This window comes from Muscardinus avellanarius (genome assembly GCF_963383645.1).
Source record: "Muscardinus avellanarius genome assembly, chromosome: X".
Classification (NCBI taxonomy): Eukaryota; Metazoa; Chordata; class Mammalia; order Rodentia; family Gliridae; genus Muscardinus; species Muscardinus avellanarius.
In genome coordinates this window covers 58,226,579-58,298,667 of record NC_137792.1, presented here as the reverse complement: position 1 = coordinate 58,298,667, position 72,089 = coordinate 58,226,579, and positions in this window count along the sequence as shown.

Below are 72,089 nucleotides of genomic sequence, written 5' to 3'. Positions count from 1 at the left end.
TTCCCCATTTTTGTTTGGGTTATTAGTTTTCTTAGTGGTGAGTTTTTTAGTTCTCTGTCTTCTATTGGAGAAATTGTTTGCAGAATTTTTCTCTAATTCTGTCAGCTGTTTGTTGAGGTTCTTGATGATTTCCTTTGCTGTACAGAAACTTAGTTTAATATAATCCCATGTATTGATCCTTCTTTTAATTTATTGTGCTAATGGGGCCTTGTTGAGAAAATTTTTACATGTTTCTATGTGTTGAAGTGCTTGACCTATGCCCTCTTCAAGAGCTGAAAGGTCCCTGGTCTAATTTTGAAGTCCTTGATACATCTTGAATTGACTCTTGTGCAGGGTGAGAAAGTGGGATTTATGTCCATTTTTATGCATATGGTTAACCAATTTTGACAACATCATTTGTTGAACAAGCTTTTATCCAATGTATGTTTTTGGCCCCTTTGTCAAAAATCAATTGCCTGTAAGTGTGACAATTTTTCCTAGAGTCATGTATTCTGCTTCATTAGTCTATGTGACTTTTTTGTGCCATTAACATGCTGTTTTTATTATTATGCCTTTAGAGTATAAAGTCAAGTATTTGTGTTGTCTACTGCATGGTTCTTGTTGCTGACAACTACTTTGGCCATTCTGTTGTTCCAAATGAATTTAAGGACTGATTTTTCAATGTCTGTGAGAAATGACTTTGGTAATTCAATGGGTATTTTGTTGAATCTGTAGATTACTTTTGGAAGAATGACCACTTTGATGATATTTATTCTGATTATCCAAACCATATTGTGGATCCTGAATGTCTTTTAAAGGCCTGTGTGTAGAAGGCTTAGTTTCTAGCATCTGACACTACTGAGAGGTGTTGGAAACTTTAGGGAATGGGACTTAATGGAAAAAAGTTAGGTAATTTAGGGTGTGCCACTTCACGGTATACTTAGACCCTAGATTCTTCATGTTTCTCTGAATCCAAAATGCATGAGATATGTATTAGTCAACTCTCTATAAGGAAACAGAATTCATGAGATATGTATATTATAAAAGAAGACTTATCAAACTGGCCTCTACATTCAGAAGCTGTATTCCTATGTGGCCACCTAAACACTAGAGAGCTGGACAAACCAGCAACTGCTCAGTCCAAGCAGCTGAAGCCTTAGAACAGAAGTCTTAACTCCTGGTCCAATACAGAAAGGCCTGTAGATTCCTTTGAAAATCAGTGGGGAGAGCCCACTTTGGAAGAGAAACCTACAGCCCAATAGCCTTAGGAGAGAATATCAAAAGCAAAAGCACCCACGCAGGAAGAATAGAATTAGCTTTCAGAACTCTTTCTCCTCTTTCCACCCTTTGTTCCCTCTGGAACTGAGCCTTTTGGACAGGTTTCCGACACTCAGGGTAGGACTTTATTCTCAATCTGCTGTCCTACAGGACAATAAGCTCATCAACATACTCCAAGTCTCATAATTCTAGGCATCTTTCAGTCCACTCAAATTGGCAATCCAGATAAACCATAACAAGGTGAATAAGCCTCCTTTGGCACATCTCCCACCATCATGTGCTATTCCAAAATAGGCCAAAAGTAACATGAACAACTGACAATGGATTCAAACCTGAGACCATTATCCCAAATAAGCTTTCTTTCTTTCTTTCTTTCTTTCTTTCTTTCTTTCTTTCTTTCTTTCTTTCTTTCTTTCTTTCTTCATTTATTTTTTGCAGAACTGGGAATGGAACCCAGGGGCATTCTACCTCCAAGTTACAACCCTGGTCCTATTTTTAGTCTTCATTTTTTTCTAAAGAGTCTTACTTAGTTACGAAGGCCCTCGCCAAGTAGCTGAAACTTTCCACAATCTGTGATCCTCAGGTTTCTGCCTCCCAAATGCTAGGATTACAAGTATGAGCCATCATGCCCAGTTTCAAATAAGCTTTCTTCTGAATACATTATTTCAGGTATTTTGTTACAATAATAGAAAATTGACTTAACCCATGATCTAATGAAGACCTTTACAACCTTTTTTTGACACAATGAATATCAGTCATTAGCATTGTGCTTTGATAGTTAACTTAGTAATACTATTATGTGTGAATATAAAACATAAGAAAATAAAATACATAATAATAATCATGCAAAGGCAAAAATGAAGTAGAAATACATTAAATCTTTTGTACTATGTATAAAATACCATGTTATTTGAAGATATAATTTGATAAATTTAAGTTTTATGCTAAAAATCCTCAAGAAAATTTATTTTAAATAATAGAGATATAGATTTCAAAACAACATATATGATATAATCAACTAATACCAATTATTAAGGTTTATATATTGAATTCCCCCAGAAAAAGTTTATTTGTTATCAATGTTCAGAGGTAAAGTAACTAAATCAGGGCTCTAACCTCATAGGTAAATAAATCCATTATAACTGTAGACAGGTAAGGTGTGGCTTGATAACTTACCTGTTGATTATTAATGGATGCAGCCTTGTGAACCATATTGCTTCCCCACCACAATGTGTTCCTCTTCCTTTCTGTTGCCCAGTTGCCATGAGGTAGGTAGATTTCCTGAACCATATGCTGTCACCATGATGTGTATGCCTTGAAGCTGTTCAATCATGGATGGAACCTGTGAAACCATGAATCCAAATAAACCTCTCTTCCTCTAAGATGTTCTTGTTAGGTATTTTGGTCACTCCTATTAAAAAAAAGCTCACTAAAATACCAATATTACTGATAAATTAAACAAGGTAAAATAAGAAGGGGAGCCAAAAAATTATATGAGCCACATAGGAAATAAAATCATTTTGTCACCTTAAATTTAAATGGCAAAATACTCTACGTACAATACAAATATTATAGAGTTAATACAAAAGTAAAATCCAAATATATGCTATTGAAAAAAATACTTGATTAAATACAAAATATATCATCTAAAAGTGAAATCAAGGGGAAAATATATCATGCAAACACTAATAAAAGAAAGCTGGACAAATTATTGTAGTATCAAAAAAGGTGCATTGCAGCAGATAATATTATCAATGATAAAAAGTGCATTTAAATAATGACAAAGGACTTCCAGGAAGATGTAAAGGGAAGAAAACAGCACACATTAGTACTGCTGACACCCCATACCCAATGCCTTAAAAACAGTGTTCTTACAAAAGCCAGAAAACACCATAACAATAATAATAACACAATAAGTATAAGGCAGAAGGAAAAAAAACTAGTAGACCAATTAGAGTAAAGAAAAGCAACCCAACTGCCTTGTGGCCATGGTGCCATAGTGTTGCCATCTTGCCTCACTGCACCTAACTCCAGAGACAAACAGGAAAACAACCAAGAACTTGAAGTAAGCAACTTCAGATTATAAGAATTGTAAGCCATCAGTCCCTTCTGTGCAAACAAGGGCATCACCTTGTAGCAGTGGTGGCCAAACTCACCACAACACCCTCCAGAGATCCAGACCTGTGCTCAGCAACATCTTAAGTGAAGCCACTGTCCTCACAGCAGAATATCCAGTGTGGTGTCCCCAGGATACCTCACACAGCCACAATAAACTCCCTGGTTCTGAGACTTTATGGTTCAACAAGGTGAAAGTGGGGTAGTCTGCTGTTGGATATAGCAGAGGCTCAGACAGACTCAGGCTCTGCAGCAATGGAAAGTTTCAGGGGAGACCTATGCTTAACAATAGATCCAACTAGTAGGATCTCCAGATCACCACGGACCACTCAATAGTGGTGAATGGGGAGAAGTCAAATCACCTCAGCCCTAGCTGTGGAGAACAGAGACTGTTACATTAAGTTTGGTCTCTCAGATTCTGCCACCTATGAAGGCAATGAGAGACTGAGACTCCACATACATGAAAACGTGGAGGGTAACCTATACTTAACTCTAGATCCAGCCCCATTGAGAGCAGCTATCTTCATAGACTGAAAAAGACTCAGAGAACCAGGCTTGCAGCAGGAAAGGTGCTGGTGGCACTGTCTTCACAAAAAAAGACTAGAGAGGCCCAATCTGTTGAATATTTATATATTTGTAGGATAGCATTAACTTGTTGTTGTTGTATTGTTTTTGTTTCCTTTTTTGTTATGTGTGAGTGTGTATGCTTGTTTGTTTTCTGTCTTTCCAACCCCTCTCCCAAGCTTCTTCCCGTGTTCATACCTACTCTCTTCTCTCCAAACTTTTTCTTTTTTTTTCTCTTTTTCCCCTCTTTTTTATCTTTTATTAAATCCAATTTATATCACTATACTAAAACTTATATATTGGTTACTAGAATATTACTACATCTTCAATATCTCTAATCTTTACTATATACTACCTTGCAAAACTCATGCTCTCATTCTATTTGATTGTATCTGTGGCTTTACCCTATTTGTGCATATACAACTTTACTTGCCCCCTCACTCAACCTTCAGTGTTGAGTAGAACACAACTTGTGCTTGGATATACCAGCTGACACCTAGAGACTGACAGAAATCTATCAAAAGCAACAGGTACAAACTTCTGAAATCATGAAGAGGAAGAATAACAATAATCCTTTCATACTAATAGACTGATCCTCTAGACGAAATGTCAGTAAAGATGCCTCAGACCTAAAAAAAACACCATCAACCAAATGGACCTGCTAGATACATATAGAATGTTCCACCTAACTATAGCAGAGTTCACATTTTTCTCAGCTGCTAAATAAACATTCTCCCAAATAGAACACGTCCTGGGCCATAATTTGAGGACTAGCAAATTCAAAAACTGTGACATACTTCCCCATGTCTTTTAAGACTATAATGGAATGAAACTAAAAATCAACTCTAATAATACCCCAAAAAAACACATAATCATGTGGAGACTGAGCACCACACTGCTCTCAGAGGATGAATCATATAAAAAATAAGAGATGAAAGCAATAAAATTCTAGAAACAAACAAAAATAGATATGCAACATACCAAAACCTCTGGAAAACTTTGAATGCAGTATTATGAGAAAAATTTATAGCATTTGGTGCCCACATAAGAAGAACAGAAAATCACCAAATAAATAACCTGATGACAGACTTCAAATCCCTTGAAAAACAGGTACAGTCTAACCCAAAGCCAGTAGAAGACAGGAAATTATTAAAATCAAAGCATAAATCAATGAAGTAAATAAAACATACAGAAAATAAAGAAACAAGTTTCTCAAAAATGTTCAGATAGATAAACTACTAAACCAAAAAGAAAACAGAAAAGAGAATAAACCTAAATTCTGAAGATAAGAGATGAAAAAGTATATATTACTAGAGTCTAGAAACCCAGAGGATTATCAGAAATTACTTTGAAGAACTATACTCCAAAAAATAAAAAAATATGAGAGAAATGGACAACTTTCTACATAAATACGACCTTCCTTAACTGAGTCAAGAAGATATAAAAGTTTTAAAATAACCAATTTTATAGAAGAGCTAATCCCTATACACCTTAAAATATTGCATGAAATAGAAATAAATAAGACTCTCCTAAATACATTCTATGAAGCCCACATCACATTAATACCCAAACCAAATAAAGACAACTTAAGAAATGAAAACTTCAGACCTATATCATTGATGAACTTGTATGCAGAACTGCTAAACAAAATAATACCAACACACATTAAAAACAAAATCAAGAAAATCATATATTATGAGTAATTAGGGATGATCTCAGGGATGCAAGGCTGTTTCAACATACAAAAATCAGTCCATGTAATTTATCATATAAACAGAACCAAAGAAAAAAATCACATAATCATTTCAATAGACACGGAAAAAGTATTTGACAAAATACATCTATTTCTGCTAAAAGAAGTGTAAAAAATCAGAATAATAGGAACATACCTCAACATCATAAAGGCAATCTAAAATAGGCCCAGAGAAAACATAATATTAAATGGGAAAAATCTTTCAAAATTTTCCCTAAAATCAGGAACAAGACAAGGATGTCTATTATTACCATTTATTTTTAATATAGTACTTGAAATTCTAGCCAGATAAATAAGGAAAGAAAAGATAATCAAAAGAGTACAAATAAAAAAAGAAAAAATAAAAACATTTACTATTTGCAGATTACATGATACTATACTTAAAAGATCCAAAAACTCAACCAAAAGGCTTATAGAACTGATCAACAAATTCAGCAAGTGTCTTTTTTTAAATTTTTTTTAAAATTTTTTATTGGTGCACTGTATTCATACATCATAGTGGGATACAAAAACTTTTGTAGACATACATGCACACATCACGAGTCAGCCCCCACCCGATCCCCACCCAATTCCCTCCCCATCCCTAACCCCCATTCCCTCCCCACCCCTCCTTCCCATGCTTGGCTTAGTGGTTGACATCTAGTATTTTAGCAATTTATCCAAAATTAAAAATGATAATCTCACATAACAGTTTCATTTGTCTGATACCAAGCTTTTGATAACTTAAAGATAACATTTTAATATTTCTTTTTGCTTTATTTCTTACCAGAGAATATTTTCTTAGGTGAAACTATCATATATTTATATATTTATTTTTCAGAAAAAATCTATCCTACTATGGAATATGGACTCTAGATACCCAAAATGATCTCAAAAAAGAACAAAGCTAGAAGATATATATTTTCTGATTTCAAACCATATAAAGCTACAATAATTGAAACAGTGTAGTACTGTTCCAAAGGCAGATATATAAACCATTGGAGTTAAATAAAAGCCTAGAGATACATTCTTCCATATACTGCCAAGTTATTTTTGACAAGGTTTCCACGAGCATTTGGTGGAGGAAATAATAATCTTTTAACTAAATATTGTTGAAAAATAATAATTACATTAAAAAGAATAAAATTTGACCCTTACCCAATCCCATATACAAATATTAACTCAAAATAGATAAAAGACCTAAATATAATTCTTAATACTATAAACTTTTAGAAGAAAATCTGGGTCATTAAACCTCACAACATTGAAATTGGCAATAATTTCTTGGATATGATTTCAATGGCACAGGCAACAAAAGGGTATACAAACTCCCTAAAAAATAAAATATTGTATATCCAAAGACAATGTAAACAGAGTTAAAAGTTACTGATAGAATGGGATAAAATATTTCCAAATGCTATATCTGAAGGTATATTAATATTCCAACTAGAAATCCTAAAAATTAGCAACAATAAAAGCAAACAATACAATTTAGAGATAGGTATAAGACTAACACAAATGAATCTCCACAGATAACTAATCTTATTTGTCTGTTGGATGGAAAATCTTGTTTCTCTGGTTCTGGTGTGTGTTACCTATTTCTTCTTTGTAGTTAATCTCTTTGAGTATTTTCTCTAGCGCTGGTTTTGAAGACATAAATTCCTTCAGTTTCTCTTTGTCATGGAAGTTTCTTATTTCTCCATCTAATTTGATAGAAAGTTTTGCTGGGTAGGAAATTTTTGGCTGAAAGTTGTTTTCTTTCAGAGTTTGGAATATGTTACTCCAAGCCCTTCTGGCTCTCATGACTTGGTTTGGGAAGTCTGGAGTGATTCTAATTGGTTTGCCTCTGAATGTCACTTGGCCCTTTGTTTTTGTTGCCTTTAAGATTCTCTGCTTGGCTTCCACATTGGTCATTTTGACAATTATGTGGTATGGGGATCCTCTTCTCTGATCCTGTCTAAAGGGAGTTCTATAAGTTTCCTGGACCTGTATATCGACCTCTTGCTCTATGTTTGGAAAATTTTGTGCTATTACTTCCTTGAAAATATTGTTGATCCCTTTGGTTTCACCTTCTTTTCCCTCCTCTATTCCAATTATTCTTAGGTTAGCTCTCTTAAAGTGGTCCCATATTTCTTCAATGTCAGATTCCTGCTATCGGATATTTTTTTCTAGATTAAAAACTATGCGTTCATTTTTGGATTGCTCATCTTCTAAAAGCGAGATTATATTCTCCATGTGGTCTAATAGGTTCTTTGTACTTTGAATTAAGGCTTTTACTTCATTAATTGCATCCTTTATCTCTTTTTGGCTCTCCCTGAATTCTTTTCAAAACACCTCTATTATTTCTAAAGTTATTTTCCTGATTTGATCTTCCAGAAATCTCTGAATTTCTGTTTTATCGGGCTCTGATATTGTGGGATTGTGGGCATTCATTGCTCCATTGTTTTTCCTCTTTCCCATGATTTTGGGAGTTTGTGCCTTCTCTGGGTTCTTCCCTGGGTCACTATGACTTCACTTAAGGTGCTCTGGATCTCGAGTCTGTGGTATCTCAGTCACCACTACTCCTTTACTGGGTTGTATTGCAAAGTCTCAGACCCAGGGATTAAATAGTGGCTGCTTTAGACTATGGGGGGGGTGCCAGGTTGCACGTTCTCCTATGGTATGATATCTCTGCCACCACCACTCCTCCACTGGGTCAAGTCCCTGAGAGTCAGTACTGGGATTTCTCCTCTGGGGCCCACAATTTGACTCACTGTTGTTGAATATGCAGATGGAGCAGTAGTGGACTTAGTGAATTCGCTGCTGCTGCCGCTGCTGCTGCCGCTGCTGCTGGTAACAATATGGCGCTGCTGCCATGCCCTCGGCCATGAGGCTGGTGTATTTCTTCTCTGTTTTTGAACTCTGCTTTGAGTCCCTGCAACGTGTGCTGAGCCCAGCCACTGGGAGCTTTAGATGCTCCCTGCACCGAAAAATTTGCTGAATCCCGCCGGGCTCTTCCACAGCGGCTCACCTCAGCTCGCTGTCCGCCACTCCTCTCTGGAGCCTGGTGGGCTGTTGAGTGTGTTGGTCTGTAGCCATAGCCGTCTGGTGAGGTCGCCGCTGCAAACTAGTTCAGCCACTATGGAGAACAGTATGGAGATTTCTTAGAAAACTGGGAATGGATCCACCACATGATCCTGCTACACAATTCCTCGATATTTTTCCAAAGGGGTTGAAATCAGAGAACTAGAGTAACATATGCATTTCAATGTTCATAAAAACATAATTCATAATAACCAATATATGGAACCAAGGTAGGTCTCTATCAACAGATGAATGGATTGCAAAATTATGGGAAATACAATCAAATTCTACTCAGCTATAAAGAACAAAATCATGTCATTCACAAGAAGATAGAAAGACATGGAGAATATTATGTTAAGTACAATGAGCAGAGCACCAGAAGAGAAGGGACAAATGTTTTTACTTCAGATAATGGAGGGAGAAACCTTAGCAACGCTAGAATGGAAGGGTAGGAGAGGAAAAAGGCTGAGGTTGATTAATGGAGAAGCTACACCTGAGCATGTGTAAAAGTATTAATGTAGCATGGTTAACCTTGGCACTCATTGTTGGGAGGATGGGAAGGGGAAGTTGGGGGAGGAGAGGGCACCAAGCACTGCATGAATATATGTAATTTTCAATATGATCCACATAAAAATAAAAAATTAAATCAAAAATTAAAAAACATCATGGTACTGGCACAAAAGCAGATATATAGTCCAAGGGAGAAGATTAGAAGACTCAGAAACAAACCCGCACACTTACAACCAATTGATTTTTGACAAAGGGACCAAAAACACACTGGGAAAAAAAGTAGCCTCAAATGGTGTTGGCAAAACTGGTTAATCCTAAGCAGAAAAATGTAAATAAACCCCACTTTCTCACCCTGCACAAGAGTCAATTCAAGATAGATCAAAGACTTGGAAATTAGACCAGAGACCTTGAGACTCTTTGAAGAGGGCATAGGTCCAGCACTGCAACACATAGGCACTGATAAAACTTTCTCAACAAGACCCCCAAAGGCACAAGAATCTTAAAGGCAAATCAATACATGGGATTGAATTTAACTGAAGAGCTTCTGTTCACCAAAGGAAACTATCAAGATCCTTATCTGAGAGCCAACAGAATGGGAGAAGCTTTTTGCCACTTACACCTCCAATAGAGAACTGATATCAAGACTATACAGAGAACACTCAGCACTAAGAAAAAAATAACCCAATCAAGAAATGAACAAGTGAACTAAATAGATACTTTACTAAAGAAGAAATTCAAATGGCAAATAAATGCAAGAAAGAATACTTAACATTATTAGCTATCAGAGAGAGAGATGCAAATCCAAACTACCCTGATATTTCACCTATCTCCAACTAGAATGGAAATCATTCAAAACACAAACAACAACAAATGTGTGGACATGGAGAAGTGGGAACTCTAATACATTGTTGTTGGCATTACAAATTAGTGCAACCACTTTGGAAAACAGAATGGAGGATCCTCAGAATAATGGTTATGAACTTATCATATGATCCAACTATATCACTTCTGAGTATCTATCCAAAAAAAATGAATTCAAACACAAATGATAAACTGAAAAATATTTGAAAAGCAAATGAAGTCATAAATTGATGGATAACATGTTGTGAATATGCACCTAAAATATTACAAATACTGATATGTAAGATAATGTCACTTAATATGAGAATATTATGTAAATACATAAAGCCATATACAAAATATTTATTGCCATATTCTATTTATTTGAAATTCTATATAAGGCAAAAAATAGTGATACTAAGCATATCATGATTACCAAAGACCAATGGTAGGAAATGAAACTAACTGCAAAGGAGTATGAGGAAATATTTGTGGTAATGAAAATACAGTACTGTAAACTTGAAATATTGTATATATTTGTTTTTATGCCAGTACCATGCTGTTTTTATTACTATGGCTTTGTATTACATTTTAAAGTCAGGTATTATAATTCCACCTGCATAGTTTTTGTTGCTGAGAACTACTTTGGCTATTTTTGTTTGTTTGTTTGTTTGTTTTGCTTGTTTGTTTGCTTCAAATAAATTTAAGGACTGATATTTCTATGTCTGTGAGAAATGATCTTGGTAATTCAGTAGGTATTGCATTTAATCTGTAAATCACTTTTGAAAGTATGGCCATTTTTATATTTATTCTGCCTATCTATGAACTAAATAGACACTTGAGAAAAAATGAAACTTAAATGGCTAATAAATGTATTAAAATATGCTCAACATGCATCTTTAGCAATCAAAAAAATGCAAATCAAAAGTACCCTGATATTTCACCTAACTCCAACAAGATTAGCAATCATTCAAAACACAAACAACAACAAATGCTGGTGAGGATGTTGAGAAGTGGGAAATCTAATACATTGTTGGGATTGCAAATTAATGCCACCACTTTGGAATACAATATGGTACATCCTCAGAAGAATGGAAACAAACTTATTATATGATCCAGCAATACCACTTCTGGGTATCTACTCAAAAGAAAGTAAACCAAACTACCAAACTAATGCATGCATATCTATGTTCATAGCCCCACAATTCACCATTCCCAAACTATAAAACCAGCCATGATGTCCATCAACAGATAAATCGATTATAAAAACTATATAATATTTATACATGGAAATTTACTCAGCCATAACATCACTTACAGGGAAATGGATGGAACTGGAGATCATTATGCTAAGTGAGATTAGTCAGTCACAAAAAATAAGAAATTGGATGTTCTTCCTAACATGTGAAAGTTTGGGAAAAATTGGGTCAAAGGATAAACTCATAGGATAACTCTAGAAAAGAAAGGAGAAACTATACATGAGCAAATAAAGCAACATAACTGAGGGGAAAAGGAGGGGGAAGAGGAAAATTTCTTTATGTATATGTTGTACATTCAAAAACATATCAAAGTCAATCACTAAGCCAAACATAATAAGGGTGGGGGGAGAGAATGGGGTGGGAATTAGGTATGGGTGAATTAGGTGACGGGTGCATGTATACCTCTATAGCATCTTGCATCCCATTAAGATGTATGATTACAATGACACCAAAAAATTAAAAAAAAATTTGAAATGGGTTCACTTTATTTTATCTAAAACTGACCTTTCTTTTTTTTTTTTTTAAAAGAGTCAATATGAAGAAAAAAGAAAAATATATTTTGACATAAAATTTTCGGTCTTAAAGGTTTCATTTTGAACAAGAATATGATTTCTCTTCAGATAAAATTAGATATTTCCTGTACACCACTCTAATAGATCTTTTTTGTTCTACAGCCTTAAGACAAGAATGATGACCTTCACCACATGTGACTCTCTTGTCTTTTCTGATATTACTATTTAAATAATATTGAACTTTTCCACAAATTGCCCTTGACTATATGACACTTCAATAACTGATAGTCAATTATTTTGTATCTATGGTGTCAAAATGTTTCTATTATTCTAACATGAGAAATAACTGATAATTTTGACAATATGTAGTAATAGAATTTTCATGGATTCAAATTCAACTAGGAGGGAGTATGAATTCAATCCTCTGAATTAGATGCTTTGCCTCAGGTCTGACAGTTTAAATTTATTCACAATTTTGGCTATGTATTTCTAACTAATATATCACTCCAAATTTTCTTAGCTGCACTATTTTCTCTATTTTTTAGGGTGGGTCTGAAATTTCAAAGCTCTTTCTATGGTTTTAATGATAATATCCACTTGAAAATGTATGTTTAAACAATATCTAATGCAATGGTTATAAAAAGTATGGCCTTCAGATGGTAATAGAGTCAGGAGGGCTCTAAATGAGATTAGGTGCCCTTCCAAAAGGGGCTTGACAAAGGAAATTCACTTCCTTTTATCTTTCTAATATTTTTTTGGTACTGCATATTAAACTCAGGGGTATTCTACCTTTGAGCAACACCCTTTGAATTTTGAGACAGGGTCTTGCTAAGTTGCTGAGGCTGGTTTTGAACCTGCAGTCCTCCTGTCTCAGATGATCAAGTACTGGGATTATAGATGTGGAACATTACAACTGGTTCCTTTCGCTTTTCTATATCCTCTGCCAAGAGAGGAGAAAGGACACAGCATTAAGTTTGCCACTTTGGAAGCAGAGAGAAATCCTCACCAGACATCAACTCTGCCAGCACTTTAATCTTAGACTCAACCTCTAGAACTGTGAGACATTTCAATTGCCTATAATTTGCCTATATTTTATTAGAGTAGAATTAGCAAGACTTCCGGGAAGATGGCGACCGAGAAAAGCAGCGTTTATGAGTCCTGCTAAAACTCGATCTCTATTGCCACAAAATCAGCACTTTTCATAGCCAGAAAACACTATCAGCGGAGAAATAAAAATGTAAACACAAGGGTCAGAGAAAAAAAAAAGACTAGAAGGACAACCAGAGACCAGAAATCAAGCCTGCCAAGCAGTGGTGGAGCAGCACCAGCACCATCATCCCTAACAGCACCAGGTTTACGAGATGAAATGTAAACAAGGAGCTGAAGTGAGCAGCTGCGGATCATTTGGGTACAATTCAGCAGTACTTTCAGCGCAAAGTATGTCTAAAACTCCCAGAGGCTGAGCCCATAACGCCTTCCAGGGACTCAGAACGGAGCACAAAACCAGAAAAAATATACACAAGCCTCAGGGCTGAGGGCGTGGCAGCGGTGCCATATTGCCAGCAGTGACAGCGAGTTCACCGTGAACCGCTATAGCTCCTGATCAGTGCGCACAATAACCATGAGTGAAATTGAGGCTCCTAAAGGAGAAATCCCTGTATTGCACTCCCAGTGACTTGAACAGCTTTGATAATCTCCCTAGGTCTGAAATTTTTCAGTCCAACTCAGTGAAGGGGTAGTGGTAGCAAAGTTACCACACCCTAGTCACAGCTCCCCATGGGAAAACACCCAGCCCAGCATCCCCACAGTCTTGCACAGCCTCAATTAACTTTCTGGGTCTAAGACTTTGCGATACAACCCAGTAAAGGAGTAGTGGCAGCTGAGATTACCACAGACTCGAAATCCAGAGCACCCTAAGTAAAGCTGTGATGACCCTGGGAAGAACCCAGAGAAGGAACAAACTTCTGAAATCATGGGAAAGAGGAACAACAATAGAGCAATCAATGCTCACACCCCATATTATGAGAACCATAACAGAAATTCAGAGATCTCGAGAAGATCAAATTAGGAATATAACTGTAGAAATATTACAGGACCTTCTAAAAGAATTTAGAGAGAGTCTAAAAGAAATGAAAGATGCAATCATTGAAGTAAAGGCATCAATTCAAACTATAGACAATCAATTAGACCACATGGAGAATAGAATCTCACTCCTAGAAGATGATCACTCCAAAAATGAATGCATAACTTATAACTTAGGGGAAAAAATCAGACAGCAGGAATCTGACATTGAAGAAATATGGGCCCATTTAAGAGAGCTAACCTAAAAATAATTGGAATAGAGGAGGAAAAAGAAGGTGAAACCAAAGGAAGGGATCAATAATCTCTTCAAAGAAATAATTGCAGAAAATTTTCCAAACATAGAACAAGAGGTCGATACATAGGTCTAGGAAACCTATAGAACTCCCTTTAGACAGGATCAGAGAAAAGGTTCCCCACGCCACATAATTGTCAAAATGACCAATGTGGAAGCCAAGCAGAGAATCTTAAAGGCAACAAAAACAAAAGGCCAAGTGACATTCAGAGGCAACCTCCCAAACCAAGTCATGAAAGCCAGAACAGCTTGGAGTAACATATCCCAAACTCTTAAAGAAAATATCTTCCAGCCAAAAATTTCCTACCCAGCAAAACTATCTATAAAATTAGGGAAATAAGAAGCTTCCATGACAAAGAGAAACTGAAGGAATTTATGTCTTCAAAACCAGGGCTAAGAAAATACTCAAAGAGATTAACTACAAAGAAGAAATAGGTAATACACGCCAGAACCAAAGAAACAAGATTTCCCATCCAGCAGACAACTAAGCAAAGAAGAATAAACAGTATTTCAAACAGAAATAAAATCTTAACTTGTTAGAAATTAAAAGTTATCTCTCAGTAATCACACTGAATATAAATGGCCTCAATTCCCCAGTAAAAAAACAAAGTGGCAAAATGGATTAAAAACCAGAATCCATCCATCTGCTGCTTACAAGAAATACACTTTACAAATAGAGTAACCAACTCAAGGTAAAGGGCTGGAGCAAGGTAATTCATGTTAAGCAGCCATCCTAACAAAGTGAAGTAGTATTTCACTATAGTTTTTATTTGTATTTCCTTAATTATTAGTTTTATTATGATATTGATGAGTGATATTCATGTGTATATTGGTTATATAAAAATCTTTGGAGATTCATTATTTGCCAAGACATCCTGCTGCCTCGGCATCTATGTGTTGAGACCCCACTCCACATAGTTAATTCGGCAAAAAGCCCCGAGAAGGAGGTGTCGTCTCTGGCCAAAGTACCCCCCACTTTTACTATTATTCTTTTAACTCTCTACACGAATTGCTCCAATGATGTGAAATCAGGACTATGATGAAATTGAGTCCGTGGAAATAAAATCTCTAATAATTTGCCTAAACGTCCTTGGCTCTGCTCAATAATAATAAAAACTGGCCAGAATTCAGATGCTGTGATAAGCATTCCAGCTGCAGCAATCACAAAGGGTCTCCGACCCTCACTATCACTAACTTAGGTTAAGCTATTAACTCCGGTAAGGTAGCTCAGTTTAAGGTAACTTTGTTTACCCTTGAGATCCTGCCTAGAGACAGAAAAGATAAAAACCTTGTGTGTGACCTTAAAGCAATTTAGTTGATAAACAACTTAGTTGCCCAAATACAATAGACTCAAGGAAAAAGATTGGTGACTTTTACGCCCAGTGTAAATATTCCTGAAGACAGAGAGGCTGACCGCATGGTTAGAAATGAATATGACAAAATAAAGGACAGACGTTTTAAGTATATATGTATGAAGGAAAGGAAATACCGTAAGAGTAAGAAAAGCATTTTTGCATGAAGAAGAGCTTATCATAAGAAAGTCCCAACTGGGAAAGGAAGGAATTAGAAGGTTAAAAGCAGGTTGCAGAGGGTTTGTGACAGGGAAATGGATTATTAAAGATGGATAGACCTTTAATAGGCTTGTTGTCTAAAGAAAAGTCTTCAGCAGTTAAGGAAATACATCTGACAATTAAAACCAAGAACCTTGTGGTGTTGTTTGTGGTATTTTGCCTGCCAAACTGTGTTCTGACTTTGCTTAAGCTTTCAGATTTAGAAGGTAAAATGCCAACACCTGGAGAAACTCTATCACATCCACCTGAATCACCACATCTCCCCACACTTGCTATATGAACTGAGCCCAAAAGATGGAAAGTTCCAAGAAAGCCAAAGAAGATTCCCCGAGAAACCCCCAAGCCTTGGCCATGCTTGTTTATTTTGGGAAGTGGCCCCCTGGGACTGCTTATCTGCAAAGACCTTGGAAAAGAATCCGGAGTCAATCTCTCGAAGGCCAACAGCCAGCTGAAGGACTAGTTTTATTACCTTTGTTTACATGTCATTCATTATTATTTCACAATGATTACAACCACCTCCCTTTTCTCTTATTATTAACTTTACTGGTGAAGGGTATAAATTTTGGAGTTTTTTGTAATAAAGTGTCATTGGCTCAAGAAGCCTTTGTCCGCCTCAGATTCTTTCCCAAACGTCGTACCTAAAAACTTGGGGAATTCATAGAGGGGAAAGAATCGCTGCAGATAAGTTTCTGCAGGACATCACCTGCCTTTTGCCCCATCTTTCTGAGGCTCCCAGCCGCGAGTGGACTTGCCCCCCCCCACAAGGACTGAGCTCGTCGGTAGCAATTATTCATTTTCGTCTTTTACCTATTTCTAAATTGTATTGTTTGCTTTATTGTTGCTAATTTTTAGGATTTCTATTTGGAATATTAATATACCTTCTGATATAGCATTTGGAAATATTTTATCCCATTCTGTCAGGAACTTTTAACTCTGTTTACATTGTCTTTGGGTGTATAATTTTTTTTTTTATTTTTTAGGAAGTTTGTTTGTTTATTCTTTTGTTGCCTGTGCCTTTGAAATCATATCCAAAAAACCACTGCCAATTTCAATGTTCTAAAGTTTTATGACCCAGGTTTTTCTTAAAAGTTTATAGTCTTAAGATTTACATTTATATCTTTTATCTATTTTGAGTTAATATTTGTATATGGTGGTAGGTAAGGATCCAATTTTATTCTTTTTTATGTAATTATTATATTCAACCATATTTAGTGAAAAGATTATTATTTCCTTCACCAAATGTTCTTGGAAACCTTGTGAAAAGTAACTTGAACATATATGGAAGAATTTATTTCTAGTCTTTTTATTTTACTCCACTGGTTTATATATCTGCCTTTATAACAGTACTACACTGTTTCAATTATTGTAGCTTTATAAAAAGGTTTGAAATCAGAAAATGTACATCTTCTAGCTTTGTTCTTTTTCAAGTTTATTTTTGATATTTAGAGTTCATATTTCATGTTAGGATATATTTTTTCTGAAAAAAATGTATAATAGTTTCATCTTAAAAAATAATAATGATAGGCGGGGCATGCCATCCGGGGCCCGGGTCGCAGGACTCTGGGCCCTGGGCCGAACTGCACATAGCACGCCAGACCCCTGGAGAAACCGGGCCCAGTAAGACGCTGAGTTCCGGGCAGGGGTCGCGTGGGGCACGCCAGCTGGGGCCCGGGTCGCGGGACTCTGGGCCCCGGGCCGGAACACGCGTAGCATGCAAGACCCCTGGAGAAACCGGGCCCAGTACCCTGGGACCCAGGCGGGGGTCAGGCGGGGCACGCCAGCCGGGGCCAGGGTCGCGGAACTCTGGGCCCTGGGCCGGAATGCGCGTAGCATGCCAGACCCCTGGAGAAACCAGCCCCAGTGTCCTGGGTTCACGGGACCCTGGGCCCCAGGCGGAGTAGTGCGGAGCACTCTGGACCAATGGGGAAACCGACCGGGTTACAGTGCTACTGAGTGAGTGCCTGATCCCACTACCTCCTCAAACCACATATACTGTCTTCTCTTATTAAAAAAAAAAAAGGAAAACACAAAGAAAAAGAAAAATATCGGAGAGGAGTTAAGAAAGCCGTCGCGGATGCCAGGACACTGGACATACAGACAAAACTTATCTAAATGCACTGGAACTTATGGAAAAATTCCCCGTGAAGGAGGACTGCTGTTTCTCTATATTATTAAGAATCTTGGACATCACCTGTAAGGAGAGAGTTTAGCGCAGACCAAGGAGAAAGGCCGTGTTGAAAGAGGTCTCCGTGATGGCGGTGGAGATTTGTATTCAGGAGAAGCAGAAACCGGATCCTATCAACCTTATTTTTTTGGAGAAATTACACCAAATGTCGAATGCTACCGTCACGCATATTTAGGAACATTGGACAACATTCAGAGTGGAAAAAAAGCCTGGGAAAGTTTTGAGATGGTGGAGGCAGTGTCAATGGCAGTGGCCGGTACTCAGGGGAGGCAGAGATCTGATACATTACACCTGGGGCCTTTGAAATAATAACTCCAGAAACAGTGATCGGAGCCTGCTGAGGGGTTAGGCGGGTGCCGGGGCCAGTGGCCGACATCGGAGATTGCTGTGAGGCAAAGCCACTACTGAGGCCTCTGTGGCCGGGATTGGAGCCTGCCGAGGGGTTAGGCCAGTGCTGGGGCCAGCGAGACAGGCATAGGAGCCTGCCATGAGGCAAGGCCGGTGCTGGGGACTTAGAGGCCAGGATCGGAGCCTGCTGAGGGGTTAGGCTGGTGCTGGGGCCAGCGAGGCCGGCATCGGAGCCTGCCATGAGGCAAGGCCGGTACTGGGGCCTCCAAGGCCGGGATTGGAGCCTGCCGAGGTGTTAGGCCGGAGCTGGGACCAGCGAGGCTGGCATCGGAGCCTGCCATGAGGCAAGGCCGGTGCTAGGGCCAGGGAGGCCGGCATTGGAGCCTGCCATGATGCTATGCCAGTACGGGGGCTTCTGAGGCCAGGATAAGAGCCTGCCGAGGGGTTAGGCCGGTGCTGGGACCAGCGAGGCCGGCACTGGAGCCTGCCATGACGCTAGGCCAGTACTGGGGTCTCCGAGGCCAGGATAAGAGCCTGCCGAGGGGTTAGGCCGGTGCTGGGGCCAGCGAGGCCGGCATCGGAGCCTGCCGTGAGGCAAGGCCGGTGCTAGGGCCAGGGAGGCCGGCATTGGAGCCTGCCATGATGCTATGCCAGTACGGGGGCTTCCGAGGCCAGGATAAGAGCCTGCCGAGGGGTTAGGCCGGTGCTGGGACCAGCGAGGCCGGCACTGGAGCCTGCCGTGACGCTAGGCCAGTACTGGGGTCTCCGAGGCCAGGATAAGAGCCTGTCGAGGGGTTAGGCCAGTGCTGGGGCCAGCGAGGCCGGCATCGGAGCCTGCCGTGAGGCAAGGCCGGTGCTGGGGCCTCCGAGGCCAGGATCAGAACCTGCTGAGGCGTTAGGCCAGTGCTACGGCCAGCGAGGCTGGCATCAGAGCCTGCCGTGAAGCAAGGCCAGTACTGGGGCCTCCGAGGACCGGACTGGAGCCTGCCGAGGTGTTAGGCCGGAGCTGGGGCCAGTGAGCCCAGCATCGGAGCCTGCTGTGAGGTGAGGCCGGTGCTGGGGCCTCCAAGGCCAGGATCAGAATCCTGCCAAGGGGTTAGTCTGGTGCCGGGGCCAATGGCCAGCATCAGAGCCTGCTGTGAGGCAAGGCCAATCCTGCGGCCTCCAAGGCCGGGATCGAAGCCAGCTGAGGGGTGAGGCCAGTGTGGGGGCCAGCGAGACCAGAACCGGGGCCTCCCATGAGGCAAGGCCGCTGCTTGAGCCAGCGAGGTCTGGATCATTCCACTGAGTAGCCAGGCCACTACTGGGGCCGTCAAGATTGGGATCGGTTCTTACAACCTAGCATGCACAGAGAAATATCGCAGAAAATATAAATCAGACGCTTCCCCTAATCAGCAATAACTAGGAGGAAAGGGGCAACAGGAAGAGGTTGAGCTATAGAAAGGGCCCTATAGTGAAGCAACTAATGTGACCAATCAGAGGGTATGGAATAGTGGAGGACGGAGCCTCTTTAAAATGCAGGAGGTACATAAACAAATGTATTAAAGTTAATCACCAAAGAAGCATGGGATGGAGGGAGGGGGAGGGAATGAGATGGGGGCTGGATGAGGGCTAATTGGATGATGTGTGCTTGTATATCCTCTCAAGTCTTGTACTCCAATTTGATTGATATATGACTATAATGCGCCAATTTAAAAATTAATTAATTAATTAAAAAATAATAATGATAAAAGAGAGTGTCCTGCTTTGTCTCTTTAAAAATAATTAACAAGTTTGTTATGATAGTTGGGATTTTAGCTCACGTTAAATATTTCATTTTGGATAATTAGAACAGCTGTGGACTGGTTGAGTATCTCTCGGTGTATTTAGTTTTGGCTTCCTCTCAGCATGTAGTCTCAAATTTGGAAACTCTTATACATGGCAATTGGCTTCTAAGACTATCACATATCCTTTTGGTTAAATGCTAGAAACTTGGAACAGGCAAATTATCACTTCAATTGCACTTTGTTAGTCAAAGTAAGCCACAAGGATGGCCCAAAGGTAACACATAAAAAAATAAGCTCCAACTTTGGATGTGAAGTGCAGTATATATTTATAAGAATCAATTTTAATTTTTTTGATGGGAACAATTTTTGAAAACTACCACACATACTTTAAAATACAGTAGAAAAAATACATTAACAAGGTTTAATGAGCATACCTGACCAGGTCAATCTTGCATTTACCTGACATCTACAGAATCTTCAGAAAGAAGTTTTTCAAAATAGAGGCTGTATACTGCAAATGATAATTAAGGTTATTTCATTTAAAATTGCTGCAATTTAATAAACTTAAAACCACTCTTTTTCTCTCTCATTGTCTCACATCTGATGTAGGTTGGATGACCTTCCACCATTTGATATTATCCTTATCTCAAACATGTGTTCTCTGGGAAAGAGAAGGAGAATTGGAAGACATAGGACACATCATACCCAGTTAAAAAAAGTATGCACACAATGCAAGACTAACCGCAATGGAGACTAGGTAAAAGTTTATAAGCACAAAAATTATTTGCTCAACATTAAATGTGTTGCAATGACTATACCAGATGCTCATAAAAATAAATAAAATCAAGGGTCTATATGCAAATAGTAGGTTTTTAAACCTGCAGGTTCTGCATCTGCAGAATCAATCAACTGTAGATAAAAAAATAGTTATAGTGAACTTGTATAGAACATCTTTCCTGTCATTATTCCTTGCAAAATACAATACAATAAATACTTACATAGAATTTGTATTATCTCCTACATTATAGTAATATAAAGATAATTTAAAATATTGTGAGAAAATAAATTTGTGATATGCAAACACTATTTAAATTTATATTAGAAACTTAAATATGTACAGATGTGGGTAGCCACAGGGGTCCTGGAACCAATGCCCCAGTGACATTGAAGGACAACTGTATATACATTTTATCTGGAGTAAAGTTCATAGCTTTTGTCATATTCTCAAAGGACTGTCTAATTCTTCAAATATTAAGAAATTATTTCTGAAGAGAGAGATTCTGGATGCCTTGCAGCATCCGAACTAGACATTAATATACCCAAAAGAGTATATATATTTTATCTGCTGTCTCAATCAATATCGATAATTGAATTTTCATAATTCTATCTCTCATACACAACATGGATCTGCTGAATAAAAGTTGAGAGAAATTCTAAAAACTTAAGTGGAAATACAGTATAATAAAATAACATTTAGCAGCAGGGATCACCAAAATCCAAAATACTAGATTTTAAGCAAAAGTTTGAGGTTGGAAGAAAATATGGATCTTTGTCTGCCAATGAGATGAATACACTAACCAATGATGCTAATCTTCAACTTTAGGGCATATAACTGGGGCATTATTTCTGAGCCATAAAAATTGCTCAAGTATAGTCTGAAGCACCTGTGATTAGACTACCACAGGTAGGTTAGGATTATTAATTTTTTATTACTGTAACAAAGTACCACAATTTAGTACCTTAAATAACTTATACATTTATTATCTCAGTTTTAATAATGAATAAGTTTATGCATGGGTTTGTTGACTTCTCTTCTTAGGCTAACACAAGATCAAAATAACATCCCATTGGGTGATCACAATAGTTATAGAGAAATTTAGAGGCTTTATAAATGATGACTTAAGATTTAAAGTGAAAAATTGCTTCATATATTTTTAGTCTGGAAGTTACACCTAGTTGATTTTAGCATTGCCTTCAAAAAGAAAAGTACTATAGAGTTGTAGTGCTAATTATTCTATGAATTTAGAGTGTATCAACCTAGATAATTATAGACATATTATGTTTTAGAGATTGACCATTTTTCATCTAGTCTTCTCATTAAATACATATGTATATATCACTCATTTAGCTTAGGGATTGCCTTTGATATTTGTGACTGCACATTATGTACATTAGGGAATTTCCATCTTCCCCCCTCCAATTCCCTTCAGTGATGTATGCATATTTGCCTTTACCATCTTGTACCCCATTAAGATATATGAATATAATAAACCAATAAAAATAAAAAATATGTGTATATGAGTTCATATACATATATTTTATATGAAAACATATGCATATATTGCATACATATACATACATACTAAATATAAAAACTCATATGTACCTGAATATATATTTGTTCATATATTACAAACAGACATGTTTGGATATAATTTTTAGATAAGTTGATAATTGTTTAAATCTTTTTTTTATGATTAAACTGTGTCCACTAGAGATATTTAATATTAATACCCAAAAAGTGCCTTAATATATTTAACAGATCCATAATATTTAATGTTAATACATATAGGGTGCCTCATTTATTTTAATAGATGCATAGCAATTTTACTAGATCCATATACATATATTATTATTTATCTTTTTTAAAGAACAAGAAAATTAAAGATTTACCCCACTTAATTTCATGTTTACTATAAAGCTATTATGATCAAACAATATGTATTTATTAAAATATAGACATGCTTACCAATACTAAATTAAGAATAGTTTAAAAATAGACATTTGTGTTGTCAAAATATGTGATTTTAAATAAATGAGATCCCCTATTGATGACCATGTAAATATTAATTGTTATACATTTGGCCATTAATAATGTCATCTCTGAATTCAAACTCCTTAGGTTTGGATTCTGGGTTTGCAATTTCTTTGCTAAGTGATCTTGGGAAAATTACTTGACCTTCCTGTGCCTCAACTTTCTATTTTTAAAAACTATGATAAAAATGGTATCTCCCTTGTAGGGTTGTCATGAGGATTAGAACAATCAAGATAGACTTGCTTATGTTTCCATAATAAATGATTCCAAGTTTCTGTGGCTTAAAAAATTCAATCTTACCCATATTTCATGCCCATCACAGGTCAACAGTGCAGATGTGTACTTAGTAACTGAAAGGTTCTAGTTATTAGAGAAATCACTGTTATTTTTATTGTATCTTCTATAGTAAAATGAATGAAAGCATTAAAGGTGTCTCAAGATGATGTAAACTCAGTCATATGTCTCAGTCAAAATTCTCATTGCTATAATCCAAAATGACTAGACATACAACTTAGAGGAAGGAAGATTTATTTGCTCATAGTTTTGGACATTTCAGGATTCGGTTCATGTGAGGATAGGGTCTGAGGAGTTTAGAACATGGCAGCAAAAAGTGGAAACAGAATACGGCAAGAGCTTGGCTCTCACTTCATAGAGACCAGAAACAGGAAACAGCAAACAAGCAAGGAGATACAAGGGCCAAAGCACAGTGCCTAAGCCCACACCCCCAGGAACCCACCTTCTCCAGCTCTATCCTACCTATTACAATTTATACCCTGCTGAGAATATAACCCTCATAACTTAATTTTATCGACCCTAAACACTAATATATGAGCTCTTCAGGAGATATTGTACATATAACCATAATACAGTAAATAGCACATATAAGTTTGACTCCCAAATCATTGTTCAGAATCAGTCACATGACCTATAGGTAACAAAAACAAGTACTTCTCTCTGTTCCTAAAATATGAACAGGATATTTGGTAAAAATATGACCATAATCAAATAAATTAATTCTTTTTTAATTGGTGAATCATAGTCATACATATTAATGGAGTACAAAATGATAGAGGAATACATGCACACATCACTCTTTTACCCTTTCCCATTTTCCATCCCATTCCTGTCCCATTCCCTTCTTATATTTGGCTGAGTGATTGTCTTTTTTTGTGTGTGTTTGTGCTACTGGGATTCCTGGAAACCCTTCTACCTCCGGGCTACGTTCCCAGACATCTATTTTTTATATTTTTATTTGGAAACAGGGTATCTTAAGCCAGCAAGCCTGCCTTCGAACCTGCATGATCCTCCTGTCTTCCTTTCAAAGCGCAGGGATTACAAGAGTGTGCCACCACGTCCAGCTGAGTGATTGTCTTTGATGTTTGTGAAAGTACAACATGTACATTAGGGAATTTCCATTTCACCCCCTCACATCCTCCTCAGTTTGGTCATCTTAATTTCTGATCTATGGTTTCTCCTTCTTCATCTACAGTTCATCTTATAACCCATATTGTTCCTAGTTTCCACATATCAGAAAGAACATCTGATTTTTTAAAATTTTGGTAACTGACTAATCTCACTTATGTTTTACTGATCCATCCATTTTCCTGCAAATGACATAATTTTGTTATTTATAGATGAATAAAATTTTATTGTGTACATATCCCATAGTTTTATAATCTATTTGTCTATGTTTATAGTTGCACAATTCACAATTGCAAAACTATGGAGTCAGCCAAGAGTTCCATCAACAGATGAATTAATTCTTATGACAGTATCTGGCTGTAATCAATAAATGATAACAATTAAGCAATTAATCAATAAATGATAACAATTTAAAAATATTTCCATCACAACAATGCTGTAACAAATATCCCATATCTGTGTAAATGTAAAAGTATCTTTGTAATAGATATGGAATTAAAATTACAAATCATATAAAAATAATAATCAGTTTTACTTTTAAGAAATATTGGAGCTTGCTGGGCATGGTGGCACATGCTTGTAATCCCAGCATTTGGGAGGCTGAGACCGGAGAATCATGGTTTGTGGACAACCTCAGCTCATTAGTGATGACCTCTGCAACTTAGTGAGACCTTGTTTCAAACATAAAAAGAATTAAAAAATAGGGAAGAGGATTGTAGCTCAGAGGTCAAATGCCCCTGGGTTCCATCCCCAAACCCACAAAGAAAAAACAAAAAAAAATATTGGAGGTGAGGGAAATGGTACACGCCTATAATCCCAGCATTTGGGAGGCCAAAACAGAAGGATTGCAATTCACAGACAGCCTGCCTCAACTACTTAGGCCCTTTGCAACTCAGTGAGACTCTGTTTCAAAATAAATAATAAAAAATAGGGCTGAGGATGTAGCTCTGATGTAGAATGCCCCTGGGTTCCATTTGCGGTACCACAAAAATTATTAGCACATTATTTTCTTCCTTCATCATTTATATTATATGAGTTGCTATCAAAATAGTGAGAGGGTTTGCAAAGTTTTATTTATAAGGAATTCATGAAATATTTGATCTTTGAGCCAGTCATAGACTGACATTTAATCTCATTCCAATGCCAAAAGGAATGTCTTATGGAAAAAAATTCTCTTAAGATACTACTTGGCTTCTTTGCAGTTATGCCAGAACCCTAGAGAAAGTAAAGCACAAAAAGGTTGTTTAATTTTCACACTGGGGTGTGCAATGAGTTCCAGTGGCTGTAAACAGGAAGATTATGGAGTTTTTTCAATTACAAATATCAATTTTACAATTCTATCTATAATCCTACTTCAACCATATACATTAAGTATATGATCTCAGTAGATTGCTCCTATATCCAATATTTCCAAATATTCATATTATTTTATTTCTATTGAATATATAATTAATGTCTATCAGCTTTATTTATATTATTGTCACAGATAAGTAGGATGCAAGCCCTGTCTTTCAGGAATGCAAAAAACCAACACCATAGTAAATTCCATTGTTTTATTCAGATTTTTTTTGTTGCTATGACCAAAACATCTTAAAAACACAAACAAAATTAAGAGGTGGAAAGGTTTATTGGTTCACACTTTGAGAGGTTCTATAGTTGGCTGCTTCATTATGGCAGGGGCGCTCTAGGAAATGAAAAAGGATGGAAAAGCTACACTCACCTTATGGCAGGGGAAAACAGAGAGAGAGAGAGAGAGAGAGAGAGAGAGAGAGAGAGAGAGAGAGAGAGAGAGAGAGAGAGTCCCCAGTCCCCAAGCACACACCCAGTGACCAGCCTCCTCCAGTAATCAGTCATGTCCCACCTCTGAAACTGGCTGCATTGTCCACATATGAGTTTGTGGAAGACATTTTAAATCTAAAGCATAACATAACAGCCATATAAAATGGCTATATAATAATACAGTAAGTTTTTAATGTGGTAATTAAAAGAATATCTTAGAGTTATACAAACCTGAGTTTTTTATACTAGTTGTGTGCTTTGAGCAATTTTGTCAAAACTCTCTTTGCCTCTCCTTAATCATTCATAAAATGATAAAAATAGCACTGCCCTTATGTTATTGTGTTAATTTTCATTATGATGACAATTAAATTCACAATATGCTTGAGACACAAATAACAACTCATTCATTTTTCCTAGGGAAGCCTAGAAAGTCTTCAGAGAGCCAAATAATTGTGCAATAATATTGTTTATTTAGAAATATCTAATATATTTGAGATGGTTAAGGATGAAGATAGAAGGAATATCAGAAAGCCAAATAATTGTGCAATAATATTTTTATTTAGAAATATCAAATATATGAGATGGTTAAGGATGAAGATAGAAGAAATATGTAAGAAAAAAGGATAGAAAATAGTAAGGCACAGGCAGGAGAAGAGGTAGTCCAGATCATTAACTCAAAGTCAATGGAGTATCCAAAACTGATCTTTGATCTTTGCTCTGAAATATATTCCTTCTGCATGTTCTCTGTATAAGTGATTTATCATTCAACTACTTGATATAGCAAGAAATATATCCAGTCCAATTCAGATTCCAATGCTATTGTTCCACCCTCCAAAATATATCTCAAATTCAGCTCTATTTTCCATCTCCACTGCTACCACTATAGGCCAAGTTAACATTACCCCCACACATGAACAATTTCAACAGCCTGCTACCTAGTTTCCTTGTTATTTTTTCCTAAAATCTATTATACAAAATAAAGACAAATAATCTCTTACAATTATAAATTATACCATGAATTTAGAATAAAATATAAATATGGCAATACATCATATCAATTTTGACTTTTGTAGCTTCAGATATTCATGAAACACTGCTCTAATCATGTGGGCTTTTCTGATTTTCATGCACACCAAGGTTTCTGCTTTTAGAATAATTTGTCCATGTTGTTCTCTTTTCTGAACACACTCTAATTTCAATGTCCACCTGGAAATATATTCTGCCTTTAAGATTCAGATGGGCTGTCAAGCGTGGTGGCGCACACTTGTAATCCCCATGCGTGGGAGGCGGAGACAGGAGGATCAAGGAGGTTCAAAGCCAGCCACACTGGCTTAAGAGACCCTGTTTCCAAATAAAATATAAAATAGGCCTCGGAGTGTAACCCGGAGGTAGAAGGGCTTAGAGGAACCCCAGTACCACACACACACAAAAAAAAATATTCAGATGGTCTATCACTTTCTTCAAGGGGTTTTCCAAAAACTAATCACCTAACCTAATTTATTCCTTTTTCTCTCAAAGTAAATGCTGTCCACTTCTTTACGACACTTATTAAAAGTGCATATTCAGTGAGGTTTTTAAATATATGTCTCTTTCACTAAGCTATAATGCCCACAAGAGAATATTGGTCTATGTTTTACTTACTTCTATTCTCCCTGAACTTTGTCCAATATCTGAAAAAGGGAAGGTATTTAATAAATACTTGATGAATTAGGTACAGTGGTGCATGTCTGTAATAACCCCAGTACTTGGGAGGTTTAATTTGTGGTAACTTATTGGTATCCAGTTTCAAAAAAGAAGTGAAGTGCATTTGCCTGGAGTTTTCTTACCAGCTCTGCTTTCTGAAAATGTCTGACTCAAGTGATAGTATCAGTGAGAATTTTTCTGAAGAGGAATTAGATGAAGAAAATGTGATTTTAACTACAACTCAAAAGACAAGAGAGCAAAGCTTCAAAAATTTAATAGGATTAAGAAAGAGAAAAAGAGGAACACTGTAGAAGTGATAACTTCATCTCAGGAGTTTGTGCTGTCATCTTGGGCAAGAATTGCTGCCAGGGCCATTCAGCCGAAGTCTGTGAATTCATGTTTCATGCCTAGTTCCATGGAAGCCTTTTTGATACAAGTCCCTGGTGTCAAGTAATGTGTGGCCCATGACAGCTATCGCTCTCACCTACAGTTCTACACAGGGCAGGCCTGGGTCCCTTACACTCCAAAGAGAATGATTTCCCTCTTCCTGATACCAGCTTGTGTTTTCCCATTCTTGGGAATAGAAGATAATATGTTAGGTCCTGAATGTGTTGAAAGGAATGAGAAGACAATGACTTGATTAATCAAATGGGGAAGTTAAAGCAACAAAAGATGCCAACCTAAGCAATGATAAAAGTATTATTTTGAGCCAGGCATGGTGGCGCACGCTTGTAATCTCAGCGCTTGGGAGGCTGAGACAGGAGGATTGTACAGATTCAAAGCCAGCCTCAGCAACTGAGTGAGGCTCTCAGCAACTTAGCTAGACCCTGTTTCCAAATAAAGTATAAAATAGTTCTGGGAGTATAGCCCAGAGGTAGAAAATCCCCTAGGTTCTACCCCCAGGACCAAAAAAATATAATAATAATAATAAAGTGTTCTTTTGATCTGAAGGCAACTGAGAAGAAACAAAAACTTTCTGCCTTCCCATTATTGGCCCCCAAACAAGATGTAAATGTATATAAGTCCGCCTTCCATCTCTACCAGGACAGGTGGTAGAGTCAGTAGAAGATTAAGAAGCATCCCAGTGATTGTTCTGCCATGTCCTAACCATTCCCAGTGTCTCTTCATGTATTAAGTCAGACTTAAGCCATATAACATATATAATCTGCATAACAATTTTTTGTTTTAATTACTAATATTTTTTGGTTTTTTGATGGTTTTGGTTTATTTGTAGAAAAATTAAGCAGAGTTCCCTTGAACTCCTCACAGTATTAGTATGGTACATTGTTAGAATTGATAAGTCAATACTTGGATTACAGGCATAAGCCACCATGCCAGGCACCCCAGTCTTTTCTTTTTCTTTTTTTTTTCTTTCTTTATTTTTTTAATATTAGAGACTGAACCTTGGTATGTTCTACCTCTGAGCTATGTACCCCAGTCCCTATTTTGTTTTTTTTTGAAACAGGGTCTCACTAGTTTGCAGAAGGCCTAAGTAGCTGAGGCTAGCCAGGAACCTGTGATTCTCCTGTTTCAGCCTCCCTTGTTTCTCAATTGAGTTTTAGAAATGATATATTACATTTAATATTATAATCACTTTTGTTCCTTGCTCTGTATCAAGGTAAATAAAACAGAGGGATGCTTCAAAATAACAATGGCATTTTCAAAATGACATTTTGGAACCTGTAGTGTACAGAATTGAATGGAATTGTTATACTCAGAGGAATAAGATAGAAAGGGACCACTAAATGTGACTTAGAAGGGAAGTATTATTAATGTCTGTTACAAGAAGTGGCCAGGCTTGTTGATATGCTATTGAACTAGAGCTACAGAAGGCATGAGACAGCTACTAATTCAAAAAGAGACCATTCTAGATGGCACGTTCACTAACTTCATAATTGTATAGGAAACAGTCTTTCATAAAGCTTATTTTCATTAGCAAATCTTAAGTAACTAAATGCCATCTTTAGCAGCTTTCTACATTAGCAATTTAATGTATATTTATGAATATTGCAGTCTTTAGAGAAGAGGAAATGTCAAAACTAAGCAGAAAATCAGAACTGCAATGCACACATGAAATTATATTAAAATAGTAAAATTGTGCATGTTACAACCTGAATCACAGCAATTGTGATAGAAAGAAGAGGTTAGAACTAGTTTATTCCTACCTCTTATCAAGAATATATGCTGAGGTGTTCATGTTGTCAACAAAAGTGCGAGTTGTTTTCCCCAATTATATATCCCTTAATACTTGAAGCATTCATTGCCAATTTAGACCCATTAAATGGTCTAAGGTTCATATATGTATAATTTTTTAGAAAGAAAAACAGTTTACTCCAACAAACATTTACTGTTCTTGGTCCTTGGTTACTGTCCTTAAAATGTTTCAAAACCAAATAAAATGACACTGTTTTCCCTATGTTTTTTAGTATGTGCATTGCAACTATCCTAATCCAACACTCCCATACTTAATTCTAAATATACTGATCTCTTAATTGATGTTTCTAAATGTAATATATCCTACACATTTATGCCCAAATACATGTGATAGGTACTGAGGGCTTCATATATACCAGGTGTTTTCTTGGAATAAATTAGTGATCAAAATAAATATTCCTGAGCCCATGGAAATGATAGTCTATTTCATCAGAAAATAGATAATGAAAAGTATAAATGATAAATAATAGACCACAGTGTGTGCTATAAGATGATAAATGCTGTAGGAAAAAAATTCCAAGAAAGATGAAGATACATAGCAACTTCCCTAAGCAGCATTTTTCATATTTCTCTCCCCTTTCATATATTTATCAGTCTTTGATGCTTCTATATTATCTATAGGTTTAAACAGAACCTCTTCAGTCTGCAAGTGACTTCTGTTATCTGTACTACACTCTATATCATCACTTATTTTCCATCCTTATCTTCTACTACTCCCCATACACAATTTCTTGCTCTAGCAAAGTCAGTGAGGGTCCAATAAAAAGTTCACAACAATTACAAACTAATAAAAATAGGTAAAATAAATGATCACATCAGACATTATACAAGATGTAGGCATTGTAAGATTCATTTTAGGGTTTTCTGGCCCTATGGTTATCTATGATGACTACTCAACTTTGTCACTGTAGCTTGAAAACAAACATAGAAAATGTGTACATGAATGGTCATGATTATGGTAGTAGCAACTCTGTAAAACCCCACCACAGAATATCCTGCCACTGATAAGGAGAAACAATCATATGTCCTTCCTGCAACCCTATGCTGCCTTCCACCTGCAACATTCAATGTTGATACTAACTTTTCTGTCCTTGCCTGAGTCAAGTTCAGACCATAGTTGTCCATTTCCAAGGAGAAACACATGGCAGCAGGATGTGGCAGAATAAAAGATACATGGCTCAGGGCAACCTGAAAGCAGAAAGAGACAGAGGAAGAGACCAGGTACAGATATAGACTTCAAAGCTATGCCCCCAGTGACTTCATGCTCACTGTTATGACTCAGTAAACCCATTAAATTAATTAATTCACTGAAGAGGATATAGCCCTGATTCAACTATTTCACCTCTGGGCATTTCTGTATTCCTAATGCAGGAATTTTGATGGGGGACATTTCATATCCAAAGCATAACAATAAAGTTGACATTTATGAATGATTTAAATTAGCCATTGCCCTCACCATTCAAATTCCTAATTTGTATTCAAGGATATCATAATAATCATATTCATGATCCATGTATTTACTAGGGATATGGTAGATAAAATAAGCATGTGCAATATTATGACTTATTTTAATTTAGCCTAACATTTTTATAATTTCCTAAGCCTTAATATCATGGAAGTTTTCCTTGTATCTATTTCTATGTTCAAAATAAATTTTTTCTAGATTTTATAGAAAATAAATTTATTATTACATTCATATTCACAGTTCTCTATCTCTATAGTGTTAATGTAATGTTATCCATACAACAGTAATATTTTGAGCGTGTACTGCATGTAGTCACAAAGAAAATAAAACTGGGGCCCTTCTTCACAGTATTTCACAATCTAGCAAGGAAGAAAAACACATATATTGAATAAATATTAATAGTTAAGATAGAGAAAACCTGGGAACCAAAAGAGACTTCATATAAATGAGGAAAGATACTAGTAGAATAGTGAAAGGAAATTTGAGGGGGAATGTAGGGAGGAAAATGTGGAGACTTGATAAAGAAAACAGTTCTTGATAAAGAAAACAATTCTATGTACATTCATGAAGCTATCAATTCCAATTTCAAATTTATGAACAGGGAGCAGGACAGTATTCAGAGGGAAATGCATGGGTTGCTATGTGCGTGTATGTTTATAGGACACTAACCTAATATGATGCATGGTTATAATGAACCAATGAAAGTATATGAAAAATGAACTTTATTTCCCATTTGTAAAAATAAATGAAAAAATATGTGGTAAGCAAGCTAATAAACAAAGATACCTAATTATGTGTAAGAAACATATGTGGTTCTAATTTTTGGCAACCAACCAGAATTGCCTGTGAGCACATAGATAAGAAAAGTACTACATGTGTTTATTAATAACTATAAAGAAAATGTAACACATATTACATAATATTTATTTGTTACATATTAAATTGTAATTATACACACAGAGTCATTTACAAAACAAATAATTGGGGCAAAATTGTCACTAGCAAAATTCAAGTTGTAAAGCCTGTGTATCTGACAAGATGAACATTCCCCTCCGTAAGGCCCAGTTACAGAGACCACCAGGGAAATTTCTAGAATCAAAATTAGATTTTTAAATGTGCTACAACAAGAAAGACTAAGGTAATCATATATTTCTGGATACAGTAACAAAGATCAAACACTAAGTGACTTAGACTTTCTCATAGTTCTGGAGCTTAGAAGTCTGATATTAACATGTCAGCAGGGTTGGTTTCTTGCAAGTCCTTTTTCTTTGGCTTGCAGATATCTGCCTTCTTACTGTTTCTTCACATGGCATTTGCTTTGTACACAAACACCCATGGTGTTTCTCTATGTGTTCTCTATGTATTTTAATCTCTTTTTATAAGAACATTAGTCATATTGGATTAGAGTTTACCCTAAATAACTCATTTAAATTATTCATTCATTTTAGGTATCTTATATTATATATAATATTTATTTTCTAAGGTACTAGGGTTTAGTACTTCAATGTATAAATTTGGGAGGGAGGAAACAACTCATCCCATAAGTATTGTGAATTTTGGGGTTTGTGATGCTTGAAAATAATTTAAGGAAGTGGAATTCTGTTCTTGATTGAATAACACCAAACATGGACAGTTTTGCAATGTGCTTCTTCATCTAAGAGGTAGAAGAAATGAAATGAGCCAGATTTTCTATTCATAAATTAGCTACATTACCACACAGCATGGGAGTTATTTAAATATATGTGTTAGATGTGCATAGTATTCTTGATTTATTTTTTTAGTCTTGATTACTGAATGATCTCATTTTTGTCTTTTTTCATCAAGGTCATAAAGTGATCTCTTTTGAAATATTGTTGATATTATATGGAATTGTTCTCTTTTATCAGGGAACACTATGGCCTAGCTATTTAGCAAGTAAACACCATGGCCTAAATATAGTTGCCAGCCTTTTTACCAGCTGTCAGCTGTTGAGGATGTTTATTTCTTTCTCACCCACTTCAGATGTGTCAATGAAGAGGAATCAACAGTAAAGAACTTCCCAAAATGTGTAGCCAGTGGCCATTGAGAGTAATGGATAACATTTTTTTTCCCAAAGAAACAGAATCTGAAATATATCATGCAACTACTTTCAGTATTATGAGAAAAAAAATATCTGGCATTGCCTATCCAGCAGAATTCCATCACTGCTTTAGATCAGTTATTGACACATGGTTCTTGCAAGTCCTTTCTCTTTGGCTTGCAGATATCTGCCTTCTTACTGTTTCTTCATATGGCATTTGCTTTGTACACAAACACCCATGTGTTTCTCTATGTGTTCTCTATGTATTTCTCTATGTTCCCTATGTTCCTTATTTTTCATTCCCAAGTGTATTTTTTATGCTATTACCCTGTCCTACTTTGCCATTGTCTACTAAGTACAATAGGTAGAAGATGGGGCAATTATATTCACTGTAGCCCTGGGTATCTAGAAAATAAGGAACTATACCAAGGTCTGGTTGAGCTGTATTCAGCAACTTAATGAGATCTGGAGGAGTCTTAATGAAAAATATGTTAAATTTGTACTACTTTTGAGAAAAATGAAAAATAATAGTGTAATTAAAGAGCAAACATGGTAGATATTGTTAATAGATTATATGACAGTAGATTGAATCTCCCAGTTTCACTTGCATTGGGTGGTAATATAAAGATATCTAGCCAAAGATTATGAAAGGAAATTATTTATGTCATCTATCTATCTATCCATAAATCCCTAGCATATTAGAATCTTTCCTATGCATTTACATTAGAGACTAAAGTCCAAGTAAAAAGATGGAAAAGGTGATAAAATTTTTGTTTGTGTGGTCCTTTGAATAATTGTGCAGAGGAGAACCAACATTCTCCACCAGAAACATCAATTTTTTACTTTTAAATGAGTACAAAATAAATCTTTACTAAGACCAGGCAATTAGATAATTGAATGTATGGTTGTTACAGTAGCTAGTGACACCCTAATCCAAGCCCTGTTTAGTATGTTTGATTACTGAAATAGTTTGTTAGTTGATGGCTATACTGTAAAAATTTAAAATGCCTTAGAAACAAATAATTATTTTTTTAAATTTTACTGGTGCATTGTGGTCAAACATTTAATGGCATAAAAGATGTTGTAGATATACATGCACACATCACCCAATTATCCCTTAGCCAATTACTGCCCCATTCATTCCTTCCCCATCTCTCCTCATGCTTGGCTTAGTAATTGATTCTTCTCCCATTCTGTTGACTCAGTTTACTTAAGCAGGTTGTATTTATGTAGAAAGTTGTCAATTTCCTCCAGATTTTTTATTTTGTTGGAGTATAGATTTTCAAAGTAGTTTCTGATAAATTCTCTGGATTTCTACACTGTCATTAGTGATATCTCCTTTTTTCATCTCTTATCTTTGTAATTTGGGTTGATTCTCTTTTTTTGTTTTAGGTTGGGTTGTGGTTTATCTATCTTGTTAATTTTTTCAAGAAACCAGCTTTTGATTTGTTGATATTTTGTATTTTTTTATTCTCTACTTTGTTTACTTCTGCTCTGATTTTAATAATTTCCTGTCTTCTACTGGCTTTGGGTTAGTTTGTTCTTGTTTTGCAAGGGCTTTGTGGTGCGTACTGAGGTTATTTATTTGATGATTTTCTGTTTTTCTTATATGAGCACTCAGTGCTATGAATTTTTCTCTTAATACTACCTTCAATGTGTCCCAGAAGTTTTGATATGTTATATCTCTATTTTTGTTTGTTTCTATAAACTTCTTGATTTCTCCCCTTACTTATTCTATGATCCATTCTTCATTCAGCATTGTGGTGCTCAGTCTCCACATGTTTATGTGGTTTCTCTGATTCTTCTTATAGTTCGTCTCTAGTTTCATTCCACATAATCCTTGAGAAAGGAACATTTTTTTTTGTTTCCTTATTAGCCAAGTGACAAGAATAGTTTGCACTTAGGCCACATCCATGTGGCACCTAAAAATTTACCATTATTGAATTACAACACATCTCTACCCTTGAATTCCCTAAATAACATATATGTTACTGCAGAAGCAGAATGCCATTAAGGATATCACTAACAACATTCTTCTTAGAGCTGTGCTTGACAAATTCTTCTAAAAGCGTATAGTATAGAAAGAAAAATGTTTGTTTTGCCTAATGAGCTCATTTACTTACTCATATTTAAACAAGATTAACTGCTTGGTTGATGTTTCCCTGTTTCTTATAGATTCTAAGAAGCTTAATCTGAGTTTCATAATAGCTATCTTTAGGTGGGTTTAACATATCCCCTTCTTTGACCACATTTTTTACATGTCCAAGGTGAAAATATTTATGCTTAAGAAACCCTTCCTTTTATGTATGCTCCCTTGCATCCTTTTGGAAAGCAGATATCAAATATTTGTGCATTTGCACATTTGCCCTGATGTTTTCAGAAAAAAAAATTAGCTCCTTCAGTAACTCCAAGCCTTCCTATTTCATGTCTTTTTAGATTTGGTGGGTTGATTTGTTTTGTTGTTTTGGTACTTGTGATTGAACCTAGGGGCATTCTACCTATGAGTGCCCCTGATGTATCCTAGCCACTTTTTAATTCTTATTTATATACAGGGTCTTGCTAAGATGTTGATAGTCTTGCTAAATTGCTGAGTCTCCTCTCAAATCTGAGATTCTCCTGTCTCAGCCTCTCAACCAGGGTTACACTTGTATTTCACTGCACCAGGGTATTTTTATTTACTTAAAATCATCCAAGGTTATAAACAGAGTGCTTTGAATCCAGCAATCAATTTTAAGCCTGGAAGTAAAACAGGCTGGAAAGAATAGGTGCAAGTAAAGTGGATGAAAAAGGAAAGAATATTAAACCACTTCTCACTAACTTGTGGGATCAGAAGGCAGAAGTTTTATTTATGAATCCAACTGAGTACTTTCTTAACTTATCTTTTTTCTCCCATTACCTTAAAATATTGTCTCAGAGAGTGGGAAACAATTGTAATGTATGCATAGAAATATAAAACACAATACCAACTAAAGCAAGTTTCTCTGTATATTTGTTTTCTGATTAAAATACACTTTAATCCTAAGGGGAAATCTAAAAGTTACATAAGATGCTCGCAGCTAATAGCCCTTTTCTTAGAAGTTATTGAAGCTATACTTCCAGCTTAAGAATGGAAATTCTAAATTTAAACACCACTTTTAAAGCAATTAGTACTATCTTTCTCTAACACCACCCCATTTTCTGTTGCTTTATCAAAGTGTGTAAACACATTCCTTAAAATACTTTCTTCAATAATTCTAAAAATAACTTTAAAAAATTATATAATTTTCAGAAACATGGTAGTTTATATATGCAAGTAATTTTGACACTATTTTTTTGTGTCAAAGCTTCAGAATTAACTGGGCGTGCTTGTAATCCCAGAATTTGGCAGGCTGAGACAGGAGGGTAGTAGTTTGAAAACCCCTGGGTTCAAGCCCTATGGCCACAAAAAAGCTTCAGAATCTATAATGAAGATATTCATTGTTCTCTGTCTTTACCCTACAACAGTAAGATCATAGTGGCTAGCATCTTGAGAGGCAGAGAAAAGAAATGTCTACATATGACTTTTAATCTTTTAATCTTTTATTTCTGAAACTCTCTAAAGTAACTGATAAACTCCTAATATTATATTCAGAATATAGTATTCCGAACTGATATGAGATACAAAGGGTATTAGAAGTCACTTGGTGCAATTCTCTTCTCTTTTTCTGTTTTATTTTTTCTTTTATAACAACTAAAAAAAGAAACTATTGATTTACACACAAAAACCACACATATAACTACCTGTCCAATTAATTAACAAAGGAATAATGAGATATTATGATAATTTCAAACAGTAATTACAAAGCCTAATATTTGTAGAAAATTTAGCACATAAATTTTAAGAAAATATTGCTCAGTTAGGTATTAAAGTGGCTAAACTTCAAAAGACCATAAATATTTTGAGGTTATTAATCCCAATCAAAAGTTTATATTTGTAGTAGAAAAATTGTTAGAGTTTTAATTAAGAATAAACAATGAGATAAACTAAATTGATTCATCTACATAAGCCTTGAATGACCTTCACCCATATGATATTGAAAGGTTGTCTTTCAAGTTTCAGAAAATTTTTTTCTGAAAGTACTCAATCTTGTTATCATAAATAATGTCCAACATGGTTTGAGAAAAGTTTGTCTCAATTATATTTGACCTATTTAATTCTACAGGTGTAATAATAGTGTTAATTGCATAGGCCTCCTTGAATTTCCATTGAAAATGTAGAACCACACAGTATTGAACAACTACTGAGGCCAAAATTAATTTCTGTTCAGGAAGTGATTGTCATTACCACCTGTGGTACCTTATCCAGTTATCCAGTTATCAGGGTCAGATTACTCAAATGACTTGGTAGGCATTAGCCTCATATATATTTATTAATAGTGGACTTGGCACAATTGATTAAAATAAAATATATAAGACTATCAGTATATCTTAGAGGTAGAAGTTCAATCTCCATTAGCAGATGGGAAAAAAAAGAACCTATTCACAGTGGGAAAAAATGGAAGAAGAAGCATTAATAAAGTAAAAATGCAAAAGCATCTAATGAACTATGGAACAAGTTAGTGTAGTTTAGTATATATGTTATTAGAATATTTGTGGGAGAGCAGTATGAAAACATTTGGCTATAATAGTCACCTTTTTCTAAATTTGGCAAAAATTATAAACCCCTAGGTCAAGAGTTTCAATGGACCCTAAATATCAGAAATATTTTTAAAATGAACCTGGGCAAAGTATTGCTCAAATCAAGTGATAGGGAGAAAATTTTCAATTCAGTGGGAGGAAGACTGACATGTTACATAAGGTAGAACATAGATAATAATTACAAGAGATATCCATTGGTGACAAAACAAGCAAGAAGAAAGGTGAGGAATATTTTTAAAGTACTAAAATTCCAAAGAAATTATAAATCTAAAAATCTATACCCAGCAAAATATTTTTAAATGGTGAAATATAAGTACATTTTTTCCAAACATATAAAAGGTGAATAAATCTAGCATCAATAAAAATGGCAACGGAATGGATTTGTTTTCCAATGTTGTCTGAAGCTTCTGTTATAAAATATAAGTTAGCCTGGCATGATGGCTCATGCTTGTAATCCCCGCGCTTGGGAAGCTGAGACAGGAGGATCCTACAGGTTCGAAGCCAGCCTCAGCTGGCTTAGGAGACCCTGTTTCCAAATAAAATATAAAATAGGTTTGGGAGTGTAGCCTGGAGGTAGAAGGCCCCTGGGTACCATCCCCAGTACCACAAACACACAAAAATAATTAGGGTAGAGGGTGTAGCTCAGAGGTCAAATGCCCCTGGGTTCCATCCCAAAATCGAAAAAAAAAAAAGAAAAAGGATATAAGTTAGAATTGTTGAATAAAGGAGATGAGACTCACAGCCTAGTAGAAAGGAATTTACCAGGTACTCTTAACTATTGATGCTTCAAAGAATAACAACATTTAAACAAGTTTTGGCCTGTACAAGTGACCTGCATAGGGGTTTGCAGAACACTTTGTAGTAGCCAAAGAGACATACTTCATTAAAACTCTGTATGAGCCAGGCATGGTGGCGCACGCTTGTAATCCCCAGTGCTTGGGAGGTGGAGATAGGAGGATCGCTCAGGTTTGAAGCCAGATGCGCTGGCTTAGGAGACCCTATTTCCAAATAAAAATATAAAACATAGGTCAAATATAAAAAAATATAAAAATATATAACTTATAAAATATAAAAATATAAGGGTCAGGTGTGGTGGCGCACGCTTGTAATCCCCGCACTTGGGAGGCTGAGACAGGAGGATTGCACAGGTTCGAAGCCAGCCTTAGCCACTTAGTGAGGCTCTCAGCAACTTAGTGAGACCCTGTTTCCAAATAAAATATAAAATAGGTCTGGGAGTATAGCCCGGAGGTAGAAAGCCCCTGGGTTCCACCCCCAGTACCACAAAATAAATAAAAAAAATAGACACTGTTTCAAAATAAAAAAATTTAAAAAAGGACTAAAACTGTAGAGCCAGGCGTGGTGGCGCACGCTTGCAAACCCCGCGCTTGGGAGGCTGAGACAGGAGGATCGTGCAGGTTCGAAACCAGCCTCAACTGGTTTAAAGAGACCCTGTCTCCAAATAAAATATAAAATAGGTCTGGGAGTGTAGTCTGGAGGTAGAAGGCCTCTGGGTTTCATCCGTAGTACCACCAAATACATATATATATATATATATATATGAGTGTAGCACAGAGGTAGAAGGTACCCCAGTACCACCAAAAAAAAAAATTCCTCTGTATTAGCTTCAAGATCTCTTACATTTTACATAACTCACAAGTGTCACTCAGTACTATATTGAATACTCAATAAGACAATGCAGAAATCCAGGGATCTCTATTTGTATATCTCTTGTAAGACCTGAATCTTTTTATGGTTTATTTATTTCTACTTGAATGTGACCTATAGTTTAAAGTGCTTTGCTAACACAAAATAATAAATTTCTATTTACTACATCAGAGCAATCAAATACCTTAATAAAGCAAAGATCTTAAATATAGTGAACAAAATAAATGATTACCTAACTATGCATATTGTGAAAAATTTAACAGTGATTACTATTTTCTAGTTAACATACTAAATACCTACTCAATTCTCACATGATTATAACATTTCTCTATAACAGTCAACCCATTTTTCTTGGGTCCATCATTTCCTCCACTGTTGACCTGAAGAGTGGGCTTGCATATATTACCATGAATAAAAGCCTTATAAAGGAAAAGAAGAGAGATTAAATGACTAGTGAATTTATGTATTTGTTTGAGTGTGGAAAAATCTGAAGTTGAGATGAAGTGTGTATATGCATGTGTGCATGTATGTTATAATTACATATGTATCATGCCCATGTATTTGAGGAGACATTTGATAGTTTTATGTTTGAGGAATTAGATTTAGTATGGCTATGAATTTATGAGATCTTCTGTCAGGTTATGTTTATTGTGCTAAAAAAAAAACTAGGCTTCTGTGGAATTATGTGAGATGATGACCCTGCCACTAGGTAGTTGTGTGGAGTTGGCAGGTGAGGAGGAGTGGAACTAGGCAGGATGTTATTAATGTGAAAATGGGATTTCTAAATTTGGGGGGGGAGGCTGGGGATGGAACACAGGGGCATTTGAACTCCAAGCTACACCCCTTTACCTATTTTTTTTTATATTCTTTATTTTGAAACAGGGTCTCACTAAGTTGCTGAAAGCCTCACTCAGTAGCTGAGGCTGGCTTTAAACCTGTGCAGTTCTCCTGTCTGACTCCTAAGTGCTGGGATTACAAGCATACACCACCACGCCTGGCAAAATTTCTGATTTTAAATTTCCATAGAAATGAAATCTCATTCTATGTAATTTGAATTTAATAGCCATGTCTTTAAAGCCCTTTGTTCCAGATAAATTCTAAAAAATAAAGACTACAGAACACACCCACCAAAATCCCACGTTTGAAAATGCTTAATATTAAAAAAAATTATTTTGAAGTGATATTTATGCTGCATCAGCATGTAAATAAACTTGGGTGACCTCTAAAAATGTCCAAAAACATATGAAGTATCATGAGCAAAGAGTTAAGATATCAGCATCTATTTATTTAAATACAGTTTGGCTGAGGGAGATTAATTTGTTTGCCAAGTTGTAGAGAATTATCTTGGTAGCTGCTTTGCTGTAAGACATGAGACTTACATGGATAAACAGAGGAACAAAATTAATAAACATAAAAAGTGTCACACTAAAAAAAATTCTGTCATTCTAATTATTTTCCCAGGCCTCATGGAAAGTAGCCCGGATCAAATCCACAAACCTTTTGGAAAATTACGTAGTGCTTTATTTTATAGAAAATACCCCATAAAACATCTCAACACATGATCAATTATTGATATGTATGACACCATTCAAAGATTTCTGAACACCTCTTCCTACTGTGCTAGAAAAAGAGTAAATACCAATTGGCTAAATTTATGACCCTTACACTGATTATTAAGTGGAGCGATATATACAGCAAATAGAAATGATGTAGCATTTTTCTCAAAATGATTTTCCATATTTCCTATAATATACTCAAGTCCCAGCCCCGTGCTAAACTTGTCAGAGATAATACAGCTTCAACATGCCTGGTGGGAATATAGGATGACCTTTTCTTGCTGCCTGTATGCAAGTTTTATGGTAAAAGATGTGTTGCTGGAGGAAGGAAGATGGCGGTGGCCACGGCTGCAGTGGTGATTGCAGCCACTGAACAGGACAAGCATTTCTCAGGGAAGCCCTGGACACCAGATTTTGGTTTAACATCGGATTGGGAAAATTTAAGGAGACACTTCCAGCCATGACTTCCTATCTAGAATACAGCAGAGAGAGTGTATAACAGTGAAATTAGAAGCAAGAGGACAAGGAGGTGCCAGCCATGCAAGAAAAGTGATTTTTGGAAGAACACCCCAGAAGGGATTAGAGAAAAGACCACTTCAGCCACGCATGCTGGGGACTCTTAACAACACACCTTGTAAGAAAAATGAGCTGGGCGTGGTGGAGGGAGCCATGCAGTGCTGGGCAGAAGCCAAGCCATGCATCCCAGGACCTCAGGGAACCAGGCTGCCGTGCTACTCTCTGTTCTGTGCCAGGGGGCTGCGCACGGTGCACCCAGAACAGCAGACCCTGCTCTACACAGTGAGGCTGTGGGCCTCTGCTCTTGGAAGGGAGATAAAATTATTTGCTGCTGAGTATTCGATCTCACATCCTCTTCAAAACACACATACTTCTCTTATTATAAAAATAAATAAATACAGGAGAAGGGCCAAGATGGTGGTGGCGACAGCCAGTACTCAGAAGATGCAGACAAACTCTATCCAATTCACTTGAAACATTTGGGGAAAAATCCCTGTGAAGGGGGACTGCCCCTGCCGCACATGCTTAAGAATTCTGGAGATCATATCATGTAAGGAAGGAGCTCAGCAGAGAACCAGGAAGAATGAGGCGCTGGTGGAGCTGTGGGTGGTGCCGGTGGAGCCATGGCAGGGCAGCGCAGAGGCGTGGGCACTAGTGCTGGCAGCAGAGGTGGAGACCATTATTTTGGAGAGGCAAAGACCTGATTCAACCTACCTTGATCTTCTGAAGAAATTGCCCTAAAGTTAGAAATTGGAGGGACAGACAGATCCAATCCAGTAAACCTTGAGCTTTTGAGGACATTTCCCCCAAAATAGACTGTACCTGCCACACATGCTCGAGAAGTCTGGACAACATGCTAAGTGACAAAAGGGATTGGGGGTTATCAGAGGGAGCCACACATAGCTGAGATGGGCCTACACATTGCATGTTGTGGGAGTCATCAGCCCTCATGGCCACTGCGCTCCTCTGAACAGAGTAGGAGGCCAGGGTGCACGTGGAGCAGCAGAGCCTGTTTTCCAAAGAGAAGTTATGGAACTCTGCCTGTGGAGGGAAGTCAAAATTTACTGTCACTAGGTATTTAGGGTCCAAACTTTTGCAAAAGACATGTAATACATTCTCATATTAAAAAAAAAATAAGGAAGAACACTAGGGGTGGTGGTGCACGCTTGTAATCCCCGTGCTTGGGAGGTAGAGACAGGAAGATCGCGGTGGTTCAAGGCCAGCCTTGCTGGCTTAAGAGCCCCTGTTTCCAAATTTAAAAATAATATATATATATATATATATATATATATATATATATATATATATATATGGAGAGAGAGAGAGAGAGAGAGAGAGAGAGAGAGAGAGAGAGAGAGAGAGAGAACATCTGTAATAAGCATATTGAATAAAGCAAGTACCTTATAGGTTAGAAGACAAGGGTGATGGGGGAAAAGCCAGAATGGTTAAAGGGAATAAAAAATAATGAAAAATAAGGCTAAATATTCAAATAAGAAAGACAGGTGATATATAAGTGAGAATGTGAAGACGGTAATGGAGTTGGTCAAGTGGTATTGTGGGAGAAAAACACTGGGGAAAAGTAAATACAGAATATAAAATGGGTAGAGCAAGATCTTAAGGATGGCACTTGCCTGACCTGCTTAAGGAACACCAAGGAAGCTTATGAGCTAGAGAAGAGAGGGGGAAGAAGATGAAGGCAGAGACAGAGGATGAGAGTAATAATTCTATAGATTATGTGGGAGCTGGGGGTAATTATAAGGATATTGAAAATGTTATAGTAGGAAGAACATTATACCTGTAGTTAGAAAGCTCAGCTTCCAATCCTCTATTTCTTTTTTAATATACATATACTTTTATTAGTGCATTTTAATCATACATCATAATGAAATTCAGAGTGATAGAGATATACATGCACACAGCATTAGGTGAGCTTCCCTACAGATCCCACTTCACTCTTCTTCTAGTGGTGTTACTTCAGACAAGTCACCTAATTGTGCATTGACTAATTATTGTCAATACAGTTCAAAAATATTATTTAAAGTTATTTTCCTGTACTAGTAAATACAGATAAATAATATATGATCCATTTGGTGAAGACATATATAGACTCTTTGGAAAAGAAGATAAGCAAACCAACAAGTCAAACTGAGTGCTTCCTTGAGCACCCAATCAACATTCCTTATCAATTTCTGACAAATTAACCTGCTTTCTTGTCTTCACAGCACATATAAAATTTGGAAATGATTGCATTCTTTGTCTTTCTCTCTCTCCTCACTAGAAAAATATTTTTTTTACAGTCAAGACCTTTGTCTGTCTTCTCCACTGTTTTATTTTATCTCAATTTTTTAGCACAGGGCCAGGCACAAAATTGGCCCTATAGATTGAAATGAATGAGAGGAGAGAGTATAACAAGGAAAAGATTCACAAAGTCAAGGGAATTTAAGCTGGATTTCAACATTTAGATAGAGTTTGGTAGCTAAACAAGTTAGATCAAGTTATTTACAGTCTTAGAAAGCAATTCATGCAAAGGCATATGGTGTGTTTTGCAAGTCACACATTTACAGTACAGGGATATAATATCAGTTCTCTCATAAAATGGTTATAAGAATACAACAAGGTCATGCACCTGAGTGGTTATGGTTCTCTGAAGCTGATGTGGAACCAAAAATAATATTTGTTATAATTTTCTCTATGTAGTGCCAAAATAACTTTTTGATGGAACTGTTACTCAATTGCATAGAAGTATCAGTGCCATTGAGTGCAGCTGTCATATTAACAAGAAGACTTCATAAGCAGAGGGTTGTTGCTGTCTTTCAAACTTTTCTAATGGGTATCTAAATTCTCTTTTTCCTTTTATAGCCTCCTACTATTTCAGCACCACTTGGATAAAGCTCTAATAAATAACCAATATTGTTCCTCTCAATAGAAATGCTGCTTTCGCACCCCATGAAAGAAAAACGTTGTCCTAGCCTTTAAAAGAAGTCACTTTTATGAAAAATTCATTATATCAATATGGAAGATCTTTGGGATGAGAAAAAGAATGCTAACAAGGAATTTTGGCAGACTAATTTGAAACAATCAAGAAAGGCTGTAAAGCACCACATAGATAACCACACCACAAGTCAAGGAATCTGCATTTTTAATACATTTAGTGTACTGGTATCGGGAAGGGAGTTTAAAATGTATTAATGTGTCAATACTGGGAAAGATGTCCAATCTTGAAATATGTCTTCTTTACTAAGAAAGCCAGGGTTAAGCTAACATGTCCTTGCATTCCTAAGAACAATTTAACACATTTTGGGGGAGAAGACGAAAGGTAAAAGCCTGTGTCTGGAGACAGAGATGCCTCCCCCTCAGGCCATAAATCTGGGCCTGTGCTTGGAGACAGAGATGTCTCCCCCTTTAGGCCATAAATTAGGCTGGAGAGATAACAGAAGCAGAGCTGGGGTTGGAGATAAGGGGTAACATGATCTCCAAAATCAGAGGGACCTGCTGGACTTAGACAGGATAAAAATTCAATAAACTGGAGTTCGTGGGCATTTTCATTCGAATTGCCCCCCTGTGCCTCGCTCCGGCACAGGGCTGTAACTATCTCTATATTTCTATCTTTTTAATAAACTTCTTTAAATCTGCAGCAGCTGTCCAAGCGATGAATACTTATTCTTAGCTTAGGACAAGAATCCATGGTTTTTCTGTTTGTCTCTGTGTGTCTGGTGGGGGGGGGGATTATTTCACACCACACACCTTTCCCCCCCCAACCAATCCCCTGCAACATTTAGGATATGGCATTATGACAAATTTATATGTATTTCATGATATTGTTTTCATTTAAATCAAAACTGACAGTTAAAATGATTTTCAGAAATGTATGCCTACAATATTATCTTCAGCGTTTCATTGTATCTAGTATTGAAATAATAATATGGGGAAAATATGCACAATGAAATTGTTTGAGGAGAGTTTTATTCTTTAGAGGCTGAAAACTATAAAATATAGTAGGGGCTTTGGAATGACAGAAGATTTGGGATCAAATCATGGCTTGATTATTTAAAACTGTGTGGCTATCAAGCAAGTAAATTAAGACTCTAAGTCTCATTTATAAAATAAAAATAAGAAGAATAAGAATTACATATTAACTGTATATAATTAATATAATATTAATATATAATTAATATATTGATTATAATTAAATATTAAAAATAATAATGCCCTCATAAGGATGGCCACAGGAAAAAATGAGGTAACTGAGGTGAGCCTAATTTCAATGTATAATTATGTACAAATATAATTATTCCAGTTGTTTTGCATTATACAAGCAATATTCAGGAATGCTACATATTTTCCAGCAATTAAGTTCCTACTAATGATATTGCATGACCAGTAGGTTTTAAATATATGCTTTTTTAAAAAATGTAAGGGTCCAATTTTATTCTTTTTCATGTAATTTTAATTTTCCAACAATATTTAGTTAAAAGATTATTATTTCCTCCACCAAATGTTCGTGGAAACCTTGTCAAATATAACTTGACAATATATGGAAGAATTTAGCTCTAGGCTTTTATTTAGCTCCAATAGTTTATATATCTGCCTTTAGAACAGTACTACACTGTATCAATTATTGTAGCTTTATATGGTTTGAAATCAGAAAATATACATCTTCTAACTTTGTTCTTTTTCGAGATTGTTTTGGGTATCTAGAGTCCATATTAGGATAGATTTTTTTCTGAAATATAAATATATAAATATATGATAGTTTCACCTAAAAAAGAAAAAAAAAGAAAAAATTATCTCTGGTAAGAAAGAAAGTAAAAAGAAATATTGAAATGTTATCTTTAAGTTATCAAAAGCTTGTTATCAGACAAATGAAACTGTTATGTGAGATTATCATTTTTAATTTTGGATAAATTGCTATAATACTAGATGTCAACCACTAAGCCAAGCATGGGAAGGAGGGATGGGGAGGGAATGGGGTGGGGATCAGGTGGGGGTTGACTGGCGATGTGTGCATGTAAGTCTACAAAAGTTTTTTTTTTTTTTTTATCCCACTATGATGTATGGATACAGTGCGCCAAATAAAAAAATTTAAAAAAGAAATTAACTCTTAAAAAATAAAAAATAAAAAATGTATTATAATGTTATCTGTTATATATTTTTATTATTCCCTACCTATTGACCATTAAAATTCTATAATAGGCATCCAAAGAATTTCTCAATATTACATGAAATTAGAGAAAATGTCCATTCTTCCATCTCAACTTTCCATGGGAATGTATCTGGTACCTGCTAAATAGTTGTTGATAATTAGACTATTTAACAAATCTGTTTTATCCCATTCATCATAATTCTTTTTGATACATATCTCTTAGTTTAGACTCGGGGAATTACAATTTACTCATAGATATTCTATAATACCTCAACTCCAAGACTGGTCAAACATATTTTTCCACTTTGAATGTAATCCCAACAATCATTTCCATATGTTCTTACTTTCATATAAAAGCCGCTGGTTTTTGTCCCAAGTAGAAGTAGAACTTTCTTCCTTGGGGATCTGAGAATATTTTATTTTTATTTCTCATATTCTGGTTAATATTCAATCTGGTGTTATATAAATTAAAGAATATGTATAATTTCATCTATAAAGCTATATATTTAATTGATTTTTAAAAAATATTTAGTGCATTGTAGTAATACACCTTTTAAAATTTTTAATTGGTGCACTATAATCATACATCTTAAAGGGATAAAATACTTGTGTAGACATACATGCACATATCACCCAAATAGCCCTTACCCAATCCCCACCACTTTCCCTCCTCATCCCTACTTCCCATGCTTGACTTAGTGACTGACATAGATATGTTTAAGTACATCATATGCTTTAGAGAGTTTCCCTGTTCTCTCCTCTGACCCCCTCAGTTAGGTTACCTTATTTGCTCATCTATAGAATCTCCTTCTTCATCTAGAGTTTCTCCTATGACCCATTTTCTCTCTAGCTTCCCAATATTAGAGAGAGAAACTGATTTCTTATTTTTTGTGCCTGACTAATCTCACTTAGCATAATGTTCTCCAGTTCTATCCATTTCCCTGTAAAAGATGTAACTGTGTTTTTCTTTATGGCTGGGTAGAATCCCACTGTGTACCTATTCCATAGTTTTGTAATCCATTCATCTGTTGATGGGCATCATGTCTGGTTCCATACTTTGACAATGATGAATTTTGCAGCTAGGAATATATATATATATATATATATATATATATATATATATATATATATATATATATATACAAGCATTAGTTTGGTAGTTTGATTTCCATTATTTGATTCCCAGAAATGGTATTGCTGGACCATATGATGCTAGTTCTTATGCATCTGAGAATCCTCCATACTGTTTTCCAATGTGGTTGCACTAATTTGCAATCCCACCAAAAATGTACCTGAGTTTCCACTTCTCCACATCCCCATCTGTATTTGTTGTTATTTGTATTTTGAATGATTGCCATACTAATTGGAGTTAGGTGAAATCTCAGGGGAGTTTTGATTTATATCTAATTCTAATGATGTTGAACATTTTAATGCATTTATTGACCATTTAAATTTCTTCTTTTTTGAAGTGTCTATTTAATTCTCAGCAACAAAAACATGCAGGAGGAATCACAATACCTGACTTTAAACTATAGTAATAAAAGTAGCACAGTACTGTCACAAAAACAGGTACATAGATGAATGGAGCAGAATGTAAGACTCAGAAACAAATACACACTATTACAGCCAATTGATTTTTGAAAAAGGGGTCAAAAGCATACACTGGAGGAAAGATATCTTGTTCACCAAATCGTCTTGTTAACCATATACAGAAAAAATGGAAATAAACCCCACTTTCTCACCCTGCACAAGAGTCAATTCAAGAAGAATCAAAGACTTGGAAATTAGATCAGAGACCTTGAGGCTCCTTGAAGCAGGCATAGGTCCAACACTGCAACACATATGCAGAGGTAAAAAACTTTCTCAACAAGACCCCAAAGGCATAAGAATATAAAAATCTATATCAATATGTGGAATTTCATGAAACCGAAGAGCTTCTGTACAGTAAAGGTAACTATCAAGAACCTCAACCAAGAGTCAACAGAATGGGAGAAGATTTTTTCCAACTACTCCTCCAATATAGGACTAATATCTAGAATATACAGAGGTTTCAAGAATCTCAGCACTAAGATTAGTCAGTCACAAAAAATAAGAAATCAGATGCTTTCCCTAATATGTGAGAGTTAGGGAGAAATGGGTCATAGGAGGAACTCTTGAAAGAGGAAGTCCTATAGAGGAGCAAACAAGACAACCCAAGGAGAAGAAAGGAGGGGGGGGAGAGGAAAATCTCTAAAACACACAATGTACTTAAACATATCAAAGTCAATCACTAAGCCAAGCAAGGGAGGGAAGGACGGGGAGGGAATGGGGTGGGAATTGGGTAGGGGTTAAATCAGCAATGAGTACATGTTTGTACACACAAGTTTTTTACCCCAATAAGTTGTATGAATATAATGCACTAATTTAAAAAAATGAAAAAAAAGAATCTCAGCACTAAGAAAACTAAAAACCCAATAAAAATGGACAATTGAACTAAATTTAATTGATTTCTTAAAGCATTTAACAATTCACCTACTACAGAATCCTACACAAAATAGGTGGTCAATAAGAGTTTGTGGAACAGATGAAAAAAAGTCAAATGAAAGACAAAAAAGATAATGAATTTATTAATCATTAGTTAAAAATTATAGGAATTGCCCCAATTATATTTTTTGTTTTGCTCAGCTTAATCAGGTTTGCAAAGGTTCATAAAAACATGTTTTATGAAATGAAAGTGATTTTCAGCCTAAGATCATTCTATTCAAGAAAGAATGAAAATATAGCATGTAATAAACAAGAGATCATAATCAAATTACACTCATAAGACCATATCCTTTATCCTTTATAGTAATAATATGTAATATATTTATATCTAATATATATATATATATATATATATATATAATTATATATATATATATATATATTTTTTTTTTTTAATGGGAATTGAACCCAGAGGAATTCTACCCCTGAGTTACACCCCCAGCCCTATTTTCATTCCTTATTTTGAAATACAGTCTTGCTAAGTTGCTGAGGCTGTCCTCAAATCTGTGACTGCTCTGTCACAGCCTTTCAAGTACTGGGATTACAAGTGTGTGCCACCATACCTGGCTGGCTTACTATTTTTCTATGGAAATATCTATCTTTCTATTTAAATCAGAGTGTAGTTTCTTGACAGAGTAAGCTCACACTTTGCTTTAGAAATAACTAGGACATGAGAACATTTTGAATTCAACACTCATATGAGCATATCTTGAGTGCTTAAATTAGAAAATATAAGATTAAGGAAATGTATATAATGCAAATTTGTTAAATATTCACTGACTTGTATTAACTACATTTCAATCTGCAAGCTTGAAAGATTCAATATGATAATATTCTAGTCAATGACATTTTATATTTATTCTTTGGAAACTGTGCTTAGACTTAATAACTCAACTTTCTCATTATCATTTTTACTGACCTAAGATTAATTTTGCAGTCTTCAAGGAAAACACTTCTTTCAAATTATTCTTGGTTTTATTTCAAGAAAAATGACAAATTTCACCTTGTTTAATATGCCACATGATACAGGTATTAGGCAAATGTAGAAATCATGTATAATTTTTTTTTGATGGTACTGGGGTTCATGAAATCCTTCTACTTCCGGGCTACACTCCCAGACCTATTTTATATTTTTATTTTAAAACAGGGTCTCTTAAGCCAGAGTGGCTGGCTTCAAACCTGCGCAGTCCTCCTGTCTCCGCCTCCCAAGCGCAGGGATTACTAGCATGTGCCACCACGCCCAGCTCATGTATAATTTTTAAGCTCATATATTTTCCCAGTGAGAAAGAACCCAACATATCCAAATATTTCTTTTTGTTTGTTTGTTTGTTTTTTGCTGGTCTGGGGATGGAACCCAGGTGCATTTGAACTCTGGCCTACATGCCCTGCCCTAATTTTTATTCTTTATTTTGAAACCGGGTCTCACTGAGTTGCAGAGGACCTCACTAAGTAGCTGAGGCTGTCCATGAACCGCGATCCTAAAGTCTCAGCCTCCTGAATGCTGGGATTACAAGCGTGAGACACCCCACCCCGGCTTCCAAATATTTCTTGTGTGTTAACATTATTTACTAACACAAAACTTGCAAACCTGATATTTCATTGTTAACATAATATTGATGCCAGGCGTGGTGGCGCATGCTTGTAATCCCCCTGCTTGGGAGGCGGAGACAGGAGGATCACGCAGGTTCAAAGCCATCTGTGCTGGCTTAAGAGACCCTGTTTAAAAAAAAAGTATAAAAAATAGGGCTGTTATTGATGCAAGAATTTGGCAATCACATACTAATAATTCAATAAATTAACTAGAGTCTAACTTTCATTGTTGATTCATTTCACAGGATTGGTTTATTACTAAACTCTACTTCTATTTTCTCTGTCAGGATAATTATGTACTGGTTAGCCTTTAGTAATTGAGAAATATTTTAGTGCTGAAAATTTTTATTAATGGTTCTATTTTATCAGTTGCAATATTTGACCATTTGTGTGTCATTTTAGAAGACAAAGATGAATTATGAGTAATTCTGTTTTAATTCCAACTGTACTCTTAAAATTCTCAGAGATGATTCCGTTTTTTTCAAGTAATCAATTTTCTTTTTAAGTTTTGTATTGGTGCATTGTATTCATACATCTTAATGGGGTACAAGATGGTAGAGGCATAGATGCATATATCACTTATTTAGCCCTTCCTCAATTTCCACACTATTCCTTCCCCCATCCTTCCTTCCCATATTTGGCTTACTAATTGCTTTCAATATGTTTATGAATGTACATCATGTGCATTAAGTAATTTCCCTCTTCTCCTGTCCCATGATGACACTTTTCCTAGACTACTGACAAGACACAAACATTTTTTGTGCCAATGCCACCCTCTCAGATATTCTATCATAGTTTTTCTATTAACCATCATATTGAGAAAATATTCCTTAGTTCTTTTCCTTCTAGTCATGTTTATTAAAGTGAATATGTGAGTAATCTGAGTTCAAATTTCAGATTCTGCTCTAATTCACATGTTTTGTTTTTGCCATTTATTCTCTTGTGTATCCATGTTAAAATAACTTACTTAAAATCTCTATAACCATGTATTCACTTATAAAATAAATATGAAACATGTGCTACCCCAGTTTATATGTAACATGTTTTAAAATATAAAATTAGCTGGGCATAATGGTGCATGCTTGTAATCCCAGTATTCAGTAGGCAGAGACTGGAGGATTGAGGATCACAGACAGCCTCATCTACTTAATGAGGCCTTTCAGAAATTAGTGAGGCCCTGTTTCAAAAATAAAAAAGACTAAAAAATTGGGCTTTGGGGGTAGCTTGAAGGTAGAATGCCCCTGGGTTCCATCTCCTGTACCACAAAAAATTAAAAAAATAAAATTAAATACAAAATTACATACTCTATCTTTGCTTAACACCCACCAATGTCTACCTGCTGTCTACTAGATGAAGACTCTGCAGGTTTCACATCTGCAAAATGAATTTCTGCAACTAGTCCAAACTACCTCATGACAGTTATTAACATCTGTTGTCAGCTCTATATATCCAGTGATGTGAACCAAAAATGATGGGAGTATTACATCATAGAAATCAGTAATCAGAGACTAGGTTTTTAAACATTTAGCAGCATACCATTGGTGATAGATTCTCAAATCAGAGCAGTTATAACAATCTAATAATACCAATAAAAAGCTAAAATCTTCACAAGGCTTTTAATATTTAATGCACTCTGATCCTCATTCTCAGGTTAATTTCCCTCCTCTTCTACATTTCAAATATGCTATTCCCATTACACAAGATTATTTTGTTTCTTCCTCAAATATTTTAAGCACACTCAAAACTGAAAGACTACCAGTTTCCTGCTATATTTCTATTCCAAATGCACATATTCATCTATACCCCTTCTCAATCTTTAATTCAAATCTCAAATATCACCTATTAAGAAAGATCTTCCATAATCAGTGGTACAGCTTATTTATGTAGTCCCTTTGTGAAAAATAGAACTCCTCCCTTAAGTGGACTTATCCCTGCAGGCAAAGAGAGCAAGAGGTACCTTTGAAGGTAAAAATTATGGTCCAAACTCAAGGTAAACATAAACTGTAATAGCATACTCAATGGTCCTTCAGATGATCACCTCTGTTCAAAGTCAAATTGGATGGTCTTACATGGGGCACTAACACACAACTCTATGTAATTGGCCACTGGCTCTAGCATTATATATCATGGTACTTCATTCATTTCAATTAATAAAACTATTTTAATACATTATTACAACATTAAGCAAACTGAAAAAACCATTTAATTTTTAAGCTAGCCCATTTTTTCCAAATATTCCTCACTCTCTAACTCCATTTAGTAATATGAAGTTTGGAACTTCTGGCATTTAATTGTTAACAAAATAAAATACCAGAAGTATCTTTATTTTCATATGATATGGTCCTATATTTAGAAGAACCAAAAGACTCAAACAAAAGACTTCTAGGGCTGATTAACAAATTCAACAAACTATCAGGATATAAAATCAATCTAAAACATCAGTAGCTTTTCTATATGTCAAACATGAATCCAATGAAAAAGATATCCAGAAAAACTTGCATCACAATAATATCAAAAACATTAAAATACTTAAGAATAAATCTAACCAAGGAGTTTGACCACTAGATGTCAGACCCAGGGAGTTTATCTTGGCTGAAAAGGTCCCAAGGGGCACATCCCTGGGTAACCTTTTAGGCTGCAGCTTTACTCACACTTTCTTAGCTCTCTGGGACTCTGGGGGGCGTGGTGTGTTGGTATGTCGCTGCACTGATGACTGCATAGAGGCGCCCATGAGCCTGGCGAGTTTCTTTTCTGGTGTGATGTGGTTAGTTCCCTTTTGCTGTAGCAAGCCTTCAGGCCAGCCAACTTATGCACTGTGCGTCTTCTGCTTCTCCCTTCATATCCTTTGTTCTCCTTTCTTGTCACTGGTCGGTGGTACTATGCAGGATGCAGACAAGAAAAGGAAATTAAAAGAGTACCAATAGGAAAAGAAGAACTCAAACTTTCACTATTTGCAGATGACATGCTAATATACCTAGAAGACCCAACAAACTCAACCAAAAGACTTATAAACCTGATCGACAATTTCAGCAAAGTATATGGATACAAAATCAATATCAACAAATCAGAAGCTTTTTTGTACACCAACAATAAATCCAGTGAAAAGGAAATCAAGAAAACACTTCCACTCAGGATTTTCCACAAAAAAATAAAATACTTAGGAATAAACTTAACCAAGGAGGTAAAAGATCTCTACAAAGGAAATTATAAAACATTGAAAAAAGAAATTGAAGATCTTAAAAGATGAAAAGATCTTCCCTATTCATGGATAGACAGAATAAGTAAGATCAAAATGGCCATACTCCCCAAAGTGATTTACAGATTCAATGCAATACCCATTAAGTTACCAAGAGCATTCCTTACAGACATAGAAAAATCAGTCCTTAAATTCATTTGGAACAACAACAACAACAACAAAAAAAAACAGAATAGCCAAGGTAGTTCTCAGCAACAAAAACCATGCAGGAGGAATCACAATACCTGACTTTAAACTATACTACAAATCCACTGTAATAAAAACAGCATGGGCGTGCGGCGCACACCAACCGGGGCCCGGGTCGCGGGACCCTGGGCCCCGGGCCGAACTGCGCGTAGCACGCCAGACCCCTGGAGAAAACGGGCCCAGTAAGACGCTGGGTTCTGGGCGGGGTTCGCGCGTGGGGCACGCCAGATGGGGCCCGGGTCGCGGGACTCTGGGCCCCAGGCAGAACTGCGAGTAGCATGCCAGACCCCTGGAGAAACCGGGCCCAGTAAGACGCTGGGTTCTGGGCAGGGGTCGCGCGCGGGGCACGCCAGATGGGGCCCGGGTCGCGGGACTCTGGGCCCCAGGCCGAACTGCGAGTAGCATGCCAGACCCCTGGAGAAACCGGGCACAGAACAGAAAAAGATAAAAATATCGGAGAGGAGGTAAGAAAGCCGTTATGGATGCCAGGACACTGGAGATGCAGACAAAACTTATCTAAATGCACTGGAACTTATGGAAAAATTCGCCATGAAAGAGGACTGCTCTTTCTCTATATTGTTAAGAATCTCAGACATCACATGTAAGGAGAGAGTTTAGCAGAGACCAAGGAGAAATGCGGTGTTGAAAGAGTTCTCCGCGATGGTGGTGGAGACTTGTATTCAGGAGAAGCAGAAACCGGATCTTACCAACTTTATTTTTTTGGAGAAATTACACCAAATGTCAAATGCTACCCTCACGCTTGCTTAGGAACACTGGACAACATTCAGTGAAAAAAGAGCCTGGGAAGGATTTGAAATGGTGGAGGCAGTGGCAATGCCAGTGGCCAATACTCAGGGGAGGCAGAGATCTGATACATTACACCTGGAACCTTTGAAATAATAACCAAAGAGACAGTGATCGGAACCTGCTGAGGGGTTAGGCGGGCGCCGGGACCAGTGGCCAACATCGGAGCTTGCTGTGAGGCAAGGCCACTAATGAGGCCTCCGTGGCAGGGATTGGAACCTGCCGAGGGGTTAGACCGATGCTGGGGCCAGCGAGGCTGGCATTGGACCCTGCCATAAGGCACGGCCGGTGCTGGGGCCTCTGAGGCCAGGATAAGAGCCTGCTGAGGTGTTAGGCCGGTGCTGGGGCCAGCGAGGCCGGCATCGGAGCCTGCCGTAAGGCAAGGCCGGTGCAGGGGCCTCCGAGGCCGGCATCAGCCTGCCTTGAGGCAAGGCCGGTAGTGGGGCATCCAAGGCCGGGATAAGAGCCTGCCGAGGGGTTAGGCCGGTGCTGGGGCCAGCGAGGCCATCTTTGGAGCCTGCCGTGAGGCAAGGCCGGTACTGAGACCTCCGAGGCCGGGATCGGAGCCTGCCGAGGATTTGGGCCGGTGCTGGGGCCAGCGAGGCCGGCATCGGAGCCTGCCGTGAGGCATGACCAGTGCTGGGTCCTCCGAGGCCGGGATTGGAGCCTGCCGATGGGTTAGGCTGGTGCTGGGGCCAGCAAAGCCATCATTGGAGCCTGCCGTGAGGCAAGGCCGGTACTGAGGCCTCCAAGGCCGGGATCAGAGCCTGCCGAGGGTTTAGGCCGGTGCTGGGGCCAGCGAGGCTGGCATCTGAGCCTGCCGTGAGGCAAGGCCGGTACTGGGGCCTCCGAGGCCAGGATAAGAGCCTGCCGAGGGGTTAAGCCGGTGCTGGGGCCAGTGAGGACGGCATCGGAGCCTGCCGTGAGGCGTGGCCGATACTGGGGCCTCCTAGGCCAGGATAAGAGCCTGCCGAGGGGTTAGGCCGGTGCTGGGGCCAGCGAGGCCGACATCGGAGCCTGCCGTAAGGCAAGGCCGGTGCTGGAGCCAGTGAGGCCGGCATCGCAGCCTGCCGTGAGGCATGGCCGGTGCTGGGACCTCCGAGGCCAGTATCGGAGCCGGCCGAGGGGTTACCCGGTGCTGGGGCCAGCGAGGCCGGCACCGGAGCCTGCCATGAGGCAAGGCCAGTACTGGGGCCTCCGAGCCCGGAATTGTCGCCTGCCAAGGGGTGAGGCCGATGCTGGGGCCAGCGAGGCCGGCATTGGAACATGCCTTGAGGCAAGGCCGGTTCTGGGGCCTCCAAGGCCGGGATTGGAACCTGCTTTGAGGCAAGGCCGGTACTTGGGCCTCCTAGGCCAGGATAAGAGCCTGCCGAGGGGTTAGGCCGGTGCTGGGGCCGGCGAGGCCGGCATAGGAGCCTGCCGTGAGGCAAGGCCAATATTGGGGCCTCCGAGGCCAGGATAAGAGCCTGCTGAGGGGTTAGGCCAGTGCTGAAGCCAGTGAGGCCAGCATCACAGCCTGCCGTGAGGCAAGGCCGGTGCTAGGGCCTCCGAGGCCGGCATCGGAGCCTGCCTTGAGGCAAGGCCGGTTCTGAGGCCTCTGAGGCCGGCATCAGCCTGCCTTGAGGGAAGGCCAGTACTGGGGCATCCAAGGCCGGGATATGAGCCTGCCGAGGGTTTAGGCCAGTGCTGGGGCCAGCGAGGCCGGCATCGGAGCCTGCCTTGAGGCAAGGCCGGTACTGGGGCCTCCGAGCCCGGGATTGGAGCCTGCCAAGGGGTGAGGCCGATGCTGGGGCCAGCGAGGCCGGCATTGGAGCCTGCCGTGAGGCAAGGCCGGTGCTGAGGCCTCCGAGGCCGGGATTGGAGCCTGCTTTGAGGCAAGGCCGGTACTGGGGCCTCCTAGGCCAGGATAAGAGTCTGCCGAGGGGTTAGGATGGTGATGGGGCCAGCGAGGCAGGCATCGGAGCCTGCTGTGAGGCAAGGCCAGTGCTGAGGCCTCCAAGGCCGGGATTGGAGCCTGCTTTGAGGCAAGGCCAATACTTGGGCCTCCTAGACCAGGATAAGAGCCTGCTGAGGGGTTAGGCCGGTGCTGGGGCCGGCGAGGCCGGCATCAGAGCCTGCCGTGAGGCAAGGCCGATACTGGGGCCTCCGAAGCCAGGATAAGAACCTGCTGAGGGGTTAGGCCGGTTCTGGAGCCAGTGAGGCCGGCATCGCAGCCTGCGGTGAGGCGTGGCCGGTGCTGGGGCCTCCTTGGCCGGCATCAGCCTGCCTTGACGCAAGGCCGGTACTGGGGCATCCGAGGCCGGGATAAGAGCCTGCCGAGGGTTTAGGCCGGTGCTGGGGCCAGCGAGGCCGGCATTGGTGCCTGCCATGAGGCATGGCCGGTGTTGGGGCCTCCGAGGCCAGGATAAGAGCCTGCCGAGTGGTTAGGCCGGTGCTGGGGCCAGCGAGGCCAGCATCGGAGCCTGCCGTGAGTAAAGGCCGGTACTGAGGCCTCCGAGGCTGGGTTCGGAGCCTGCCGAGGGTTTAGGCTGGTACTGGGGCCAGCGAGGCCGGCATGGGAGCCTACCATAAGGCATGACCAGTGCTGGGACCTCCGAGGCCGGGATCGGAGCTTGCCGAGTGGTTAGGCTGGTGCTGGGGTTAGTGAGGCCGGCAACAGAGCCTGCCTTGAGGCAAGGCCGGTACTGGGGCCTCCGAGGCCAGGATAAGAGCCTGCCAAGGGGTTAGGCCAGTCCTGGGGCCAGTGAGGCCGGCATCGGAGCCTGCCGTGAAGCGTGGCTGATACTGGGGCCTCCAAGGCCAGTATCGGAGCCAGCCGAGGGATTAGGCTGGTGCTGAGGCCAGCGAGGCCGGCATCGGAGCCTGCTGTGAGGCATGGCCAGTGCTGGGGCCTCCGAGGCCAGGATAAGAGCCTGCCGAGGGGTTAGGCCGGTGCTGGGGCCAGCGAGGCCGGCATTGGGGCCTGCCATGAGGCATGACCAGTGCTGGGGCCTCCAAGGCCGGGATCGGAGCCTGCCGAGGGGTTAGGCCGGTGTTGGGGCCAGCGAGGCCGGCATCGGAGCCTGCCTTGAGGCAAGGCCGGTACTGGGGCCTCTGAGGCCAGGATAAGAGCCTGCTGAGGGGTTAGGTTGGTGCTGGGGCCAACGAGGCCGGCATCGCAGCCTGCCATGAGGCATGGCCGGTGCTGGGGCCTCCAAAGCCAGAATAAGAGCCTGCCGAGGGGTTAGGCTGGTGCTGGGGCCAGCGAGGCTGGCATCGTCACCTGCCGTGAGGCGTGACCAGTGCTGGGGCCTCCGAGGCCTGGATAGAAGCCTGCCGAGAAGTGTTGCGGGTGCTGGGGCCACTGAGGCCGGCATCGGAGCCTGCCTTGAGGCAAGGCCAGTACTGGGGCCTCCGAGCCCGGGATTGGAGCCTGCCAAGGGGTGAGGCCGATGCTGGGGCCAGCGAGGCCGGCATTGGAGCCTGCCTTGAGGCAAGGCTGGTGCTGAGGCCTCTGAGGCCAGGATTGGAGCCTGCTTTGAGGCAAGGCTGGTACTGGGGCCTCCTAGGCCAGGATAAGAGCCTGCCGAGGGGTTAGGCCGGTGATGGGGCCAGCAAGGCAGGCATCGGAGCCTGCCTTGAGGCAAGGCCGGTACTGGGGCCTCCGAGGCCAGGATAAGAGCCTGCCGAGGGGTTAGGCCGGTGCTGGAACCAGTGAGACCGGCATCGCAGCCTGCCATGAGGCATGGCCAGTGCTGGGACCTCCGAAGCCAGTATTGGAGCCAGCCAAGGGGTTAGGCCGGTGCTGGGGCCAGCGAGGCCAACATCGGAGCCTGCCATGAGGCAAGGCCAGTACTGGGGCCTCCGAGCCCGGAATTGTCGCCTGCCAAGGGGTGAGGCCGATGCTGGGGACAGCGAGGCCGGCATTGGAACATGCCTTGAGGCAAGGCCGGTTCTGGGGCCTCCAAGGCCAGGATTGGAGCCTGCTTTGAGTCAAGGCCGGTACTTGAGCCTCCTAGGCCAGGATAAGAGCCTGCCGAGGGGTTAGGCCGGTGCTGGGGCCGGCGAGGCTGGCATAGGAGCCTGCCGTGAGGCAAGGCCAATACTGGGGCCTCCGAGGCCAGGATAAGAACCTGCTGAGGGGTTAGGCCGGTTCTGGAGTCAGTGAGGCCGGCATCGCAGCCTGCCGTGAGGCGTGGCCAGTGCTGGGACCTCCAAGGCCAGTATCGGAGCCGGCCTAGGGGTGAGGCCGATGCTGGGGTCAGCGAGGCTGTCATTGGAGCCTGCCATGAGGCAAGGCCAGTGCTGAGGCCTCCGAGGCCGGGATTGGAGCCTGCCTTGAGGCAAGGCCGGTACTGGGGCCTCCGAGGCCAAGATAAGAGCCTGCCGAGGGGTTAGGCCAGTGCTGGGGCCAGTGAGGCCAGCTTCGGAGCCTGCTGTGAGGCAAGGCCAGTACTGGGGCCTCCGAGGCCAGGATAACAACCTACCGAACTGCTAGACCGGTGTTGGGGCCAGCAAGGCAGGCATCGGAGCCTGCCGTGAGGCCAGGACAGCATCGGAGCCTGCTGTGAGACATGGCCTGTGCTGGGGCCTCCTAACCCGGGAATGGAACCTGCCGAGGGGTTAGGCCGGTGCTGGGGCTAACAAGGCCGGCATTGGAGCCTGCCGTGGGGCTAGGCCGGGGCTGGGGCCTCCGAGGCCTGGATTGGAATTCTGCCAAGGGGTTAGGCTGGTGCAGGGGCCAATGGCCAGCATCGGAGCCTGGCGTGAGGCAAGTTCACTCCTGCGGCCTCCAAGGCCAGGACCAAAGCCAGCTTAGGGGTTAGACCCATGCAGGGGCCAGCGAGACCTGAACTGGGGCCTCCCATGAGGCAAGGCTGCTGCTTGAGCCAGCGTGGTCTGGATCAGTCCACTGAGTAGCCAGGCCACTACTGGGACCATCAAGAGTGGGATCGGTACTTGCAATGTAGCATGCACAGAGAAATATTGCAGAAAATATAAATCAGACACTTCTCTTAATCAGCACTAACTAGGAGGAAAAGGGCAACAGGAAGAGGTTGAGCTATAGAAAGGGCCCTATAGTGAAGCAACTAATGTGACCAATCAGAGGGTATGTAATACTGGAGGACGGAGCCTCTTTAAAACGCAGGAGGTACATAAACAAATGTATCAAAGTAAATCACCAAAGAAGCGTGGGATGGAGGGAGGGGGAGGGAATGGGATGGGGGCTGGAGGAGGGCTAATTGGATGATGTGTGCTTGTATAACCTCTCAAGTCTTGTACTCCAATGTGACTGATATATGACTACAATGCACCAATTTAAAAAATAAATTAAAAAAGAGATAAAAAAACAGCATTGTGTTTGCACAAAAACAGACACATAGGCCAATGAAACAGGATAGAAGACTCAGAAATAAATTGACACACTCTCAGCCATTTGATATTTGACAAAGGGGCCAAAAACATACACTGGAAGAAAGATAGTCTGTTCAACAAATGGTGTTGGCAAAACTGGTTAACCATATGAAGAACAAAGGAAATTAATCCCATTTTTTCAACCTGCACAAGAGTCCATTCAGGATGGATCAAAGATGTGAAAATTAAACCAGAGACCTTGAGGCTCCTTGAAGAGGGCATAGGTCCAACACTGCAACACATAGGCACGCACAGATAAAAACTTTCTCAACAAGACCCCAAAGGCACAACAAACTAAACGGTGTATCAATATGTGGGACTGCATGAAACTGAAGAGCTTCTGTTCAGCAAAGGAAACTGTCAGGATTCTCAACCGAGAGCCAACAGAATGGGATAAGATTTTTACCACCTATGCCTCAGAGGACTAATACCTAGAATATATAAAGTGCTTAAGAAACTCAACACTAAAAAAGAAACAAATAATAGAATAAAAAACTAGGCAAGGGAACTAAATAGAAACTTCATGAAAGAAGAAATTCAAATGACCAATAAATGCATGAAAAAGTGTTCAACATCATTGGCAATCAGAGAGATGCAAATCTAAACTACCCTGAGATTTCACCTAACTCCAACTAGAATGGAAATCATTTAAAACACAAACAACAACAAGTGCTGGCAAGGATGTGGAGAAGTGGGAACCCTAAAACATTGTTGGTTGGATTGTAAATTAGTACAACCACTATGTAGAACAATATGGAGAATCCTCAGAAAAATCAGAACTAATTTACCATTTGACCCAGCAACACCACTTCTGGGTATCTATCCAAAAGAAAGAAAACCAAACTACCAAAAAAATCCATGTGTATCTATGTTTATAGCTGCACAATTCCCCATTGCCAAACTATGGAAACAGCCAAGATGCCCATCAACAGATGAATGGATTACAAAACTATGGGATATATACACAATGGAATTTTACTCAGCCTTAAAAAACAAAGATATCATTTTCAGGGAAATGGATGGAACTGGAGGACATTATGTTAAGCGAGGTTAGTCACAAAAAGTAAGAAAATGGATGCTTTCATTAATATGTGAAAACTAAGGTGAAATGGGTCATAGGAGGAACTCCAGATGAAAAAGGATATCTTATAGAGGAGCAAACAAGGCAACCTAACTGAGGGGATGGAAAGGGAGAGGAGGGAAACTCTCTAAAGCACATGATGTACATAAAGAAATATATTGATGTCAATCACTAAGCCAAGCATGGAGGGAGGGAAGGGAAGATAATGAGATGGGGAGGGCGTAGGATTTAATGGGGTGACGTGTGCATGTATACTTTCACAAGATTTTTATCCCATTAAGATGTATGAAGTCAATGCACCAATAAAAATAAATAAATAAATAGTGTTGGGAGAACTGGTTATCTACTTGTAGAAAAAAATGGAATTAAATCTTTACCTCTCACTTTGCATAAAATTAATCTCAAGATGGATCAAAGTCCTGGAAATTAAAACAGACACTTTTAAATTACTGGGTGGGGGGTAGGTCCAACTCTCCAATATATAGGCACATATATCATGCTGAATATTTGTCATTTATTATCATACCTAAACAGATATGATAGATATAGTAGAGTGAGGGATTTTAATACCTAAAATTTCTAAGATCCTGGAATTTCTAGAGGTATAGGTACACCCTTAGACTCCAGTTTGTGTCTTTTGAAAAGAAATCTCCTATTTTCAGCTTCAGTTTCCTAATCTTTTAAATGATGGGCTTAGAATAAAGACATCATAAAAAGAAAATGTTTTATTTTTTGAATATTGTAGTAGCAAAATTTATTTTTTCTAAAATAGATAGGAACCACTGCATGTGACATAAATTGATTAGCTTCTGCTCTTGTAGAAATGAAGACAGGAGGGCCCATATATTTTAATGTACTTTTATTGGTACATTATAGTCTTATATAATGATATAAATCATATTATCAATGACATATATGCACACAGCATTTGATGAGACTCCCCACACCTTCCCAATTTCCTTCTTCCTGATAGAGTACTGAGATTGACATTGGTATATTTACATATGTACATATAATTCATGGTAGATTGGAAGCATCTGTAGCTCCTTCATTGGTATGACCAGCAGGAGGTCCATATCTTGACTGGTCAACCTCTTCACCAAGCCCATAGACCAGTGTGTGGAAACTCCTCTGCAGAATAGAGATGCCTGATGTGTCTTATACCTTTAACATTCTATTGCATTAGGATTCTTACATTCATCAGATTCTAGAGCCGGGAGGCCACATATAGGCAATTATGGGTTGTAATTTCATTTATCCAACAAATATTTCAAGTATTTAACTGTCTTCTGCTATATCACAATCCACTTAAGAGTGAGTAAACAGCATGAAAAAGTTCAGTCAGATGAAATGTGAAATAAGTAATCTAAGCATTACTCTGAGATGAATCTATGGTAGTTTCCTTTGTATTTAGTCAATGAAAGGGAGCCAATTTAAAATAAATTAAAAGGTTCTAACAAATCAATCGAAAAGTTGATTGTCTAGAAAAGCCCATAAAATGTACTTTCTTTGATATTTAAAAAAAATAGAATATTAGCCGGGCGTGGTGGCATATGCTTGTAATCCCCACCCTTGGTAGGCGGAGACAGGAGGATCGCGCAGGCTCGAAGCCAGCTGTGCTGGATTAAGAGACCTTGTTTCCAAATACAAAAAAAATAGAATAGTAAGGCCAGGCGTGGTGGTGCATGCTTGAAATCCCAGCATTTGGAGGCAGAGACCAGAAGATTGCAGTTCACAGACACCCTCGGCTACTTAATGAGGCACTTTTCAACTCAATGAGACCCTGTTTCAAAATAAAAAAGACTAAAAAATAGGGCTGGGGTATAGCTTGAAGGTACAATGCCCCTAGGTCCCATCCCTGGTACCGCAAAGATAATAGAAGAGTAAAATTGAATGTACATACTCAAATGTTTAGTCTACCCATTTTGAATAAGATAATTTTGTTCAAGACCCAAATTTACCTCCTTGGTTTTCCTACAAATAAGGAAATGACAGAAAGAAACTTTCGTATTAAAAGTCAGACATGCTGATGGTCCAAAATGGGGCATTAGCAGTCATATCAGTTCTAGAAAGATTTGGAAGGTTAACTCAACAAGACTTGATGCTTTAGTGTTTAAGGAGCATAGAGAGCTGGGTGTGGTGGCACATGCTTGTAATTCCCGCACTTGGGAGGCTGAGGCAGGAGGATAGCACAGTTTGGAAGCTAGCCTCAGCTTCTTAGTGAGGCTCTCAGAAACTTAGTGAGACCCTGTTTCCAAATAAAAATATAAAATAGGTATGGGAGTATAGCCTGGAGGTAGAAAGCCCCTGGGTTCCACCCCCAGTACCCCCCCCACGCACACAAAGAGCATAGAGAAAAAGAAGGAAATCAGGGTGAATGCCAATGTTCTGCCTTCCATGATCAGATTAAGCATCTGGTACTAACTGCTGAGGTAAGAAATTAAAAATAAGTAGATACTTGAAGCTGAATAAAATGAAGTGCTTACTTTATACATTCCTAGTATAAGTTTGCCATAGATCATCAAAATGAGGTTTTGTATCTCAAAGTGGGGTTCACAGATATATGCTCAGGAACTTTTATTTTTTAGGTTCTGTTTTCACTGAGATGGTAAAATTTATTTCAAAAATTAAACATTTTAGATAATCTGGTGAGTATAATTACATGATAAATGATGCATTCAAGCTATGTAAAGTCCAGATAATGTTATAGCAGTATGTAAAATATAAAAAAAAACAATGTTTTGCCATTATTTATAAATCGAAATGTGGTGACAAAATTGTTTCATCCTGGGACATACAGTATAGGCATGTCGACTTAAAAAAATCATTTCTTTAGTAATCAACACCAGGTTCACAATAATGAAGGTGATTTAGTTTTAACAAAACAACGTTATCTGCCATAGAACACTGGGATGTTTTAGATTTCATTATATTTAACTTGAAATTAATTTATTTATCTTTATTTATAAAAACATACATCATATAATATTTAAACATTAAAATATATATGAAAAATGAAATAATAATTAACATGCATGTATAGGTAACTGACTTTTGAAAAAGTTACTAAGAACACACAATGGAGAAAGCATAGTCTTTTCAATAACAGTGGGAAATATGCAAAAAAATTAGAACACTATATTTCACTAGTTATAAGAGCAACTCAAAATGGATTAGAGACTGAAACATGAGACCTAAAAATGATACTACTAGAGCTGGGTGTGGTGGCGCATGCTTGTAATCCCAGCATTCGGGAGGCTGAGACCAGAGGATCACAGTTCACAGACAGCCTCAGCTACTACTTAGTGAGGCCCTCTGAAACTTAGTGAGATGCTGTTTCAAAATAAAGAATAAAAAATAGGTCAGGGGATGTAGCTTCGTAGGTCAAATGCCCCTGGGTTCCATCCCCAGACTGCAAAAATAAAAATAAAAATAAATGATACTAATAGAAGTAAATATAGGGGAAATGCTTTAGGACATTGCAATGGGAAGGATTTTTTTGGACAAGACCCTAAAAGCAATGGAATAGGCGAATGGGATCACATTAAACTAAAAAGCTTCTACACAACAAAAGAAGTCAACAAACAAACATCTTAAAAAATAAGAGAAAATCATTAATTATATATTGCTATATTACATAGCAATCAATATTTCTAAAATGGAGATTACTAATTTTCCTTTGTTGCCAGCATTTTCCCATAAATGTATCTCAATAAATATCTCTATCAATATTCAGAAACAAATACTCAATTTTGCATGCATTCCTTACATTTTTATTATTGACTGCATAAAAACATACGTTTTATAGTTTACTCTATTCCATACTTTAAATCTACTTTATTCCAGTGCAACTGCAAAAAGGTGACTGTCAGCCAAATTACATTTTCCATTAAAAAATTAAGTAGCTTTTAAAGGAGAGCATGATGACATATTTCTGCTTCAGTCATTGCATTTACTACAGACTTTGTTTAAAAGCTCACTGTAAAATTTTAAGACTATTTGTGTGACTTGTTCATGGGTCATTAGGGCATGCTTTGCAGGCTTCAGTAAGGTGATTTTATAAAAATCTACACAAGTTAATGAATCCAAGTTTCATTAAATTGCTAATTTCATTCAGTGAGAAACACTATAGTGTTACTTGCTACAATTACTGGAAATTACAGCAGAGGAAACTCTGGGGAATTGGAAAGGCCAGAATATCCAAGTTAGCAAACTTCATTCCTTTTGACTTCACCTTTTATTAACCTTGGGCTTTGCCCTCACATAATAATGAGATAAACTTTGGGAAATTGTTTGCTGGGAAATTTTACCTGAAGTAACTCCAATCAATAAAAGTCATACATCATAAATTCCTTTTTTATATATTGCTAGTGGTACATTGGAATCTCAAATCATAATGCACTTTGGAATGATAACGACAAAAATGCACACAGCATTTGATGACATTCTTCCTGATTCAATTCCCTCTTCCTCCTCCATCCCCCCCCTTACTAGCTATTGTGATTGTCAGTGGTAATCTCACATATGTAAATAATGTCAATGAAAGTGTTCCTTTATTAATTCTCCCTCCTGCCACTACCACCATTCCCTAGACCACCTTCCTGGCTCACTGAAGTTTCTCCTCCATTATCTAAAGTTCCTCTTATAACCCAATTACTTCTTAGTTTCTGGTTATTAGAGAAAACTATATGCCCCTTTACTTTATCTGACTAGCTAATCTCATTTAACGTTATGTTCTCCAGGTACATCCATTTTCCTTCAAATGACATATTTTTTTTCTCTATTGCTGAGTAAAATTGCACTGTGTGTATATTTCATAATTCTATAATCCTTTCATCTGTTGATGGACACCTTGATTGATTCCATAATTTGGCTACTATGAATTATGCTACTATAAATATGAATATGTATATATTACCATAATATTCTGATTTCAGTCTTTGTGGAAAGATATTTAGGAGTAGTATAGCTGGATCATATGATGAATTCATTCCAAGCTTTCTGAGGAATCTCCACACTGATCTACATAGCAGTGTTACTTTTCAATTTCACCTACAGCATAGAATAATTCCTCTTTCTCCATATCTTCCCCAGCATACTTCACACTATTAGGGCAAAGCTTTGGATTTTTTATTCTGACTTCCACTTATCACTTTAAGCACTAACAAAAGTATACACAGAAATCAGAAATCTGGCCTTTAGTCTTGTCTTTTTTATATGTTACATAAGGAAATATTGGTTTCACTTTATAGTTGCAATTTCCTCTATTGAAAAGTGGGGCAAAGAGCCATGTTCTGCCTACCTGCCTATGTTTGTGAGGGTCAGATGAAATTACATTCTTTTAGAGAGAGGTAGTCTACCATGGGCCCTGAGAATCCCTGCAAATCCTTGCTGACTGTGCCTAACAGCTTATTGGTCTCCTGATACTAAGTTGTTTTTGAAGCTAGAAACAGAGGCAACAAAATAGGTCAAGGCAACCGCAGCATGACTACTGTGTAAATGCTCAGTCCCTGAGAAATGGAACTGGCTTGGTACTTTTGCTATTTGAGACAATGTTTCCTTGGTAAAAACATGGTGATCTCTTGGTTCTGGTTTTCTTAGCCATAGCACAAAGAATCCCACCTTGTGCCTAGCATCTATCTGGGCTTCTCACATGGGACTTGTTGGCAGAGGAACTAGTATAAGGACAAAGATATTTAACTTATGTTTGCCTGTTGTAATAAACCAACTATTTTCTCTAATATATTCAGTTCCATTATCTATGCTCAATGCTTCTGGGGAGAGGTTTGGAGCAGGCTTAGTTCTTGCCACCTTTATGAAATTAGAGTTTCTTCCCTTAAAGTCCTCAACCCTAAAATCTTCTTCCTCACTTAGTACCACAGCATCAGCCATCATTCTATGTGATAAGGATCTGAAATTCATGTCTACATCACTTCTAAGTTTCTAGACCTCATATCCATCTGCCTTCAAAACAACATTCCTGGATACTCACAAAGACACCTTCAAGTCCACATGTCAAATACTGATCTGATTATCTTCTTCACTCCCTACTCGGATCTGTTCCTCTTCCCATTTTCCCTAACTCAGTTAATGGAACAAATATCTAGTTTTTAAAAAATCATGCATTATATCCACTCCTTTCCCCTCAGCAAGATTCTCAATGCATACATATTTAATTAACACCATATTCCTTCATTTCCACTCACTTTCTATGACTTGATTTTATTCCTGCTCTATCCACATTGCCACCACTATAATAATATCATCTTTGACCTAAATGGGCCCTTCTTCTTTTGCTAACACATGCAGAACTTATTCCTGATTTTTGTTTGTTTGTTGTATTATTTTTTGTTTTGTTTTGTTTATTTGTTTTGTTTTTGGTAATTGAACCTCAGGCATTCCACCTATGAGCTATCACCCCAGTTCTATTTTATGTTTTTATTTTGAAACAGGGTCTCACTAAGTTGCTCAGAGCCTAATGAAGAAGCAGGAGACTGATACATGATTGTTGGTTTCATTTATAAAATTTAAATCTCTGTAAAATGATGGATTTATTAAAATATATTCACAGATACAAGTATTATATATTTTAATTGAATCTATTACAAATTATTGATTTATAAATATAAAAATTAAAAATTATCTTAAATTGCTTGTTTATTCGAAGTTGCATACTATATTATTCCCAGTAGGAAAACTAATTTTACCAAGCCTTTCATGCTATCCACTAATTACTTCCTATTATAATTATGTAGCCATATTTCCTAATACCCCCAAATTGTTCTTCTTAGACTATTCTCATATGAATTCCTTAGGGAGAACAGAGAATAAAGACAAAAATAAAATATACATAAAATAAAGAAACAAAAATTGATTTTAGAAATGGCTGTACAAGGCATGGAGTTCCTATTTTTATATCTTTAATTGAGGAAATAAAGCCATTAAGTGCCACGACTTTTGTTTTAGAAATTTTTTTCTTATATTCAAACACAATCATTAAAATAATATAAGGGTATCCAGTAAGACGTTGAGAGAAAAGAGGATTTTTTCTAAACACATATCTTAACACTGAGCTATATCCTCAGTCCAACACATCCATTTTTAAATTTTAATTGGTGGATTATAATCATACATCTTAATGTGGTGCAAGATAATGGAGACAGACATGCACACATCAATTATCCCTTCCCTGACTCCCAACCCATTTCCTTCCCCATTCCTCCTTCTCATGTTTAGCTTACTGATTGACTTTAATATTTTTATGAATGTACATTTTATACATTAGAGAATTTCCCTCTTACTCCCTCCCATCACACTTAGTTAGGTCACCTTATTTGCTCATCTATGATTTCTCCTTCCTCCTATTATCCTTTTCCTTCCTAGCTTCTGCATATTAGGAAGAACATCTGATTTTTTACTTTTTGTGACTAATCTTACTTACTTCTCCTGTTTCATTCATTTCCCCATGGCTTAGTAAAATTCCATTGTGTACATATATCATAGTTTTGTAATTTATAGACATCTTGGCTGGTTCCATAGTTTTGCAATTGTGAATTGCAGGGCTAGCTATTAAGAAAGATACACATGCATTAATTTGGTCGTTTTGGTAGTTTGCCTTCCATTCTTTGGGGTAGATGCCCACAAGTTTTATTGCTGGATCATATAGTAGGTACATTCTCATTCTTCTGATGACCCTCCATACTGTTTTCCAAAGTGTTTGCACTAATTTGCAATTCCAACAAAAATAAGAAAACAAATAACCCAATCAAAAATGGACATTCGAGCTAAATAGACACTTCAAAAAAGAATAAATTCAAATGGTTTATAAATGTGTGAAAAATGCTCAACCTTATTAGCAATCAGAGAGATGCAAATCAAAACTACCCTGAGATTTCACCTAACTCCAATTATAATGGCAGTCATTCAAAACACAAACAGCAATAAATGCTGGCAAGGATGTGGAGAAGTGGGAAGTCCAACATATACATTTTAATTGCAAAAAAAATTCATATCCACACATGATGTAAATAAAAAAACAGAAAATACCTGTTCCACAAGGCATGGTGGCAAATATCTCTAATCTCGGTATTTGGGAGGCTGATACAGGAGGATCGAAGGTTGAAGTCAGCCTCAGCAACTTAGTACAATTCTGAGTCAAAATTAAATATAGAGAGCAATTTTCATGTAAATCAATTATAAACTGAAGTATCCCATATACATATTATTCACCTTAAATTTTCTCACTTGAAAATATAATTCATAAATATGTTTTCTGTACCTTTTCTATATTAGATATAGATATTTCCATTATATTTCTATATTTCACATATAATTTCAACACGAATGGTAAGAGTAATCCAAAGTTCAACATCCAACCCTAATCATATTCCAAACAATAGCCATATTTAAACCCAACAAAAATCCTAACCCTAACCCTAACCCTAAATATAAAACTAAGCCTAATTTTTACTCAGACCTAAGTTGCCTTTAGAATTAGAAAGCAGATGTTTTCAAGTTAGGTCTCGGTGTTAGTGGTTGGGTTAGACTTAAGGTTATGGTTAGGGTTTGTGTTGGGTGTAGAGTAGGGGTATGGTGTGGGATACAGTTAGGTTTGGTTGTTAAACTTTGGGATACTGTTAGCATTTGGGTTGTAATTAGGAAAAGTAAATATTCTATATAAAAATTCATAAGATTTTTAATAGCTTTATAGTATTTTAGTATACAAATATACTAGCCATTTGCTATTACTACAACAAAATCTCTGAGACTGGGTGCATTATAAAAAAAGAGGCCAATTTAGCTCACTATTCTGGAGGCACAAGAACATGGCAGCAGTATCTGTTTCACTCTGGTGAAATTCTACCTATATAACAATAGGTTGGATAGCATCCTGTTGTGATTAGGAGAGGGAATGATCACATTGTATAATAGAAAGCAATAAAAAAGCTAAAAGAGTGAAATATGCTTTATAAAAACTCATTCTCGAAATAATTAATCCATTCCATGAAACCAGCGTTAGTCCCTTCCTATAGTGTGCCTTTATGATCTAATTACCTTTCACTAGTACCTATCTCTCAATCCTGCCAAATTTGGGACCAAGGTTTTCAGCACATGAACCTTTTGGAGACAAGGTACATTGAAAACATAGCAATGTAATTAATTTAACAAGTTCTCATTCACTGTTTATTCAAGTAATTTGTTCATCTTGTAATCAAGTTATTTTTCTTGATATCAAGCTGAATTCCTTGTATGTTTTAGAAAAATATAGCCCTTTATATGATATATAGTTTGCAGATATTTTCTTCCATTCTGTAGATTGTCTATTCACTTAGTTATTTGTTTCCAATAATGTACACAGTCTTGTTAATTTTATTTAGTCCCATTTCTCTGTTTTTATTTTGTTACTTAAAGTCTTGGAGTCAAATAAGTATTTTAAAAGATCACTGTCCTTATCCAATGATTTATATATCTGCCTTTAGAACAGTACTACACTGTTTCAATTATTGTAGCTTTATATGGTTTGAAATTAGAAAATATATATCTTCTAGCTTTGTTCTTTTTTGAGATCGTTTTGGGTATCTAGAGTCCATATTACATATTAGGATAGATATTTTCTGAAAAATAAATATATAAATATATGATAGTTTCACCTAAAAAAGAAAAAAAAAGAAAAAATAATCTCTGGTAAGAAAGAAAGCAAAAAGAAATATTGAAATGTTATCTTTAAGTTATCATCAAAAGCTTGTTATCAGACAAATGAAACTGTTATGTGAGATTATCATTTTTAATTTTGGATAAATTGCTATAATACTAAATGTCAACCACTAATCCAAGCATGGGAAGAAGGGATGGGGAGGGAATGGGGTGAGGATTGGGTGGGGGCTGACTGGGCGATGTGTGCATGTATGTCTACAAAAGTTTTTGTATCCCAATATGATGTATGAATACAGTGCACCAATAAAAATTTTAAAAATATATATTAAAAATTCAGTTTCCCACAGATGTTTTCTTGTGTTTCTTCTAGTAATTGTCTTATATTTAAGTCTTTAGTTCATTTAAGTTATATTTTTGTACATGATGTAAGGGTATAATTCATTCCTTTGCATATGTCTATCCAGTTTTTCCAACAAGAATAAGTGAAGAAACTGGCTTTTTATCATTTTGTGTTCTTGAAACCTTCATCAAA